Here is a 71,080-nt window from a genome sequence, read left to right as displayed (position 1 = left end):
TACTCAGTCAGCAGTGGTGATCTACCCTAAAAAAATGTGATACAAACACCCTCCTTGACCCAGATTTAGACTCCAAAACAAGACAAAGAAATCTAATTCCTGTGTCTTCCCTTTGCATGACAAACACTAAAAACAGTCTTGAATCTTTGAGTCTTGTCTATAAAAAGACAACAATGCTACTGACAGCATGAGGAAATATACTCCAAATCCCATCCAGCACTCTGCTTATGAACCTTTGGCCGAGCAGTCCCTGCTTTTTTGCTTTGTCTCCCCTTCAAAACATTGTCACGAGGCTCTCCCTCCCTTCCCCTTCTTTCTTCACTTCTTCACTCTTCCTTTCTTCCCTCTCCTTCGTCCTTTCCTTTTAGATCTCCACGTTGCTTTCCTCCTCTCTGGCTGTGAAAACCTGCCGTGGCCAATTATGGAGAGACAAAGGGAAGGGACATGGATGGATTCCCCGGCAGCACGGCCAGCCAACCAGGCAGGCAGCCTCAGTGTTCCTGTGGAAAGCAGCTCTTCATCTCTTCCCTTGCCTTTCTGCTCTGAACACAGACCACAAGATATATAACACAGGAAAACAGTGCAGCTAATGTTAATTCAGATTCAGACTGACGCTCTCTTCTCTTTTCCTGTATTTTCTTCTCACACTCACTCTCCTCCCCTCTCCTTCCCCGTCTCTCTTCTCCACTTCTCGTCTACAGCCCTCAGTTTGTAAACAGATCCATGCTCATGTGATTCGCTGTCTGCATCACAGCTCTGCTTTCACCGCCCCCTCCTTCCTTCTTCCTCCCTCCCTCCCCGCCTCCCAGCCCTCCCTTTACCCCTCGCCCCTCTGGGTTTTTCCCTCCACACACACAAGCCCCCTCCTCTCCCCTCCTTCCTTTGCAGCTGCAAGCTATTATTGAAGTAGCAGCAGAGCAGATGGCAGACGGGCAGATGTGGAAGCAGTCTGTGATATGATAGTTATGATGTAGTTTGATTGATTACATGCTATTTGTAGAACTGATCAGTACTGGTGTTAACTGTCTGTTTACAGACAGACCATAACTTGAACTGATTCAGATGGGGAATATTGATCTATTTCCACTGAGACTGGACTGCCAACTGGGCAAAGCGGACAATGGCACCTGAGTCCCAGACCCTTAGCAGGCCCAAGGCTCCAGGTTCACCATGTGGCAATTAGTTTGTGGTTTTAATTAATCGCAAATGTATTTGTTGATACTGTGTGCACCACTGAAGCACACTATAAACTGAAATGATAGGGACCTTATAGCATCACCACCATTATATCTAATCTTGAGCCCCCATCTTCTAGTTCAGCATGGAGTAAAAATGGAGTTTTAAGAGCTTTATTATTTCAAGTTTTTTTTGTGCTTATGTGGTGCATTTTACTAAATAATGTTGGGTGTAATGCCTACACAATGCACAAAAAGTGAGTGAAACAGGGTGTCACCAGGGGCCCACAGCACATTGTTGCCCCGGGGCCCCATAGTGGGTTAATCCAGCCCTGATTTCCACAATAGTGTACATATTTCAGTATCATCTTGTCTCAGAGGCTTGTTCATGCTGATAAGAATATAGCAAAATGGTGAACAAACTATGACAGCCCGTACCATAGACCTATAGTGTGCTTGAATTTAAGTTTTTTTTTTACATTTTCAATACTTTGTCCTGGTGGAGGGCACTGTCACAACAAAGTAGCATGTTGTTAGCATGCTGATGTGAGCATTTAGCACAAGAGCAGCCTAACAGCTAGCTGCAAGCATGACTGTATACTTGTTTATTGGTACCAATGGTGCAGGATAACTTGGTTACTTGTACTTCACATGAGTATTTCAGTTTTATGCTATACAGTATACTTGAACTCCCCTAGATTTCTAAATGTATTATAATATATATTATTTCTATTAGTAAATATTGTACTTTTACTCCATTACATTTATCTAACAGCTATTTTTACTATTTATGTTACAGTTTCTGATTTGACATACAAAACATATGATCAGTTTATCAAATATTATGCACTGATATATATGAAACTATTCAACATGATAAAAAATTGCTCACAGAACTTCACCTCAACCAGCTACCACATTAAAATACTGCTTACACGTTTTTCACGATTCATCAGTGATTAATGCTGATAATACTTGTTGGTGTACTTTTACTTATTTGTGATTTTGGGCAGAAAAGTGGTCAGATTTAAAGAGAATCAATATACAATACTGCCATCAGGAACCTTACTTGACACTATCTAATACTTCAATCAAAAAATCAACACTAGGCATCAGGAAGCCATATCAGTAAAAACATAACAGATCATATACTGAGATGGGGACCAACATTCTTTCAGTATTACAAAGATAAGAATGCGTAAACCACAGGAAGAAGAGTCAACATAAAGACTGGTATTTTGCACTTGTTTCCTGTAGCTTGCTTCGTACTGTGGTTGTCATTTGTTGCCACTTTGTTTCAAATGCTCTCACCTGACCAAATGAACTGAGCCAAAGCAGTAAACACTCCAGAGTTCAAATAAACCACTCCACACACACACACACACACTTGGTGTGAGCATGCCCTGAGGTTATGGGCCAGAAAAACTGCAGATCTTCAGCTCTGCCAAGTGAGGATTAACTCAAAACGGTGAGTTTATTTCCTCCTCCATAGCTGCTTCAAATGTATTTGTATAACTAAAACTACAACTTTCTGAAAGATTTCCGTTATTAGCCAGTTTAATGTAGGCAGCATACATTTTCTCTAAGGAAAGAGATGTACTGTATTATGTACACAGGATATGTTTGGTATGAAACTTGAATGGAACGTGAATGGAAAAGTGGTAATGGAATGAAAGTGGTAGCTAGAAAGTTTCAATAAATAAGAAGAATAAAGAAAAAAAGTAATATATATTTCTTCAGTATTCTTTACATATAAAGAGTGTTTGAGGGAGGCTGTAGCCAAAAGGCTCAAAGCAAATAATAATAAAGTTTAAAGAGTATAAAAAAGCAGCCAGATGACAAATATGGGCTGGGAGAGTGTTTCTTAGTTTTATTTACTTGAAAACAACACTTTCCATCAATAAACTTTTGACAGAAACTGCAATTTTTCAAGATAAAACCCTAATGATCTGTATGGTAATGAAGCAGTATAACAAAGCGCCACCTGCTGGATGATGTGCAGAAGTTCAGCATGAAGGGAACAGCATTTCTTCAGCAGAAATCTTTCACATTAAACCAGAAAGCAGAAAACTCATTTTCAGTCACACAATAAGCAGTGTGTGTGTTGCAAAAAAGACAACATGGTGCACCATAAGAAAGTCAAGTTTTTAAAGATTTTAAAGGTTTAGAACACATTATACTGCCCACAACATACTACGAAGTACTACTAGCATTTTGGCTTTAAGACATGTTTTAACAGCTGAAGAGGTTCTTCTTGAATGAAAATCTGTAAAAATAATTCATCTAATTTCTTTGCAGTACTAATGATATTTTGTTCTACCTGTCAAATTATTTTGGTTCTATTTTCTTTTAGCATATTTTTGATGTCAGTATATTGTTGAATGTAATTGTGACGTATATTGTTTACTGTATGTAATGCAAACATGGTTGATAATATGTATTTATTTTTAATACAGACCCCAGGAAGAGTAGTTGTTGCCAAGGTAACAATTAATGGGGATCCCAGTAAAACTGTAGGAATAACTCAGTGTACAATACCCACACACACACTTTCTTGTTTAGTTCACAGATGCATGTGTAATAGCTAAGGTGTTAAATTCAAGTCCTTGTTTATAAGATGGTGTTGTGACATTTTGTGAGCATCTTGTATTTCTGTCTTGAATAATATTGAGGCCATTGTTAAAAGTAGGCTACACATTTAAATGTATTTCTGACACTTTATTACCTAAAGGACAGGTTCACAAATTTTCAGGTCTGTCTCAAAACAACAGTCAGGAGCCCAAATGAACATTGAAACAGGTTTTTCTTGCTCTGATCATTCCTCCTGTTCATACTGACACTAGAAGATCATAATGCACTTACAGTGTAAGTTGGGGACAAAATCCACAGTCCTCCTACTGTGCAAAAATATGTAGAAGTTTATCTGAAGTTAATATGAAGCTTCAGATTCCAAATGAGTCAAATCAAGTAGATATCTTTCAACGTTACAGTCTTTTTAGTGCCAAAGTTCCTCTTTTTGCTACTATACTTCCACCACAGCTCAACGGGAAACACAAAGACGGAATTTGATGCTAAAAAGACTTTAAATGTGTCAGATATCCACTTGATATGACTAACTCAGAATGCTGAAGCCTCATATAAGCTTCACATCAACTTTTAAATGTATTTTTGGACAAATTGCAAATTGATTTTGGCCCCCATCAGTTACACTGAAAGCACATTTGAAGGATCTTTTAATAGTCAGTATGAACAGGAGGAATGATTACAGTGAGGAAAACCTCTTTCACTGTTCATATGGACACCTGACTGTTGTTTTAAGACACACTTGAAAAACTGTGAACCTGTCCTTTGAATATTGAAGTCCTGAGTCATAAATACAATGTTATTAATATAATGTATTATTATAAAATGTATATATAAATATCATGACATGTTATTTTTCATGGTACCATGTAATCTGATTGTGTTCCCCAGTTTTGTACTTAAATAAATCTGACATGACATGAATGTGACTATAATAGCATGTGTGTGACATTGGAAATGATGATTACCAAGAACAAATATCTGTATAAAATTTCAGTCCTTTTTGATTGTACTTCTAAATCTATATTTCTTAGTAGGTTGCTCAGTCTAAGGTTTTTCTATTTAGTAAATCTTGCAATAAAATGCCAAACTCGTTTTCTGCAGGGATACAAGTATTTAATTAATTTTACTATATTTCTGTGTGTTTTGAACATATTCTTAACTGGCTGGCTGCTCTGTCTCTATCAGTGTCAGAGATCCTGTAGTACACTGGGGATTTAGAGCAGACCTTGGTGCTTTTTATGGCCTTTTCTGTGTGCTGCCCTTGGCGGAGGCCTTGTCTCACCTCCTGCGTGTGCAAAGGAAACACACAGACGTCTGGAACCTGTATAGAGACCATTTAAGAAATCCATGAGCTGTGAGGCCTTGTGGATGTCAGGAAGCATCACAAGGGCTTTTTTCAACCGCACCTATGGGATCATAATAATGTTAAATTACATGTTGGAATCTGCAGGTACACTCAACATCTCAAACTAATTAACTGATTTGAATTGATGAGTTAGCACCTTCACAAGGGTTGCATATGCAGGGAGGAGGCTGAGCACGTGGTACTTTTCATTCATATGTTTGGGCAAGTTATGAACACGAAGACACACACTCTGACAAACAGAAACCAAAAGATTTACTCAAATTAGCCTAGGCACCTAAAATCAACCACAAAGTAGAAAAAAATGAAGTAAAACAAACACAATTTTGTGCCTCATTACCTGGCTGTGAGCTGGTGGATTCAGTGTGTCCAGCAGACTAGGCAGTGTTGGTGGCGGCATGTCACTGAACTCATCTTGTGGGAGACATTGATGTTCACTTGGACTTTCTGGTCTTTTATTCTCATAGGTCTCTCTGGCTCCCTCCTGGTATAAATACCCCACAAAGAAATCTGGTCTGCCGCATAGCTTCATCATGGCCCCAAAGGCATCATCAGCATTAGAATAGGTCACCACACCATGTGTGAGTCCATTTTTCACTATTTTCTGAGGTATGAGAGGAAAACATCTTGACCACACTACTGAGGACTGTGAAATAAATTCTTAAGCTTCTTAAACTGTCTGTAATAAAGTTACCTGAACTCTAACCACGTATCCAAAAGGTGAGCAGATGTTGAGCAGATCCTCAGCAGTAAATTCGGTGCCCAGGTTTGCATAGATTTTTATACTCTGTCAGCACAAAACAACTGTTCAAAACTGACATCTGACATCTTGAAGTGGTTAAGATTACATTTTCAGAGAGCAGTGGGTTCACTTGTGCATTTTTTAGTCCCTACCTTGAATTCATCCATCTTCGTACAAATCCTCCTCAGGAAGTCCCTCTTCTTAATGCTCAGTGGTGTTGTAGCTGATAAGTTGATAGCTGGTGATTTGAAGTTGATATTGACATTCACTCTCACATGGAGACTATTACTGTTTTAGTCTAGACTTCAGTTTTCAAAGGAAAATAATGTCAAATACCTACAAAACTGAGGTGAAATGTTGTTAAATGTGTGAAATATCATCAAATGAGCAATAATCAGATATAATCAAGAGGATATGCTCATGATAAAATCAAAAACAGGGGGAAAAGTATAGACAGTTTCACATTTCAGTTTCAAAAATAGATATTCTAAACAGGTCCAGTTTGATTCAAACCAAGCTGTTTCCCAGCAACACAGTTCCGGTTACTGCTCTTATCCAGACATCTATCTAGTGCACAGATGATCTGCAGAGTTCAAATTATGTCAAATAAGGAAAAGCAACAGCTGCCAGGTTGAGGTGACATGATTAAAGTCACTTGTGGTAATGAGTGTAAATCACTTTTTCTATCATTCTTCCTTTGGAATTATAAACTTATATAATATCTTAGGAAGCTTAGATCCAGTTTTGGAAAGTGGGGTCTTGGTATAACACATGCAGAGAAGTCTTTAGATTAGGTAATAAAGCCCAGTGCTGGATAACAGATGTGTAAAGTGGGCAACTGACAGACAAAAAAACCTGAAGCCAGGTTGTATTCCATCAAACAAGTGCTGGTTGGTTTCTAGGTCTGTGGTCAGAAAATGAATCAAACTATGTTTAGTGTACTGTGTTGAGTGTGCTTGATGGGAAAACTAAATGATAGCTTCCAGGAGTTGCAGAAGATATTGATCAGACTACTTGGGTTTTTATTTTGAGCTTAACTTGCCTTCAGCTTTAAATTCATTAAGTGGTATTTGATGTCACAGCTTTACTTGACAAATATTCAACAGATTTCAGATTTGTTTTATCGGAAGCCCACACAGTTACTGTTGAAATATTGTACTTTTTACTCCACCACATTTATTTGACAGCTACAATTCAGATTCAAAGCAGTTGGAGGAAAATTGTTGGAGAAAGCTATGCTGCATTCCTCTCCTTGTTTCTGTAAGTAATTCTGTGATATTGTGAAGTTTGAAGATCCACAACTGTTTGCTATAAGATTTAAGAAACTCACATCTACGTTTTTAGAGACACAGGTTGATTACAGATACAATATACTTTAACATTACTATTACTTCATAAAAAAGAACTGTACACGCTGGAAGCAATTCTTGGACAAAGTTCATATTTCTCATTGGTGTCTAGACAGATTGTTTTATCATCAAAGTATAAATAGGTACCAAAAGCACTAACTGTGTATTCTGAACACTGTTTTTGTTGAGTCACAATAACAGAGATAAATCTGGGAAAGTGCTGTGAAACTTACTGTGAAGCTTACCACAGATTTTGACTTCATGACAATTATTGTTACTGTTATACGCATCTTTTTTGTACATTTCAAATGGTTGCTGATTCAAAGTAGCATGGGAACAGGCCAAAGGGCTATAAACTGCCTTGTAACTGTTGCTCCACACCACCTCATGGATTCAATCCAGCGATACTGTAACTGCTGGATAACTTGTATAAAAAATCAAAAGTTATTGTTTTTGCTAAACTAAAGAATCCAAATATAGATGTCATCCAGCATTAAGCTTGCACAACCAACCTAGACACGAACTCTGACCTAACTAGTCAAAAACACTTGAAAGAGGCCTGATCTTAATAGTGAGTGATACACTATTCCATAAACATACACCTGAAAAGACAAGATGCTCCTACTGGAAGCACTGTAATAAGCACACCAGAGAAAACATTGGCTGTAGTGTTATAATTGTACCTTCATCACAGCTTGTCTGCTCAGCTGAGCTGTAGCAGACTCACTCACAACCCTGCATTTTAAGATGAACATGATCTGTTCAGCCAGATGCACGCTGACGGACTGAAAGTCACTCTCCTCTAAATTCTGTAGGATCGATGAAGGGACAGAACAGAACCTATGATGTTGTTTTACATTAAATGCAACCACTTGTTTTGTCTTAAATAACCATTAAAGAGACCACTAAAACAATTCAGTGGTTTGATTAAACTATCTAACAATATATGGAGCAGTTAAAATGACAAATTACAATATTTAGATTGAAATTTATTTTGGTCTGCAATCAATATCAGAAATAATCAGGTCATATGTATAAGTATACAAATTGATATACACACACACATACATAGATATGTAAAAATGAGGCTGATACTCAAATACCTCAGTTGAAAACAACACAATAACTCAACTTCAAATGCTGCTTCCACGGTAATCCACAGTAATGCATTAATAACAGTAATTCAAAAATATAAAACCATACTCTTACAGGAGCCTAATGAGTACTTTAATATTGCGTACATTGAGCCAGTGGTCCATGTGGATTTTCTAGAATGACAGTTTTCTCCCCAAATGGGCCATGGGTAAAAAATCATGAAGTATTTGCTTGTGATTATTACGCATTTTTATTTTTTATGATCTTTTTTTTTAAAAATTGTTTTGCATCATAAAACTGAATGGAACATGGCTCTTGCATGTCTTCTTTTGGTCCTCTACAGTACATAGTCACACCAACGATGCATCCTCCTATACATAATGTCCACTTACAATGTTTGCTCACAACTCATGAGGGGGAGCAGCACATGCATACATGTGGTATACATAGAGTGCATGGCAATTGTAAAGTAAAAAAAATACAAAACAAGATAAAATAATCTTTTTTTTAATTGTGAGAACACAGTTATTGAAGCGGAAAAAGAACATAACAAATATATTAGGAACATATTGACATCAGAGTTAAAAATCTGGCAAGTCATAGACAAAACAAAGAGCCCCTTTGAGCATATAGGCCAATTCACAAGTTCACATGATCAGCAGAAATGACCAGATTAACCATTTAATTTAAGAAGTATAGCAATTATCAATATAAATGGTAAAATCACCAGAAAAATTAAGTTGTCAAAACCTGCAGAAACTATAAAGCTCAGCAAACTTCTCTTGTAAACCCTTTTCACAGAAGTCATTTTGCCATTTTTGCTTGAATATCAAGGTATGATTTAGATGTGTCACCTATCCCATATTGAGTATAAATTTACATCCATCAAATATTTATAATCTTGTTTCAGTGTGGCTTTCAGTAAAAATGGTGTTTCCACTCATACATGGCTGTTTTTTCCCCAGCAGAGGGTGCTCCAGGATTGCATTTCAGATGCAGCAATATTTTAAATACTGGAGTTGCAGAAGATGGCGCTGTTATTTGTTTATATAATGTCCTGACTGAAGCATGGGCTGGAGTAGCAGGCTGATCACAATCACAACTGTGTATTTTAGTCCTAAGTGAACAGATACTATCCACAAGTATAAGCACATGAAATGATTAACATCACTTCAAACAGTCAAGGAAACCTAAAATATGACTATTTGTTATACAATATTAGTATATAGCGTAATTCTTCTGAAACTGTGCACCAATTTTCTACTTTTACTATTATAGGCTTTTATTCCAAAGCTGTCCATTCAGCCATTTGGTTAAAAGCTGTGTGAGCTCGCACAACAAATCACAAGTGTTTTTTTTTTAGCTGATTGCCACATGGAGGTCAGCCCCCTAGTGTGGTGCAATGATAATATATGTAAATGGATGGACTGCCATGCCCCGACCAGACAGAACAAGATTTAACCAGCCTACGCCTGAGTGAGGTTGCTTACCCCCAAACTTCACACGTGTAACAATAAATTCCAGCACTGCACTTGGAGAGAAGCTCAGTTGTGTTGGCAGTGAGGGCCTGCAGGCAGTTGACTTTTCGTGACCAAAATGACACTCTGAATAAGATGACATGGAATTTCATAGTACTACGAGTTACTCGGTGATATCAGAATGATGCAAGCTTTGTGAAGTGTGGCTTACTTTGAGTGAAAGGGGCTGGTGAATGCTCTTTTGAATCACTGCTATGTGTTAACCCACTGTTTCAATCACATTACTTCACTGACAGTAACTATTTGAAACATCAACAAAAGTACATGCACAGATTTGAGGGTCCACACACACCTATTTGTAGATTTATGTTAATTTGCACTATAAGACTAAATAGTTGGGTATTAAGATAATAACAATAATAATAATAAATGTTTATTTATGTAGCACTTATCAAAACCAGAGATAACAAAGTGCTTTAGAAGGACAAAATATAAAACAATTATCGTAGATAGACATAACAGTCTATCCTGCATGCTTATTTGTTTGCAGTCATAGGATAGAGAGGAATATAGACCTACGGTATATCAACATCTCTTATCCCATATACTACGTCTTAAGTTGAACTTCAGGTGAAGGTCTTTCCAAGACTATTGTATTCCTAAAAAGTGGGCTGACCAGTTTGTGGCTAGAAATGTGTGTGTTTTCTCTTTTCTTCGGAGGGCAGAGGATTCTAGGAATGCAACAGCACGGAGGGAAAACCAAATGGCATTTATGAATCAACGCATAAATAATAGCCTTTTAAATCTTGTTTGTTAATAACAAATAACAAATAACAGATATAGGCCAGCTGCCTGGGGTGTGAGGCTGATCCAAGGACAGGGACACATCAGCAGTGCACATATATAACAGGTGAAATAAAAGGTAATTTACATTTGTGATGGAAAATGGTATGTATATTAAACTCTGCTGTCAATTAAATCGTTAAGGTTTGAGGTCACACTTTCCTTGAAGAGTTATGTAAGTCCCTGATAACTTTAGCATACAACTCTGCACCTAAGCATGATTCCTATATTATAATGAGGGATCCACCTGCCATGCAATTCAGTATGACATTGGATTGTGGGCTTGACAGCATTTTCTATGAGCTGAATGATTACAGTGCACTTAATATAATGACCAGTGTGCAACACTAACCAAGGTAATACCAGGGTTTGTTGCAATTACACATTTTCATCAAATAATCCATTTAAAACATGAAAAAAGGACAAAATGACATTTCCTTTCCAGCCCAAATGCTACGTGCACTTTAAAGACAGAAATGACTTTGAACAAACAGCATTTCAGCACCAGACTACTTCAAAGAACACAAATTGACCTGTACATGTTTCTGTGGCTCGCAGAGACATTTAGAAATGAGAGGTAGACATTGTTGCTGGGTAAAGACTCAAACGCCCTTCGAAAAATCCTCCCTGAATGACTTTACTGGGTTGTGTACTGTCTCCACTACACACCAAATCCAGTATTTTTCCATCAAGTAGCGCGCTGGACCACGTGACCACAGAGAGGGGGGGAAAAACGCTGTCATGTTTGCATCCTCAATTGACAGCGGTGCACACTTTTATATGGCTCTGAATTAGCAGAATGTGGACAGTGCTGCTGCATTTCTTGTCTCAGTTGCTGCTTACACTATATATTTATGAAGTCCACCGTGCACTTTGCTAGTGTTACAAATTCTCCTCCAGGTCGTTTTTCTAACCCCGTGCGCTCATGATCATGTAACCACTCCCACTCGTGGCTGGTGGAAAATTACCAGCTTTACAAGCAACAGGCAAATGAATGGTACTTGCAACAGTGTACCTGCATGAGACAGACACAGTACTTTCTGGATATGTTACGTTTAAAAGTGGTATAACTAACAGAGAGAGGGAGTCTAAGTGGATAAAAGCATTAAATAACATTAGTTTTACGTCTCGTGTTAATGCGCGTGTGCAGTCATGTTATCGGGAATTAACATGAATGAAGGTAATACATAGCTTTAACCTGAGGAATATCAATAAAACAGTAAGTTAATCTCTATTCTGATAAGCGGAGTCATGCAGGAGTCCACTCTGCACGGGAGTCTGCCCTCCTTTTTCTCTCCGGGCGGAGTAGTGGCGTGGGTGCCTGAGCGAATTGAAACAAACTGACAGGTCGATCCTCCAATAGGACGCCAGCTTGTAAGTCTCCGCCAAAGCTGTAGCCAATCGCAGAGTGGATGTGGGCGTAACCCCAGTCCAAACTTTACGCGGCGCCATCGGCTGAAAACTAAACCGAGATGGAATCTCCCAGTCTGAACCGGTTTCAACCGGTTGCGAGTCAGTTGCTTGAGAGAGGAGAGGAGGCGCAGACACACAACCTCCATCCCGCCCCGCCGGATATTTATTACAACAACGAATTAATGAGTGAATCAAGGTTTACTTTGTTCCGTAAAATGTACCGGAGGGACATATTCCTGGGTTTGCCGCGGTAGTAGTTTTTTGAATCCACATCAGCGGTTGTTCCCAGCCAGACATCTCTCTCTCTCACTGCTGGAGCTGGAGACACAGTCAACGCTGCTCAAACCTTTTTCTAACCAACAGTGATACTCAACTACTCACTATATCTTGTAGCTTCTTTTCAGTCAGAGCCTCGGACTTTTAGGTAGGTAACCGGCGGTGAAAGTGCAAACCTGCCATGCTGTGATTAACGTGTATTGACTGGCTTTACCTGTGCAGGAAATAAAATGCATTTTTTTTTGCTGTGTGGGGGTAAAAAGTTGTGTTAATATACAGTTTACGTTGCTTGTCACAGTGCTCCTGCTAAATCAGAAACCCAAGTAGCATCATTGGGATAACCAAATAGCATTTAACTACTACTTAATGAGGATTAGCTAGCGTCGGCAGTCCATAGAAAGTGCTGTAACCTGACTAAAAAGCGTAACTAACCGTGTCCTGTAACGTTACGTGCCACGCTGCGGATGAATAAGTAACCAAACAAAGCTGTATGATTTAAATCCGTGCCTCTCCCATCCACAGCAGCATCAGCAGTGTGCGTGATGTGAGCGGATGTCAGGTTGATGTCGCTCGGTGCTTTAGCGACAGCCGGTGTTAACTTTATCCCAACAGACCTGTAAAAGTAATGTAAAGTGTAGCAGCAAATCCCCCAAAGCGTCAACTTCCCCTAAAGTTTCACAGTGAGTAACGTTACCATATCCTCGGTGGGAGTGGTCGCATTGGCGAACCACATGTGTACGACACACGGCTAGAAATATAGCTTAAAGGCTAGCCACTGTTAGCATGCTAGATAATGTCAACACAGCTGTAAATTGCGCTCCTTATTCGCAGTTTTAAACCGCAGGCTGCCTGTTAACTGTGAACTCCGTCACTTTACAGATGTAAACAACGTGACGTCGCCTCGTACATCCGGCACGTGGCTCCGTTAACCTTCTTAATATGGTCTTGTAAAGAAGTGACTGAGTAGTCGAAACGAGTCGGCAGTAGGGACTGATTGTGAAATAACTGCTGATATCAGTCTTTCAGAGATCGGTTTTAACCCAGTGTTTTTGGTAGGATTTTATGGAGGCAGTCTGGTGAAATCCCTCCAATCACCATTAAAATGTAGGTTACCTGAAGTTTTGAGACATTTTTACACTTACAGTCTGGTGTTGCCAGCCACTGGGGTGAGATAATTAACTTAATTTGTCTTTGCTGCAAAAGCCCCCCCCTCCTCCAAAGTCCTGACTCCTGGGGTAGATCAGAACGCTGTGCCCATAATTTGCAACCAAATGCAGCAGTTTTTTAAACTCAGTCCAACAGGACAACTGACAAAGCTTGCCTTTCCTTTGTACACTTTTTTAACAGTGGCAGGCTTGTGCCACCATGAGCCGAACTACTTAGAATGACAGCTCACTGGTGGGTTGAGGGGATGTTTGTTACGTGGTCAGCTGTTTGGAATTGTTTCAAAACACACAGTTCACATGACTTTGCCTGTTGAATGTGTTCGGTGCTCTCATGACCCCCCTCTCCTCCCCCTGCTGTCCTTGTTGCAGAGCTCTATGCCAGCAATTATGACAATGTTAGCAGACCATGCAGCACAGCAGCTGCTGGACTTCAACCAGAAACTGGATATCAACCTGCTGGATAATGTGGTGAACTGTCTATATCATGGGGTGGGACCACAGGTAAGATGTGAAGCAGATGAAATGTTTTATAAGCCATGGAACATAAATGTTTGTACCCAAAAGAAAAGGAAAATGTTTCATTTGGGCTAAGATTTTCATTTTTAACCCACACCTGATCTAAAGTGCATTGTTTGTAAATTCATACTCTCCTGCTCAACCCGTTAAAACACATCTATCAATAACTATTTCATGTAATGTTTATCTGTTTACTTTGGCATCAATAGTGCAACACAATCAAGTCTAGAAATGACTTTCCTCCACCTTTTTTACAACAAGGATTTACAAGTCTCTTCCTGGCACCTGAATGTTAAATCTAAAGTGTCATCCATATCTCTCATACAGCAAAGGATGGCGCAAGAAGTGTTGACACACTTAAAAGAGCACCCAGATGCCTGGACAAGAGTGGATACCATCCTTGAGTTCTCCCAGAACATGAACACAAAGGTAAGTAAGCTTCATCCCATAAAACATTGGTGGGAAAAAAAAAAAAACTTTCTTGTGCTTTGAGGAAGAAGTGCATGCAAAGGCATTTGTGAAGAGGAAACAAAAAAAACATTACACTAAATCACAGTGGTTTGCAGATAATGTACTCAAAGCAGCTTTATGTACCGTGAGCATGTATTGTGGGTGCACATGGACCCAGCAGAAGTTGAATACGTAGTCCTGGTGGCATTCGCGCCATGCCCTAACTCTTGAGCTATGTGGGACCTCTGTCCTTCAGATAAAATGAATTCTGCTGGATCTGAACCTACCAGACGAACAATGGACTTTGCCTGTCACCTCCTGTTGGTAATACAATACAATACCAAATATGCCTTTTAAAGTCCTGACCTGACAGGAATGTGCTCCTATTAGTCCATTGATCTTTCTTAATCACAGCAATCTGATGTGTCAGTATAGTTTACTCCTTTCTCTAGATATTTAAAGTTGATGCTTTTTTCCTTTTAAATTGTCGGCCATGTTCATGATTTAAATATTTAACCTGTGCACAATCTAGTAAATTCGGTAGTTGAATCATAATGAACACAAGTAGAGTACCAGTCAAAAGTTTGGAAACACCTTCCCATTCCCCTTGATTGAGAAACTGTGCCCAAACTTTGGACTAGTACTGTATATTTATTGAGTCATAAATTAGATAAAATAAAATATACAGTTGTTCAAAATTACTGCTCCTGAATTGCTTTCTATTCTTCAACAAATGGCAATGCAAAATTCAAAAGTTTCAACATAATTCTGTGCAGCTTTTATGCTTTTCTTGACATCAATTAAGATATGAATAAAAAGCAGAGCTGCAAGTCCAACCCTTTCTGTACTGTATCAATAGAAAGGGCTATAGCTTACAAATGCCAACGTCAAGTAGAAGAATTAAATGACCTGCCCCATTCTCTTTGCTAGTGTTTATTCAAATATTTGGGCATATGTGTGTGTGGTTACTGGAACTCCTTGATAATTAAAAAAAAAATCATCAATGCATCAGTTTTGCAAAGGAAAATGGGCAAAGGTAGAAAAACAGGCAGTCACAGGGAAATGTTTAGATAAAGAGCTGCAGGAAATAAGCTTTTACTTTAGTTTGAGTGAAATCACCATCTCCAACATGTATACCATCAAGGACAGCAACACCTTTACCCTCCAGTTTCCTGTTATATAAAAAATGTCGGCATTATACCCGCAGCATGACCTGTGATCATGGTTATCACAGATGTACCAGCATTTTGGCACATGTTCAACTGCCGGAAACACCAGATTCACAAACACTGCTTGAGCATTGTCAATAAGTATATTCTTGATTGATCAGTTTCATAACAGTAATTAATTAATTACTAATTAATCATCAACATCCTTAGTGTTTGAGGTTCTCAGATAGTCTTGTCTCTTACAGTGTGTCTACTGATAAGTGTGCTGATACATCTGATAAAGCTAACTGCCTGTGACTAGTGAACCCAGTGATTCAGTCTTCAGACACATTCAGAGAATTGTACTAAGAAAACAGAATTGGCCATTATATTTATAATGATGAAGTGTAATTACATATTCTAATAATGAAGCATAATGGAAAGCAAATGTTCAATATGAAGTTAAGTGCAATGCATCCACAACTTCCTCAAAGCAATTGGTGACATTTGCCTTTTTCTTTTTTGCTTGCCTGTAAGATTGCTTTTAACACTGACATTCATTACTAATGTCTGAGTTGATGTATCAACAGTACTTTTTATAGCTCCAAATTTGTAATTTGCCAAAAAAATAGGGACATTAGAGGAAAAGAGGAAACAAAAGGTAAACACCTCTTGAATTCTGCATTTGTCTTGTTTGAATTGTTTAAAAGTGCATACTTTCAAAGCACTTTGAACATTTGGCTTCTTATTCATAATTACAGTAATCATATTTGAAGAAATGTAATGAATTCAAGCTGTGACTATTTGATATTAATCACAATGTTCCATTATGTTTATGGCTTGTAATAGGAAGAAAAGGGGTGTGTCATCCTGTGCATCATGACACAGCTAGGCTTTGACGGCAGGCCTCCACAAGGTCTACCCTTTTTAAATTCCCTTTGACTGAATTCTGTTCATCCGTTTCTATTGCATCTGTTTTATTGGACAGAGGGAGGGTGCAGGCTGCAGTCAGTAGGATCCATAGTAGAGAGACAATCTGTTGAAGACTTGATTTCACCTGTAGGGATCATGGCTCTGTTCCCGCCCTACCTTTCTCTCCTTTTCAGTGCATCCTCTTCCTCCTCCTCCTCCCTCTGTCCCCCTCAGTTCTTCAGCCAAGACCCTTTAATGATGTGCTTTTGCCAGCAAAAAAAGTTGCAAAACATTTGTCAGATTTCCTGCTGGTAATTTCTCTCTTTCAACCTCTTGTGGTGGTTTGTGCAAAGTGTGGCAGTTAAAGGTGAAACAAAACAAGTCAGAAATGTGACACCTGTCAGCGTGCCAAAGATTTCACCTTTAATCTTCCCAGCATCCATTGTCTGTAGCGCATTGTTAATCCGGCTTTAATAACATCCTATACTACATGCCATTCATTATTTTTTGGAATCATTGTACCCTTGTATTGATGATCCCTACAGTTGAAATAGACACTTGAAGTAACACTAGATCAATAACTAACTTTGAAATAAAAGGTTTTTGGTTTTGTCTTCATGCTTCACTATAGAGCACCCAGAATTGAATACAGGGCGTAACCTGTGGTTGGTCTTGCTGTTCCTTATGACACACCAGTGATACCCTGTTATTTTGATTAAACCATATTCTGTGTTTTAGTTTTAGGATAATTGAGTCACATGGTTCAGGGTTGGGTATCGATGAGATTTTATTGGTTTGAATTTTGCTTAATGATTCTGGTTCTTATTAAGTTGATTATGCTCATTCAGATTCTTGGCGTGCTTTTTCAGTAATAAAAGAAACCAAATTATGAAGGCAAAAACCAACTTTATTTTCAGCAGATTTTAGGCTGCCATAAACCGCCATTTGTCATAAATCCTATGGTGTTTTGTGATTGTGTTTATAGTGAGAAAAATCAAGATAAAGATTAATCTAATAATATTTAAGCTTGATGTTATTTTACTGGGACATGATAGCATTAGATGATTCTAATGGGGACTGGGGATATTGAAAATGATGCATTGTTAGTGGGCATTCAGACCAAAACCAGCCCATGAACAAAAAAAAAATTCAAGATGCCACTTTCCTTCAGGTACCACTGATACCGTAAGACACAATCCAAGAGGTCCATTTTAACTAGTATATCCATGTGTTTGAAGGATTATCAGAAAATAATCACTGCACCGCTGTTTACTTCCTTGGAATATTGTCATAGTGACAATGACTTCATATTTAGTTGTGATGTAGAGTAGAGTAGAGTAAAGTTGATTGTCCCTGAGGGGAAGTTTGTCTTGGGCACAGTGCTATGGTCTGTTGCTTCACATTAAAAAACATCACAAAAACATGAGAAGCGTTTGACACGATGCATGACAGTTACTTCACATAAAAACATCTTAAAAACATAAGGGACATTTGACTATACATCTGGCATTGACAACACGATGGCTTAAAAAGAAACTAAGAATTAAATCGCTAAAGTGCTAATGTGCTTGTGTATTCATTGCACATTGCTCTATTTGCACTAAGATTTAGCCTTAGAGTTCAGCAGCTTGATGAAGGCTGGAACAAACGATAGCTTCAAGCGGTTTGATTTGCACTTTGGCACTGAGAGTTTTCTTCATACTCAGAGAAGAAGGGATGTTGACAGTCCGCAATGATTTTTGTTGCTTTTTTCAAGACTGCCTGCTCATACAGGCTCTGTATGGGATCATATTCTTTCTTCACTTTTACCTTCATAGGCATTTTGTGCATGCTGGCAGGCTTTTCAGTTGCACTGTTAGGTTGCCAAACCATACTGTAATTCCATATCTAATGATGCTCTCTAGGATTGCCCGCTAGAACATCAGCCTGATCTGGCTGCTCACTCCACAAAGCCTCTATCGCCTTAGAGAGCAAATAGTATATAGAAAGTAAATCTTATATGGCGTTCATTAATTTACCAGGAATGTGAGCAAGCATGTATTTGATTGGCCAGTGCAACTCCTTGCAGAATTGCGTCACATTGCGGTCCGGCAAAAGTTGAGCCAGATAAACTTTTCGCCAGGAGACTCTGTGAGGTTTGCTGGAGCTCTCTGCATTGGCAACCCCGCTGTATCGAAACCAAAGTTAGTGTGAACGCTGTCTTGTACCCTTGCTTAAGTTAATGCTTCATCATGATACACTGAAGTTTTTATTGCATGCAATTATTTTAGTACTGTGATCATATTTCACTGTATCACTACTGTCTTTTTAAAAACTTATCTACAACAAGCTCCAGTTTGCCACTATAGCACTAAAAGCACTATACTTGTGCTTTGACAACCAGAGACGCATAGTAGGATCGAGCTTTGCTTTCAAGAGTCGATAAGCAAGATCAGAAAGTATGTTTCTTCACAAAATTATTATATACTGGAACCAGTTCCAATCCAGTCAAAATCCGTTCTCGATGCCCAACCCTACATGGTTTCTGTAGCTTTGGTAAAGAAACATTTACCATGGACCTTGTTATTTCTTCTAGTCCATTAGACTCACTCTTGGAGCAATCAGAGCCAAAGCTGGTTAATGGATTGTTTTATTTTTCTGCTGTCTTGTCTGGTGTGATGCTGGGAGAAACAGCAGGACTTCTGCAGTGTTCCAGCTTAATGCTTCTAGAGATTTAAAAAAAAAAAAAAACACTTAAAAGTCAATGTTCTGCATACTACAAAATCTGCATGAAATATGTGGTTCAGTCCGATTTTAATTTAGAAATACAAGCTATTACAGGCTGGTCCACCTCATACTGTTTTTGGTTCGTATTAAAATTACACAGTGCTTGTTGTTCAGTGTGTTCATAAGGGCTTTATCCTAATGCTTCTCCTTCCTTGCATATTACAGTACTATGCTCTTCAGATTCTGGAAACGGTTATCAAAACAAGATGGAAGATTCTTCCCAGGAATCAGTGTGAAGGTAAATTATTACCGTGTGGCATATCTGTGTTTGATACCTTTCACAAATACTTGAATTCTGTCCCTGTTAGTGCCTTTTTTTTAAATGTGACGTGCGGTTGCCAAGTTGAGGAGTACTCCGCCACTAAGTGTGCTGATTTGTTTTCTGCTCGACTGGCTTGCATTGGCTGCTGCAAAATGGTTTGGTTCTGGACTGAAGCAGTTGTTTTAGAGAGGAAACAATAAAAAACACCCCAGCACTGATTTAAAAGCTTTGTGAAGGGGAGCTTTGAAGCAGTAGAAGAACTTAAGTTAGTTATTTCTTGTCTTGCTTACATTGCTTTAACATGTATGTGTCTAATTTTTATGTGATTTTAGTACCTTTTGAAATTATTATGATGGCATGAGTTTTTGTTTGTAGAAAAAGGAGATGGTCCCAATGATAATCGATGTAGTCAGCCCATTTATATTAGTGCACCTAGATTGAATCTGTGGGGCAAAGCTGGAGGGGGAACTGGCATGCATTGATGTCTGCCACACTGTCTTTTTTTATGCTACCACTAGGTGCCGCCAAGCTGAGAAATTTTCAAATTTTACTCATAGGTGCTTTAATGACATTTTCTGGGAAAATTTACAGGTGGTAATTTTATAATTATTCAACTTTCTTTCTTTAAGACAAGATCATGGGTAGAAGTGTTGAGGAAGTATCAGTTCAGTAATGTTATATGGATGTAACAAAAATGTGATGTTTTAAATCCTCCGTAATTCTTGCTTAGTTGCTAATTCGATTTTATCTCCACTATCCCTTGTTTTGTTTTTTTTGTTGTTTTTTTTAAAACTATATTTAATGTCCTTTGTTACCAACTATAAATAAACACATTTTTTGGATTTTTTTAAAAGAATCTCAAAACAGCATGGGATTGAAATCTAAAAGATTGTGGTTTGAGCAAAGAAACAATAATTATGAAAAAAAAAAGATCAATCATGTGCAAATCAATTGATACTGCTCCCTTCATTCTTATATTCTTTGCTCAAAATTCATTTTTTCATTGACCTAAGACTTCCCTACTTCTGACCGTAGATGCCTGAATTTTGTTCAAGTGGCAAACCCAGTGCAGGGCGACCGGCAAGTATGTCTTTTCCCCCCTTGTGTCAGAGTATTGCCTTGTTTTCGGCTCCGCTCACTACACCCCACCACATTAGTTTCAGAATTCAGTACAACTACAGCCTCAAAACAAATGCGAGGGAGCTGAAAACACAGTTTTTTAACATGCTCTGCTCACATTGAGAATGTTGACTGTCTGTGAAAACATCCGGGGAAATGTAACTCCCACTGAACTGACCACAGTTTTTGCCCCATACAAGTTCAGTGGTAGTTGCAGCCCACATCCATATGTTGACCAACTGGCTTGGCAGGAGCATGTAAATGGAGGACCACACCTTTTTTTTATAAAGCAGGGGTATACGGGGATAAGATTGGCAGATTCAGCTAGTTATGAGCCAGCAAACTGTGTAGGATTACAGAGTATCGTGCCCCAGGCAACTCGTCATGTCAGGATATGTTGAGGTTTACACATTTTATTGTTGCATGCTAACAGTGTTCTTCTTCTTCTGATATCTTTGTATATTTGCCAGGTATAAAAAAGTATGTTGTTGGTCTGATTATCAAGACTTCATCAGATGCTTCAAATGTGGAGGTGAGTAACACGTTGAATTTAAATCAAAAGTCAATAAAATAACTGGGGTAGTTGTCATACATGTATAAAATAATGCAGCACACATTAGTTATGATGAAATATCCACTTAACATTAAGACTTTATCCCAAAGTTGGATCAACGTAAAAATACCAAAAATGTAGGTTAGAACAAATGATCATTTTTTCTATAATTAGTCTTGATTAAATTGAAATGGACAAATATTTCCGTGTGAAGGTTACACTCATTGATATGGACTGTAGGTGTACTGACCACAAACATATTTGTGAGTCAACTGTCATTGCTCGTAGCCAGTCTCAGTATAGCCATGAGTAATGCTGGTGTAACCATAGCGTTGTGTACTACACACCAAATATGGTGACCTCAGTTGGTTTTCAGCCAGCTTAACCACTCAAACAACCAGAAGTTTACGTTACGATTGTGTTTTACAACACCGACAGCAACTTTTTAGGCCTTTCATCCAGAGAATGCAGCATTCGGCGAGTCAACAAGTGAAATCAACTCCAGTGAATTTTTATTGTTTACTGATGTATGAACAGTCCACCTGCAAACATGCATCTCCTGCATAAAAGAGGCAACAAGTGTACAAACATCAGTTGTCATCAGTGTGGTTCTGATGTAAAATGAAATAAATAGGAATTCAAATTCATTATTGATTACAGAAATGTTCAGAAAGTCACTTCTTGTTATGTGCAGTATGTTTGCCACTGTTGTTGCCACATGTATGACTCAAATGTCTGAACACAACATGGCAGGAACCCATGTTGACTGTGTGTATGTAGTTTCCCTGCCTAATTGAAGTTAGAAGTTATAACTGAAGCTCCCTTTATTATTTAATATTAATGTGTTATTACTGTTCATGAAAACATGCTCAATGACTAAACAAAACTAAAATTAATTTCCAAAAATTAAAAACCGAAATGTACCCTGAAAACTAAACTGGAATTGAAATCAGAGATGATGATGATTTTGATGATGTTGAAGTAATTTTTGTTCATTTACATTTCAACATGATTTTCAATGTTCTAAATGAAATGTCAAAGGATGGGACATGCTGCCACCTTGCTATCTTTTAGAGTCTTTACTATTTACATTATTTGGTGTTTTAAAGGCTTCAGCTCTGTGGTTCAAATGTGTAAGTTTTGAATAATGCAATCATTGTCATGTAATTTGATGTTATGAAATGACAAAGTCTGGACAAGTGTTATGAAACTGAGATGATGCAATCAGAGTTAATTTTTTTTCTTGTTTATTTTTTAGAAAGAAAAGGTGTACATTGGGAAGCTGAACATGATCCTTGTTCAGGTAAGCCTTCGAAATCTCCAAACTGTGACTGTTAGAGCATCTATCAGCTGTTTGTAAACCTCTCACCGTCTGTTGCTGCTGAGCTTTTAGACTACAGAGTGGTGAAGACATTGATTGCACTGTTAAAGCCCATTTACTACATCACACAGTGCATCAGCCTGCTTCAATCTTTTTGTAACTGACATCTGAGGCTTGAGAATTGTTTGTAAAATAACAGACTTTTTAATAGAAAACATGCTGAAATTGACATTATTGATGTGGGTGGAAAGCATTTGATCATTGCTTGTGTGCTTTTATATATTGTGAAGTTTAAATGTTGTTTTGTGGTGGGGATGCCTCAAGCCAGTCTGCAAGTGTTTTTTGATTTGTATTGTTTATATGAAGCTTTACCATTATTGTAACCCATCACAGTCTGGGTACACCAGCGGTCAGAAACAGCTCATTGTGCTCTGTTACAATGCTGGAATGTTTTCCCAACCCCACAGCGTTGCATGTGAGTGAATTGTGCAGCGGCACAAAGAAATGGCAGCAAACAGTTTCAATGAAGATATCCACACTGACAGCAAGAGAGCACACCGGAGCAACAGGCTCAGATCTAGCCAGCTGCTTATGTCTTACTCACTGAAAGCCACTAATACTGCAAGAGTATAAATAATACACACTATACAAGAAGATAATATACCAAATTATCTTTGTTTATATTACGAAGTATATTAAGCGAAATACAAAATGATGACTCAGTGGTTCCTACTGGCTCTCACAGGTTAAACTACCAGCATTGACCTTTATCATTGCCTGGTGTGGATTATGGATTAGTGCAGATAAACTATATTAGTCATATCACTCTCTCTTCCTGTGAATGTTTGACAGTTTAGCCCATGTGACACACAGTACCACACAGTGCATATAAACAGAAACTGATGCGTCAACAGACTCTATTATACTGAAAGAGCACAGAAACAATGTGGGTTTTTTGCATCTTCCTCCTCAACAATTCCTCAACTTTTGTAGTGATGCTTTTTAACCTGAAGATGTCACTCTCAATTAGACTCTGAACCCGGTGTCAGTCAGGTCCTAACTTCTTTATTAAATATTAAATGACATTAATATTAATTCTACTTGAACGTCTCAGCCGAGGTAGCTGATGGTCGTTAAGTGTTACTGTGGCCTCATGACTGGAAGGAGGATCATCTTGAAGAGTGAAAAACAATTTGACACCACCTCTTTGCGCGCATGTGTTTGATGTATATTCGCAGGAGGGACAGAGAAATTGGCTCACTGGCTACATGAGTGACTTTGCATTAATGCCAGTGAGAATGAGTCACTGCTTACGTCAGCTGAGCTAACATTGTTTTGGCCTTCAGGGACTGTGGAGCTCCAGATTCCACACTCATCCTCAGGAGGCTGCGCTTTAAATGTGTGTTCATGTATGTTGCAGTTGTACTTGTGTAGGGTTTGCTTGTATCATGTCACGTCAGAAACACACTTCAGTTTCACATCATAAACACATTTTTACAGTCTTTACTGCTTTACTACTCTGTGATTTTATTTTAAGTCCTCCTACGAAGTAGAAACAGGGGCATATGCTTGACTTGAGATTTAAATGAGGGGTTGTTATTTTTAGCAAGAGTCACAGATTCATCCCCTCAATTCTTCATTTTCAGATCACATGTCCTTCTCAGTGGAAAATGTCACTTTTGAATCATCTAACACCAATGTATGTGTGTCCCTGTGTCTGTAGATCTTGAAGCAGGAGTGGCCCAAACACTGGCCCACCTTCATCAGTGACATTGTAGGAGCAAGTCGAACCAGCGAGAGCCTTTGTCAGAACAACATGATCATTCTTAAGCTGCTCAGCGAGGAGGTCTTTGACTTCTCCAGTGGCCAGATGACCCAGGTCAAGGCCAAGCACCTAAAAGACAGGTCAGCATCTTATTAACCTCCCCTGGAAGCAGCATGTTAACTGTAGTTAATGTCAAAGAATCGGTTTTGCTGGAAAAACCTACTGTGGCTTCTATGTGTCAAAAGCTACAAAGTTTTGTGTGGAATATGACTTTAAAGTCAAGCTTTCTAAACAAACAGCTTAATTACAGTATTTATCCAGCATCTGTCTGTCATCAATTCTACAAAGTTTTGTTGTTTTTTTTTGTTTTTTTTTTTCAAATTTACGAGTCCATGTTATTCCAGCACTTTCAGAGCATTACAAAATATGTCATTGTGTTGGCATTTGAAAATATTGCAGCAGGCAATTAACTCAGTGATGTAATGCTGTGATCTGTATCTAACAGAGTTGAAGACAAACTGCCTTCGCAGTGCTCTGGACGTTTGCCTGTAGCTGTTTACACGTTTCCACAAAGCTGCATTTGACAAGTCTATCAGCATTGACACAAGTATTATGCAATAACATTCTCAATGTTGTCTTAATTATGGGCAGTTTATGGACTTGTGTTTGCAGCCTGTAAATATACAGTGTGTATATACAGTATATAAGCATTTCAGCTGCTCTGTGTGGAGACTTTGATCTTAACAGTTTGAAGCAGGGAGTCAAAGATGAATAAACGTAATTTCCCTCATATCAAAGGACACTTGTCACCTAGCAAGGACTGCTGACTGTTGTTAATGTTTTGTTACATTATCTCACTGTCCAGGTTTTGATTATTTTGCCCTTCATCTCTTCAGACGTTCTCAGAGATTTTTAAAGCCTCAAGTCTTTTGACTGAGGGGAAAGCTGTACAAGTGTGCATTTTGTGCGTGTGCTGTCCTGAACTTGACATAAATCTGGCAGAGCTTTGATACATGTTTGAGAATATTTTCCAGCTGAAAAAAAGAATCCCTCTCCTTATAGTTTTAAGCTATACACAGTGTCAAACCCCTGCAGAGTGTAGTAGAATTTCTCTTTGGTCTGTGTGCGGTTGATCCTGCTCAAGTCACCAACTCTCCTCCCAGCTGCATCCTTTCAACCACTACATTTGACTAAAGGTTTTTCACAATGTTGCGTTAGCCTTTTGTGTGTCACATAAGCTTTATAGTTGCAACTTTAAGATTTTATAAATTGATTCATTTGAGAAGAAGTTTTAGGATTTTAGTGTTTTATAGAAGAGGTCGGCTTGTTTGAAATAAAGATTGGCTCCACTGACATCAGACAGTACTGACTACACTTTAAAGTACCATACCTTCAGGAAAAGAGCCTTTTCATACAGAAAATGCCATATAATTACAGAATGAGGTGACTCATTACACTCAGCTCAGAAGATGACAGTGATTAATCAGTCACACTGTTGCTGGATATGTGTTTTACATCAAGCATAGAAACCTTTTACATTTTAATTTCAAGAGAGATTGTCTCGCTCAAATGCAGCTTGATCTATGTCAGGGTCCAACTGTATTAGATGCACATGTTCCATAATATGCTCCTTTGTTTCTTCCAGCATGTGTAATGAATTCTCCCAGATATTCCAGCTTTGCCAGTTTGTTATGGTAAGCAAATCTTCATCTCTTACTTTTGAGTGTTATCATACCTTGTATTGTGCTTGCCCTTCAGCTGTTTGTCGTCTTATTGGTTGCACCGTAGGAAAATTCCCAGAATGCCCCCTTGGTCCACGCCACTCTGGAGACCCTCTTGCGTTTTCTCAACTGGATTCCTTTGGGCTACATCTTTGAAACCAAACTGATCAGCACATTGGTGTATAAGGTGAGTACAAACAAACACACACAATGTCATGTAGCAAGTTTATGTAAAAAAAAATAAAAAAAAAAAGATCTTAAACTAAATCTGTTTCATTGTTTTCAGTTCTTGAACGTGCCCATGTTCCGCAATGTGACACTGAAGTGCCTGACAGAGATTGCTGGCGTAAGCGTCAGCCAGTATGAGGAGCAGTTTGTCACCCTCTTCACACTGACCATGTGTCAGCTCAAACAGGTGAGCTAATTAATGGACTCAGATAAGACAACAATGACCTTTCCCTCTGTCTCAGATACAAATAATTTCCTCTTGATCCATATCCGTTTAGATGCTGCCTCTGAACACCAACATTCGGCTGGCCTACGCCAACGGGAAGGACGACGAGCAGAACTTCATCCAAAACCTCAGTCTGTTCCTCTGCACTTTCCTGAAAGAGCACGGGCAGCTCATTGAGAAGCGGCTCAACCTCAGAGAAACATTAATGGAGGTAAGTTGCAGGAAGACAGTATTATCTCAGTGGTAAGACAGCTCGTCTGCACACAGAACAAACAAATAAGTCCACGGTCTTATCGTTTCCTCTGTCCTCCTTCAGGCCCTCCACTACATGTTGCTGGTGTCAGAGGTGGAAGAGACTGAGATCTTTAAAATCTGTCTTGAGTATTGGAACCATTTGGCTGCTGAGCTCTACAGAGAGAGTCCCTTCTCTACGTCCACTTCCCCTCTGCTCTCTGGCAACCAGCACTTTGACGTGCCACCACGCAGACAACTCTATCTGCCTGTACTCTCCAAGGTACCACAGAGAGCCAATACTATTTTTAATTCAAGAGTTTACACACATGTATATTCCGAGAGACAACCACTGCCTTGATTGACATGCTTCCTTTTTGTCACTTGATGACATGTGCTCACAAATTGATGTAATATGACAAAATAATACATTGTTTTGATGTCAACAACATGGCAATCAGCTGACTAACTCACAAATATTTAGAATTTGCTCCGTAGTTGAATTGAATGCCAATAAGTAAACTATTTCTTAGAAGGCAGAGATGGCACAGCAGATGAAGAAGAGTTTCAGTTGAAGTATTAGCTTGCAGACATACTAGAACCAGTTGGCACCAGTCAAGCAACAGGTGGCTGTCAGACTGCTGCCAAAAAAGTCGCTAGTTACAACGATAATCAGCAGCCAGCAAAATAAAATAACTTCTCTTTGGTAATAACATGTAACATTTCATAACTTAGTGTGTGGAAATAGCCTTGAGACAAGCACCTCGTAGTATAATCATCTTTTTACATTTATGCCCACAGAGGCTACACCATGATATGAGTGAGTGTCTGTGTACAAGTGTGAGAGCAATGAGTTTATTCTTCGATGTGTGCAAGTGCTGACGGGTGTTTATCCCTCGTGACAGGTGCGCCTGCTGATGGTAAGTCGGATGGCCAAGCCGGAGGAGGTACTGGTGGTGGAGAATGACCAGGGAGAGGTGGTCAGAGAGTTCATGAAGGACACAGACTCCATCAACCTCTACAAGAACATGAGGGAAACACTTGGTATGACTCAGTAATCAATCTACTTTTTTTAAAAATAAAATTTTTAAAAAAAAAAGCTGTTTAGTTGATCAAAACCATAAAGAGTGCTCTTTTTTGCTATTTCTTTTGTATATTTTCTAGTTTATGCATCCATCCAGTAACTTTTTAATGGATTAATGCAGCTTCCTGCACACTCAGATAAGATTAGGTTCATTTTACTATTTAAGTATTGTAGGATAATCTGGTGGCTCAGTGGTTAGTACCGCCTGCTGGCTGGGGCTGCTCTATGTGGAGTTTGCATGTTCTTCCAGTGTCTGTCCAGGTTTCCTCAGGGGGCCAAAGAGAGCAGGTTAAAGGAGTTGGAACTGGGTTGAATAACGACCTGTCCAGAAAAAGGCTGCAGCAGTCTATGGCCCTCCATAGGATAAGCTGTTCACAAAATGGATGGATGCAGCTTTGATATTTATAGTCTTTACTATTGGTCACTTGTAACATTGGCTGAAATGTAGCGATCATGATCGCTCTACACATAATAACGATTGCAGACTCGTAAAACAGTAGCTGTTAGGCACCAACTGCTGGTGAAATAGTTTTTTGATGGATATATTGATCAGTGTCACACACTGCTTTTGTTCCATTGTTTCACTTGTTTCATGTTTGGTCCTGTTCACAGCTGTACAGAGAAGTGCTTTGGCTCTAAGTTTTTGTTTTCCACCAATTGCACACTGACTGATACTCTGCCATCCTGCAGTGTACCTGACTCACCTGGACTACGCCGACACGGAACGCATAATGACAGAGAAGCTTCACAACCAGGTGAACGGTACCGAGTGGTCCTGGAAGAACCTCAACACATTGTGCTGGGCCATCGGATCCATCAGCGGGGCCATGCACGAAGAGGACGAGAAGAGGTTCCTGGTCACTGTCATCAAGGTATTAAAAAAAAAGCACAAAAGCGTCAACAAAAAAGTAAAATTGCTTAGATAATATGTATCACACTGTAAGTAAACATTTAAAGCCTTCACTGGTCAGGTCATTTGCTATTTTTCAACTCATTGTATCGAACAATTAACACTGAATCTTGTGTTTGTCTCAGGATCTGCTGGGTCTGTGTGAGCAGAAGAGGGGAAAGGACAACAAGGCCATCATAGCCTCCAACATCATGTACATCGTTGGCCAGTATCCACGCTTTCTCAGAGCGCACTGGAAGTTCCTCAAAACCGTGGTCAACAAGCTCTTCGAGTTCATGCACGGTGAGAGATGAAGGTTTAATTTTTTAAACTTGAATGCAATGTTGGAAATTCAAATACATTGGTTTGAAAATGTTAAATGTATGAATAGAATGCTCTTGAATGATGTGTATTCTGTCCCCTCTTCATCAGAGACCCATGACGGAGTTCAGGACATGGCGTGCGACACATTCATCAAGATCGCCCAGAAGTGCCGGCGCCACTTCATCCAGGTGCAGGTGGGAGAGGTGATGCCTTTCATCGACGAGATCCTGAACAACATCAACACCATCATCTGTGACCTTCAACCACAGCAGGTCAGCACATTGACGCTCATGGGCTTTTTAAAAATGATCTCTAGAGATTTGTCAGACTTTACAGCTGCAGATACAGAGAGAGACACAGCTGTTGCCAGAATTTCTCTCATTTGCTGTTGCTCAATCAAGTTTACTCGCTGACAAGCTCTTTTGTTTGTGTCAGGTGCACACGTTCTACGAGGCAGTAGGTTATATGATCGGCGCTCAGACAGACCAGGCTGTTCAGGAGCACCTGATAGAGAAATACATGCTGCTGCCCAATCAAGTGTGGGACAGCATCATCCAGCAGGCCACCAAGGTAAGAGACAAATATACCACCACATATTGTTTTTTAATTATGATTTTAATTAATTTAATTATGTATTTAATTATAATTATGATAGTTACCCAGTATATCAGTCTTCATCCGAAGTGCAGCCAGGATTCAAAGGCCATTAAACACTGAACAAAACACTATCAACAAATTAGCAATGTTTGTTAATTAACTTGTTATATTTTGAACTTGTTTAGCTGTTTTAAATATTATGTTTATTCACAAAAGATACAACTGGTCTTTGGAGTGAAGTTGTTAAATTTCACTGATGATTCAAACTCCTGCATCACCAAACTACCTTCAAAAATCTGGCTGTTTAATTGAGCCTTCCTAGAGGAAACATATTTTGTGAAATGCAGTCTATAATTATAATTGTAAGTGTCCTCTCTTCAGTACTAAATGGTTGACTTATTATATTTCTAGTGAAATGAAGCCAGCAACTGTTGAATGTCAGATCACTACACAGTAGGAAATGACAGACAAACAAGAACAATGTGTTAATCTCTCCACCTGCAGAATGTGGACATTTTGAAGGACCCGGAGACTGTGAAACAGCTGGGCAGCATCCTGAAAACAAACGTCAGAGCCTGTAAGGCTGTGGGACACCCCTTTGTTATCCAGCTGGGACGAATTTACCTTGACATGCTCAACGTCTACAAGTGCCTCAGCGAGAATATCTCTGCTGCCATTCAGACAAATGGTAAGGGACGTGTGTGTGTGTGTGTGTGTGTACAGATTCATCTCATCGCTGTTCACACTCTGATGTCACATGAGAGTCATCAGAGACATATGGCCTCTTAACATCTACAAACCATCTAGTGTCTCTCTCTCTAGGATATAAACATATAATATATATATATAAACGTATCCTTAACACTGCTGAGTCTTAACTGTTCCTTGTTTTGGTTGTTAAATCTATGTACAGATCCGTACGCTGCGTAGACCGTTGCTCCATTGTTGTTTAGGCATGCTGTCCTCTGTGTGAACAAGGCATCGTCTGTGTTCTTGTTTAAAACAAATACCCAAAAGGTTTAATATCACATCTCTGAAGATCAGTTTGTACTTGTTTTCTTGGCTCTATAGATGTAATAGATTTCTTCTTTATTACAGCACAGCGATGTATGTATTGGGTTGAAGTATTTGTTTGTTTTTTCATTTTTTTTGTCATACAGTAATGGCATTTTGTTGGTAGACCAGCATGACTGTGTTTTTCTTCTTGCTTGCGTCTGTTTTGGTGACTCATCTCTGAGCCGCTCTCTGTCTAATTGAGAGGAGCGATGCCGTATGAGGTGTGTCAGTAATGATCATGTATCAGGGACTTTTGCCACTGATTCAGAGGAGGGCAGAAAGGCTCTGCACAAAGTACACACCAGTTACTATATGTGCTATGGTCATGACAATCTGTGTAGGAGGAACTAATTGTGGCCCTGTTTTCACCTGGTATTAACATGCGTTTCCACATGCGTCCTGAGTGACCACTTGTGTCACTTCCCCGCTCTATATGCAAATAAACACGGACATCATTTCCATTTTCAAAGACCAAATTAGTTTGTTATTAACTGGCGGAAGGACCGGACCAGGGGTCTGCTCTGTCCAAAGCTGTGTTCAACTTATCTGATAACAGGATAAACAAATATACAATGCATTGTGTCCCCTCATGAATATCAAACAACCGTCCTATTGATTCACTCTAGTGCCGTGTAGGAATATATAGAGTCATATGCAGTGATCTCCCCACAGCTGCGCCTCCATTCAGAGACACTGTGTGCATTTACGCATGAGACACAGCAGCATAACTTCATTGATTATTTAAATCTCTGACACGCACACAGGATCGGTCAGGATCTAATGTTAATTAATTTTCCATGTTCTTCTACACATCCAATAGGTCAGCTGTTACACACACAGTCCAGGTTCATACTGTTTGGAGTAAAGCAGTCGTCCTCCTGATAAATCCTGAGCTCATTATATCGAGCAGCGCAGCAAAACTAAAAACTGTAGTTATCAACTTGACAGGACAGAGGAAACTATCCAGCTACGTTTAGCTTCTGTATATATATATATATATGTGTGTGTGTGTGTGTGTGTGTGTGTGTGTGTGTGTGTGTGTATGTATATATATATATATATATATATATATATATATATATATACATACATATATACAAAATCCTAAAAATTTGAGATTTTTAAAAAAAAAAAAATTTGGCTAATGTAATGAATTACTTAGCCAACAAATCAAGGTAGAAAAGGTTTAGTATAGTGCTTGACAAACCTGTCATCTCACAGCAGAAATTCTTCATATCACCCAATCCTACTTGAACGTCTGTGTGTGCACCGACTGTAATGTATAGCAGATGAGAGGAAATCCTGATTCGCAAACACGCTCCTGCAGATCTATCTATGCTCAACAGTGGCATTCAGTTGAGTTTTTAGAGGTTATTTACATCTTCACAAAACTCTTTCGCTATACCGGTATAGCGACTGAGTTTTGTGAAGATGCACATGAAAATCGAGCTGAATGTAATTCACTGTATATTGTTAGACAAAAGTCTGGGGACATTTTCTTCATATATGTTTAACATGTGTTTCCTCTTTGCGTTGCAGGTGAGATGGTGACAAAACAGCCTTTGATCCGGAGCATGAGGACAGTGAAACGAGAAACTCTGAAACTGATCTCGGGCTGGGTCAGCCGATCAAATGATCCACAGATGGTGAGAAATTGTACTGAAATCATAAAAGATGTAGAAGTGTAATTGCTACATCAGCATTATCAACAGTAGACCTGAGTGTGAAAGTTCATTGTTGACCTTTTGAGATTGACGTTTGAAGCTTTCAATGTCATCTTGCAGTCACACCATCTGTTAAAGACTGTTAAATGTTGTTGAAAGCTCCGAAGATGAAGCTTTTAAATGGACCTTGACTTACTTTTTTAATCTGTTTTGAGTGTTTTGACGAACATTTCATTCTAAATTCACTCGAAGAAAAGGAATCATACTTTAGCAATCAATGAAACAGTTGACAGTAGAAAAGAAGTACAACTAATCCAGTTGGTATTTTTAGATCAAACACAAAGATTTCATTTCCTTGTGGCCATTTCTGCCCTTAGCTGTATTTTTATCAGCATAACAATTAATATTCATAGCTTTTCTGTTGAGTCGAGTTATAAGACATATACAACAATTTAGCTGCACTTTTGTAATGTACCTGTCAAAACTAAACCTTTGAGAATCCTCTCTTGAATCTTTTTCCAGCTCCTGTTTTTAAATGTGTGGATGTTCACGTTCTCCTTCCCTCCCTGCTCATCTCTCCCATTCTTTTCCAGGTTGGGGAGAACTTTGTTCCACCGCTGCTGGACGCCGTCCTCATTGATTACCAGCGCAATGTCCCTGCCGCCCGTGAGCCTGAGGTCCTCAGCACCATGGCAACCATCGTCAACAAACTGGGCGGACACATCACCAGTGAGATACCCCAGATCTTTGACGCCGTCTTTGAGTGCACCCTGAATATGATCAACAAGGTAACTGCTCGTATTCTGACAGCTAAGATTCTTAATGGTGATTCGCTGATCATCGTTTCAATCATCCAATCAAAAAACAGTTTAGTTTACTGTGTGATTTGTGGATATTAGAATTTTACAATTTTTCTAAATATGTGACACAAGCAGAAAGCCTTTTATTTCTGCATCTGTGTATAGTGTTTGATGATGATTAGCACTAGTTAAATACTGTACATTGATCTTATACTGTCTCAGTGTGGTAGGGGAGTGAGCACCTCAGTCATCAAAATCATAAAACATTTGAATTAGCAGCTTTCATTTTCTCACATATCAGCAGTCTGTCATGTGGCTTTCACAGCAAACGGTATTAGACTTATAATGCTTGTGCACTTTCACGTGACTGGTCCTTGTTAGTAGAAAACCAAGATACAATTTAAGATGTCAATCAGCTGACTGCTGTCTAAAGTAACAGAAAGCCTGATCTGACGATTATGATTGTATGTAAAGCTGAAACGATGAGTCAGATACTGTAATAGTACAGAAAATTGATCTGCAGCTATTTTTTTTTAGTCATATTTAGATCAAAATGCCAAACATTTGCTGGTTTCAGCTTTGTAAATGTGAGGACTTGCTGCTTTTCTTTGTTGCAGATGATAGTAAACTGAATATCTTTGGGTTTAGGACCGCTGATGTGATGAAACAAGTGATTTCCATTTGTCATTTTTAGCTCTGTGAGGTGCATTTTTCATGTAACCTATACTGTGAGAACTACTAATGAAAAACTGCTGCGGGAGTTGAGTTTCTCAACTGTTTGTTGGCGATCATCTCTGATACCATGAGGCAAACTAGTCACAGCCTGCGCAGAGCTGTTACATAAAGACGTTTCCATGCTCTGTTTGTCATGTTTGAAGAAAAAAAAAAACCCTCAAACATTTAAAATGTGTCAATCACATGTCCTATGGTATAAAATATTTTGAGTTATGCTTTGTCTTGTCAGACTGGTGATGTAATTTTCTTTTAAAAATAAGTCTTGTATTTTTCTACTAGAACTTTGAGGAGTATCCCGAGCACAGGACCCACTTCTTCTACTTACTCCAAGCTGTAAACTCCCACTGCTTCCCTGCATTCCTCGCCATCCCCCCGGCCCAGTTCAAACTGGTGCTGGACTCTATCATCTGGGCCTTCAAACACACCATGAGGAACGTGGCTGACACCGGTAAGACTGCTGGGAGACTCACACCCATTTTACTACTTTTATTAATGTTCTTATTGAGCAAGAACACCTAGAGCATGAATACTAAATGATGTAAAACAAAACTAAGGTGCTGTGTTTCATCATGTTTTATACCAGGGTCTAGTGGGGACTGGTGTCACAGGCGGGGACATAAAAGATAATATATGCTGTGTTGTGTTTTTGCTCATCCAGGTCTGCAGATTCTCTACACGTTGCTACAGAACGTGGCTCAGGAGGAGGCAGCTGCTCAAAGTTTCTATCAGACATATTTCTGTGATATCCTGCAACACATCTTCTCTGTGGTCACCGACACATCTCACACTGCTGGTGAGTTTACACAGATGACCACAGAGGGCACTTTAACTTCACAAAAACTGAATTCACTAAACGCAGATATTATACACAATACAATGTCAGAGGTGAGAATTCTGTGTGAATGATAGTTTCTGTAGTAAATGTATGTGTCCTGCAGGCCTGACGATGCATGCATCCATCCTGGCCTACATGTTCAACTTGGTTGAGGAGGGGAAGATCACCACGGCACTGAACCCCGCCACCCCTGCTAACAACCAGGTGTTCATCCAGGAGTACGTAGCAAACCTGCTCAAGACTGCCTTCCCTCACCTACAAGAGTGAGTAAAATACACATGAACACACAATCTGTACTGCAGTAAAAACCTGTTTGTCATTACTGTGGAGTTGTTCTAAGTGTTTGTGTTTCTCTGTTTGTTTTAGTGCTCAGGTGAAGGTGTTTGTGACCGGGCTGTTCAGCTTAAACCAGGACATTCCTGCCTTCAAGGAGCACCTTAGGGATTTCCTTGTACAGATAAAGGTGAGTTTGTCAGTGTACAAGTGGCCTACAAAGCTCTATTACACTCATTGAACAAACAATTGACCGCTGTGAAAGGGCAGCTGACAACCAGGGAAAGACCTAGTGATGGTCTGGATAGACTGCTGACTGGAGGGAACAGACCCCAGCAGGGCTGGCATGAGCTAGCTATTCATGCCAGCAGGATCCATCGCTAGTAAGCGTGTTGGATCCACCCATCTATTGGTACAAAAACTTCAAGACGAAGAATACCCCCTGAGTCCATGAGAGCAGGGGCACAAGGTGACTCAGTGATAGACCACACGGTAACAGACCCAGGAATGGAAATGACAGTGAATCAGATGACAAGCATGGCAATTGACAGAGCAGCAGCGCTGGCAGGACAAAGATACAAAGCTGCATCTGTGGCTGGACAAAGATAACATCAGAGAAAGGGCTCAAGATATGCATGAGGGAGCTCGGCAAAGGGCCTTGCATATGCAAGCTCAACCAAGTACAGACCCACCAACAGACATGAGTCCAGAGCCCAACCAGCCTCGGCCAGAATTAAAGAGGAAGTTGAAAGGACGGAAGCCTCAAATCTTGTGGCCTAAGTCCTGACAGAAGAAAGAGTGTGAGACCATCAACGTAGACCGTGTCCATCTTCTAGACAGACTGAAGGGATGCTTAGAAAGAAAACTGGAGAAAATGGGAGACACCATATTAAGCTATGGGGTGGACAGGACACAGAAGGAACCATCAGTCCAGCCCAATTCCAGGAGACAGCAGGAAATTGAAAGACTTGTAAAGGAAATGGCAATGCTGCAAAGAGCAGAATGCCTGAGACCCCTTTTATAGAGACCCTTCGAAGTTTGTCAAAAGCCTCTTTGTCAAGGAGAAGAGTGGGATCCTTCGAGTACCTGTAAAGGAACTGAAGGAGCACCCAAGGAAGACCTACTCTGACAACCAGAGGCATGAGCCAGTAACCATTCCAGATGACATGCCACCAATTCACCCACCTGAGCATCAGATGGACACAAGGCCCCCCTATATGGAACAGGGTGGAGAACACAGTAAAATGGGCAAGAACAGCATCAGCCCCAGGGCCCAATGGTGTTCCTTACAGGCTCTATTAGAACACTCCCGGTGTTCCTCTATACCTCTGGAAGCTAATGAAAGTGGCATGGGGGAAAGGAATCATACCTAAGGCATGGCAAAGGGCAGGAGGGATCCTAATTTTCAAAGAAAAGAACTCCTCAACCATCAGCCAGTTCCACCAGATCAGTCTTCTGAATGTTGAAAGAAAGATTTTCTTAGATGTGGTGGCCCAAAGACTCAGCATTTTTGCAGAGCGACAACTTCGTTGACACATCAGTGCAGGAGGCTGGGATATGTGGTTTCTCAGGATGTCAGGAACATGCAAATGTCATCTGGCACCAGATACAAACTGCCAAGAAGGAAAAGAGCCCTGCATGTGGTTTTCCTCGATTTTACCAATGCCTCTGCGTCGGTGCCTCACAAGACTCTGGACAGCTTTCAACTTCGTCCCAGAGGGCATCAGAAAGCTGGTCAAAGCTTACTTTCAGGATCTCCAGTTCTACATCACAACACAGGACAACACCACTGCCTAGCAGCACCTTGAAATAGGCATAATGGCGGACTGTACCATTTCTCCCCTGGCATTCACCATGGCAATGGAGTTCATCATTCAAGCATTACGATGGGTGGTCAGAGGGGAACGCTTGAAGAATGGGCTGTGTTTTCCTCCAATCGGGGCGTACATTGATGATATGACCACAACAACACCAACAAAAGTATGTCACCAACTGCCTGCTGGATAAACTTCAAGGAAACATCAAATGGGCATGAATCAAACACAGCAGATCCTGCAGTATTTTCAGTGTCAAAGGCCGGCTCACAGACAAAAGATTCCGCATCAATGATGAGCCAATACCAACTGTCCTGGAGAAGCCCATCAAAAGCCTCAGACAATGGTACAACGTAGACCTCAAAGGGCAATGAACAGGTGGAAAAACTCAGGCAGGATACAATCAGCTACCTCAAGCAAATCAACAGCACTGCTCTACACTGTTCCCACAGCTACCATCCTTCATCTGTGAAGGAGAGAAATGGGGGGCTAACCCCTCACCTCCCAACTTATGCCCACTTAACACAGCCAAGGGACTGGGAAATGTGTGTTGAAGTAGGCCAGAGACTCGTCTTCCCATCCAAAATTGCAACAACCAAACTGTGACCGGATCTGGACCTCCGGTCCAACTCCTGCTGACGTGTCTTCATCATTGAGCTGACGGTCCCCTGGGAGGATGCTGTGGATGAGGCATACGAATGAAAAAGGCTGTGATCCGCCAACTTTGCAGCTGAAGCAGAGAAGCGGGGCTGAAATGTAAAAGTGTGTCAAATTGAGGTGGGTTGCAGGGGCTTTGTAGCCAATTCCATTGCAAGGCTCCTGAGGGAAGTAGGAGTCAGAGGCCCATAGGAAGGCAATGAAAGTGCTTGCCAATGCCACTGAAAGGAGCAGTCTGGCTGTGGCTGAAAAGAAGAGATACTATCTTGGCTGCCAAGTGACCATCTAGAGATTAACCATGAGACACACCCAGTTCTGATCAGCCTGCCTCAGCTGAGGGTGTCTTGTGATAAATAATAATGGTAGTAACATCATCTAGTGGTCATCTCCAAGAACAACCCCAGTCAAGTCAATTGTAATGCAGAAACTTCAGGGATTGTAACACCCAGTCCTACATATGAACTAATCAAGTCACTTTGGATATGATTTTCCCCATTCAAGTCAATGGAGCTTTTCTTTTCAACTCCCCTTGAACCTTTTCATACTCATTCTTACTTTCACCTAGAAATTTAATTTAAACTTAAAACCTTTTAACTTTATCACATTAGTCGAGCTTTTTCCTACGCTCTGTGATCATAGTTAAAGTCTTTTGGTCTTTTCAGGCCTTCTCAGATGTTAACATTGTTGTGTGTTGCACGAAATGTCTAAACCTAGAGTGGATGACATCACATATTCATTATAGACACCGTAGTTGCACCAGCTGTTTTAAATCCATCACCAGGTTTGTGTGTAAAGTCTTGTGACATTTAATTAGTTTCAAACTAGTGATTTACTAAATCAGGTTACACAAACTTAGTTTTCTAGTAAAAACTTTAGGAATGTGTAAAGTTGCAGTTGCAAGGAAACATCTATTGCATCATCCAATAAGCAACCAACTATAAAAACAGGAAGTCACTGTAGCATCACGAGCTTTAATGTAACTTCCAAAAATAACCGTTGTAGGAGCCAAAAGTTTCAGCTCTTATATTTAGTCTGAATAGGTCAGATATTAGCAAGCTAACCTTAGTTTTGTCAGTTGGTTCATTTAGCTACAGTTCCACACAGCAGTTAGTAGGTGTAAATATTCACCAGGTTAAATTTTGTGAATGTGTAAATCTCCACTTAGTTACCTTCTAACCAGACTAAGTTAGAACTGAAGAACAGCTGGTGCAACCAGCTCCAGCCTCCTAGGAAATTCAGCTCTCAACTAAATAAAATGACAAGTGCTTTCCTCACTCACACTTCCTCTGACACTTCAACTGCTTTCAGCTGTTATTGATACTTGAACTGAATTTAACTACTTCCAACACTTACAAGTCAACTGACCTTTCATCTGCGTTCCTCTCTTATTCTTTAAACCACAATTCAACTGCTGTGACTTCATTCAGTTTTTACACTCAAACTGAAACTTCTTCCAGAACTTCCATCATAACTGCTATTTCAGCTTCTTTCAATGTTTGTATTTACACTTCAAATCCAACATTTTGTGTTTCAGCTCTTTCATATGTTTCAACAGCAACATTTCAGCAGTGAGCAACTAGTCTTTTCTAGTTTAATGTAATATATCTGAATAGTCTGATCTAGAAGCAGTATTGGTAAGACTTCCTGGTTTTTACTTTATTTCTCTGATCATGTATAGTATATTTGTTTGCAGATAAGCTGAGCTTAATTGAACAAAGACCTGCATAGCTCTGGCTTTGCCATTTGTTGTCTGTGCTGCGCAGGCTTTGTCTGTTCTCACAGAGGTTATCAGTGACTGCATAGCTAGCTGCTTAGCTGTTGTTTCCATAAATAACATTTTCCTACATGGCCAGGCTGTCCTTCTAAGTATATGGAAGGTTTGTGGCTGCTGTGCTAGAGTTCAGTGAACTTGTGCCCAATATTTTGGCTGCACAATACTTCCTGTAGTTCACTGACTGGTCCAGTTCTCAGCTGTCAGGTGCAATTGATTCACTGGTTATTTTCCCAGCAAAAATGTGGACGTTGTGAGGTTAAAATTAAGCTTTGGAGATGTAGTGAGAGTCACGGATGGATGAAGATGTAATCTGTTTCCTTGTCATCTTCTGCTGTTCCAGGAGTTTGCAGGCGAGGATACCACAGACCTGTTCTTGGAAGAGAGGGAGGCATCGCTTCGTCAGGCCCAGGAGGAGAAACACAAGATCCAGATGTCGGTCCCTGGTATCCTCAACCCCCACGAGATCCCTGAGGAGATGTGTGACTGAGCACCAGCTCATCCAAACTGTACAGTACTCCAAACAACAAGCAAACAAATAAACCCTAACCACAGCAAACACAACAGAACCCAAGAGAGGCACTTGAGTGTGGTGGGAGACCCCTCACCCTCTGCAGAGCGGGTCGTCCCATTGGATGTTTGTTGACCAAAACAATGCCAATAATATGTAAATGATTACCGCGTCACCCTGTGGCCCTTTTTACATAATATGCGTTTTCTATGGAGACTTTTTGTGTAATATCTTTCCAGAACTGTTAATCTAAGCTTACGTTTTGTTGGTCTCTGGCCCACCCAAGACCTGCATGATGAGGTTGTAACAATTAGGACAAGTTAACCATCTTTGTTTTTGTTCTGTTCCCCCCACCTCCCATGTTCTTTTCCCCAGTTCTTCCCTTTTTCCCCATATATTTGTTTATATATAAATATATTATATATAGTCTGAGCAGGGTTTTTGTGAAAAACGGCATATGTGTCAAGTCTGCATAGAGGCTTCTAGACCTGTATGTGACACAGGAAGTGGTGAGGTCTTTTAGAGGCGCACGCACCGCTTGTTTGGTGCCCCACGGCATTGTGGGAGAATGTGAATCTAACAGATAATGAATGAAGGCTTGAGAGATGCTGCTTCATGGATCAGCATCTCTTGCTCACGAGTTAAGCTTAACCTAAAGAAGTGTTTGGCTGCTGCCGCGCAGGAGGGTTTTTTTAGGGAAAGCAAAACCGAATATGTGCATATCATCCCAATTGTATAGCATCTTTAATACCATGGGAACATTTTTTTCCTTTTATTCTATTGTTTCTTTTTGTTGTGGGTGTGTGCGCGTGTGTGCTGTCGCCTAGTCGACATCAGCGTTTTGTTTTCCTCTAAGAGGATTGTTGCTCATTTGTGAGCCTTCATTAATGGGATGTTTTAAGGAAGTGGCGGAGGTATTTATGGGTTCTTGGTTGGTTGCATCTTTATAACAACTCCTGTTTAACTCAGATGGCTTTTAAGATTTTGAATTGTACTAATTTAGATTGTTTACCATGCAGTAGTGCTTCAAGACACTACCTTTAGAGCAAAATGAAAATAAAACTGGGTTTACATTTAATTTTGTATTTTTGCATTTTTCATTTGTACCTGTTTAAGTTCTGTCCAAATAAACAAAAGGCTTTTTGTCCACAGAGCAAATGAATTGCCAACGAGTTTAATTAGGAAAAGAATGTATAAATCCAAATAAGTACCCAATCTCTAATGGCAAATTTCCCTTCTCAAGGTGTTACATTTGTTGTGAACTTTTTGAATTGATTAAAGTTGAGAATTTTATAACCCTGCCTTTGCTCAGATTTCTTCATTGCACAACAGAGACTCCTTTTTATAACAATACATTTCATCTTTTACAGTATATAACTCAAACATGCTTCTACAGAGGTGAAGACAAATACGTAAACAATCATGAATATTTCAATCAAGACAACAGAAGTGCAACATTATTGACTTTCCTGTAAAATGAAACTTTGGACCACATGAACTGATAACAGTTTGTCAGTGGGCCTGAAAATGTAGCATTTTTATCCTGAGATATGGACAAATAACGGTTTATATTTAAGGCTTCTATCCATCTTGACTAAGAGTGGAGAAGAAAAATGTTATGGTTGAACTCTTGTTTGGGTGCAGCTTCTGACAGACATCAGTAAAATTACAAAGTACACTTAAGATACTAAACATGTTAAATACATGGAAGATTAGTTCTTAACCATAATGGCATTAAAAATCATAACAGTCAATCTGTTTTACTGCATAAAAAAACTTCCAAATCACATAAACCAGTCATTGTCACTTCCTCAGATGTTAAGATATTGACTGAGAAGTATTTCTTGTTACGACAGCATGCCAACTTATGGTATGACTTATGAGAACCTTTTTTTAATGAGACAGGTTGGAGCATGTCTTACAATGACATGTAAGAGTGTTTTGGGATATAACAAGATAAACTAATATTTTGTTACGAGAAGAATAGGTAAAATATCTTCCTATGATGTAAAAAAGGTAGTAGAAAATATCTTGTGCAAACAAGACATTAGATCCATCTTGTTTGCACAAGTTAATATCTTGTGTTCCCAATATAGTATCTTGTGCATACAATATTATCTTTCGGGAAATTAGGGGCTGTAGTATGTCGTAAAAAAAAATTGTTGTCAAGATGGCAGCAATATGCCATACCCATCAAATATTCAACCTTTTTACACACCTGGTTTAAGTTTGGTTCTTGTCTAAATCAAAGCTGAGTGAAATATATCACAGGATTTTAGATAATGGCTTTGATTTACCTAAAGAACTATATAAACCTGTATACTGACACCTGGACTGGCCTCTTCTGATCTGACCCAGCTGTCTGCAGGTGGATGATGATGGATGTCATCTGCCACACACAGTACTCCTGTGGCATGCGGCCATTTCCGCTCAGACATCTTTGGCCAGGGCTGGTGCTGGTGTAAGCTGACGCTGCCACTAATCCCTGTTAACATACTGGTATTACATTAAAGGTTATGATGACGATGTGCTACTGAAAGCTGAAACACTCATCTGAAGCAAAACCTGTTAGCTCCGATGCAACCACAGAGGAAGCTGTCCAAACTTTGAATGGCTGCAGACCCTCGTTTTTAATGACCACAAACCCCTTTAAAGTCAGGGTCTTGCTGTTATTAATGACACAATTGTATTTTTTTGTCTTGCGGGCTTCAGTGTAGTCAGCATGTCTATCTTCTGGGGTATTACTAGTTAATAATTCTGCTTTGATGCTTTTATAACTGATCTCTCTCTGGGACCATAATTCAGTCCGGCTGTAACTGGACCCCCCTCCCTCTCTTCCTGACCCAGATCCAGAGATCCTCAGCCATTCTCGGCATCCGCTGTCGAGGAGAAGGGGGAACAGCTGGGGTAGACCCCCCTCTACTGCCCGCTCTATGCACTATGCCCCCTTATGCCCTGCTCTCTAACTACGCTGTGGGTAAGCAGGGTTATTAATACCGCTGTGAGTGAGTTATACAGGAAGAGCCAGGTTAGTTCACCCGCACCAGTCAGTGCCTCTCAAACAGAGAAGGTGGTTGACCCTCTCTCCACCCGGTGGCACATACCAGCCCTCTATCTAGGACTCATTCTACAAAACACACACACTTCTTTTGGTTTTTCAGAGCTTTCATTTCAATTTCGTTTTACCTTCATTCAATTCTGTGACATCACCTGGCTGACATTTGAAGCACAAGTGACAGGTTGTGGTTGAACTGGGGCAAAGTTGACCATTGAGAACCCACTACCTGCTTTAAGGTGATATACTGCCACCCAGTGGACAAAAAAAACAGTTGTCAAATAGAGTAGAGCTCTGGCTGAAGTTCATTCATGTTTATTGGTCCCAGTATTGAACAGTACAGTCACAGATAGGAATGACTTTAACTATATCTCTACCAGAACTGTAGGGGGCGACATGTGTAAATTATTTTAACATCTGTTTCAATTTTAGCGTCCGTCTGGCAGCAGGCAGAGAGAGTTAATACAAGTCAATTTCATGTAGTGATGGACTGTGATCAGCAGCTTACCTGACACAAGCTGAACTGTGTTGATGCAGTAAACATTTCTTTACCTACTATGAAACACTTAAGCTTCTCCTTCTACTCGGAAACTAGCATTTCAGTCCCAGAAGTGCGAGGTTTACTGGATCCAAACAAGTCAGGTTGTCAGGTAAATTGTCAGTTAACTAAACAAGCATTTCTTGTGTTGTCCACTTGTCTGAACTCCAAAAATAAATCCTAGAGAAACACTCAAGAGGTCGATCAGTCAAAGTGCATTTCCTAAGAGCTGATCTGGATCCAGAGTGCTGCTTGTTTTTCATGGACTGAGCACAGCTGCACAAATAAACCCTAGCTGAGTGACACGGGATGCAATGGATGGTGATCCGTACATAGTCACCTGAGTTAAGCACAGAGGGAAAGGAGCAGGACTGACAAGGGCTGAGGGGGAGGAGAGAGTCCGTGCTGGGTGGGCTGATGAGGGTTGAAGCACAGCTGGGGTATGAGCGGCGGCCGTGCTAGAGGCACTGCCAGTAGGACGATATGTTAGGAAACCTAGCCCTCACAGAAAACATCTTGCCTCTTCATCTGTTTTCCTGCTCATCTTTTAAACAGTTCAGCTGCTTTTTCTTCATCGAATCTTCTAGGTTGTCCGGATCTGAGCGTAGCGTATTTTAGTTCTGTGGGGCCAAAGAAGAAAAGGGTACATTATTGAATGGGAGATGAGGAGGTAGGTATGTGTGTGTGTGTGTGTGTGTGTGTGTGTGTGTGTACAATACTATAAAGAGCACCTGGGTGTCTTCTCTGAACTCTGTCTTGATTGAGAGGTACTTTTGAACTGCGCTTCCAGTCTGCAGTAGATTCCCCCTGCCGGCTGCAACAGCATCCACACACACACACACACACACACACACACACACACACACACACACACACACACACACACACACACACACACACACACGGTAAAAAAGCTGCAAAAACTAGGAAAGCTCAGCACCAATCATGACAACATGATGTGTATTTAGGTCACAAATCCTGCTACAACTTATATTTATCAGTTCCTACCTACAGGAACAGATCATACCACAAACCTCCATCTCCTCCGGGCCCACAGTACTAAGCTCTGCACCATGGGGGGATGGAGCCTTCTGCTCTGCTGCACCACGCTTTTGGAACAGCCCTCTAACCATCTGAGGCCATCACAGACCCCAAGACTCTTTTAGAAAAAGCCTACAAATCTTTCTATTGAGGAAGGCTTTTTCATCTTAACTCTTCTTACTATTTTCTTTGTGTTGTGTGTTCTATGTTATTAATACTGTCCCATATTGGCCTCAATATAATAATATATAATATTATATATAAGATACTTCATTCTGAAAATTACGTTTGAAAAAGTGGGGGTCGTCTTATATTCGAGGACGAAACAATTATATGTTCATAACATCAGATACAGAGTGTTGCATCATGGGTTGAATGTCTTTAAGTCAGTTTAGAGTATTTTTTTAAGTCAGTAAGTAAGCAAGTCAGCCCAAAAGTAATTGGGCTCAGTTTAATCTGTAGGAGTATCTGAAGGCTCATGTCATGTGTTTTTGGGAAGAAATTAAATCCTGACGAGCGAAGAAGTCACCAGTGTCTTCCAATGTCTTTACTGCAGAGACTGAAACATCTGTCAAGCAGTAAAGAATTACTGCTGTCACAGATGATAAGGAGCTCAAACACTAACTGCCGTAGAAAATAATTCTGACTGCTTCAAAGAGTGCGACTGATAGACAAGCTATACAAATGTGTGATTTAGGTTCTGCTTTAAAGGCTTTAAAGAAGAGGACTCTATTCTCCTTGGATTAATAGTAACTCAGGAAAACTTTCCCTAAAGGATGAGTGTGAAAACATGTTGTCAAAGACTGTTAAGTCTTTTTCCACAAACAGCTGTTAGAAAAGGTGGGGTTGTCTTATACTGGAGTTGATACAGTATATGAGCAGACACACACCTCTTTAGTATCCTTGGATTTGCTCTGCTCCTGATCGCCAAACCTCATCTTGGTCAAGTAGCCGATGATCTCCACCATGCGACGCTGGTCTGTTACAGATAGAAATTATTGTTAAAAAAAGATAAAGATACAAATATATTTGTGTCAATTTATGCCAAGAGCACTTCAGGTATTAATGTTCAGTAGAGTCCTCCTTCACCTTCTTCTCTCTGAGCGTCCTGGTTGTACCGCATGGAGCGAGAACTGTCCCACTTACTTTTCTGAACACTCACCCTGCAGAACACACAGGTCAAACAGATAAAGATTTAAATTCAAGATATTCAAGTGACATCAGACTGAGCATGAACACACTATTTACAGATGAACTCACGTGAAAGGTGTGTTGTCTCTGGACTGTGACTGTGGAGATAAAGTCAGATTTAGAAAACATAACAACACAGCACCACTTCTGCAGTATTATACTGTCTCTCCTCAGAATATGAAGCAAATGTTAATGAAATCACTGACTCACTTTCTCTGGTTTGTCTCTGCGTTGGAAGTTTGGAGAGGACACTTGTTTTTTCAGAGGTCTGTGGGCCTTCTTGGCCTTTTTAGCAGCTGCAAACAGAGAAAAACAGCAACATGATGAATACACGGACGGCATCTGACGCCATCTGCTGGCCAAATAGAGCAACTATTTTATTTCCTGTCCTACAATGCGAGGGCTGGAAGTCACAAAAATAGAAATGATGAAAATACAGAGTGTAATAGTGTAGTCAGTGCTGGTGATGTGCTATAAATAGAAGCAGGTTTCATCATCTTTCCTCACTTCATTTGTATCATTCAAACTTCAGCAGTGACTGTGTGTTGACAGTTGGCGGCTCCCAGCATGAACAGGGTCAAATGAACTTAAATTCACTGAAACATTTACTGCAAATAAACATGACATTTACTGTGATGTCAGAGGTGATTAGTCACCCCAAATGATGAAACCTGAAGGTTTCACGTGTTAAATGATACACAGCCAACTGAATGATGCGAAATGTCTATTTTTATCATCTAACTTCTCACTCTAATAAGGAATAAAAGTGTCATGAATGTGTGATTGTGACATTCATATGTTACAATTATGACACTTAGAAAGTGAACAGAAATCCTTTTTATATATATATTTCTTATGATTATCCTGTTACCTATGTTCTCAGCATCAGTGCATTATTAAACCTTTCAATCGCTGCCCAAAATACCAAACATTTGGGGGTTACAGCTATAAAAATTCTAATATTAGCTTGCTTTTCTGTAATTCATCTACTATGACATTCAATTTTTAAGGGTTATGCTGATCAAATGAATGAGAGATTTTAAAGGATAAGGCTGGTGATTCTCTATATTTTTCTTATTGTCAACAAATCTCATGTGCAGAGCAAAACCAACCAGGAAGTCATCCTACTGAGTATTGTGCAATTTCTTCTACATTCTACTGTAACTTTGTCACGAAACTTCAGTTCAAAGTCCAGAACTTGTGATATGTAGCACAACAAACTAGTGAAGCTCTGTAAAGTGAACCATGTTCCTGTGCATGCTCAGTGGCGTCTGCCTTACACAGAACTACTCTCTGTTAGTAGTCTTTGGAGCCGTTTCTACACAAACTATGAGATTTGTTGACAATAATAGAAATATAGAAAATTGCCAGCCTCATCCTTTAAAGGAATGGTTCAACATTTTTGGGAAATAAACTAACAGAAGATCAATATTCATTAATTTACTGTTACTGTACTGTACTGCCTGGCTCTGTCCACAGTGAAACATACAAAAATAGCTGTAACACTCACTGATTAACATGTTGCATCACATCTGTTTTTACAGAAATGTAAAAAAAGATAATTGGTGGTTTAACAGGCAGTCACATGGTATAACTACTTCTTGGCTAACAACAGCCGTCACAGTGAGCGTGTGAAGCTTCCAAGATTCTTCCTGGTGTTGTCATGGTAAGGTTGCCAGGTTTGGTACCATTGTGCCTGATCAGAGACCAAAACCTGCATTCACTGTATCTGACAACTTGTGACATACGCGGAGACAAAGCTCAGAAGTGCTGAACAGATGGAAAAACTGTTGTTTGTCTAGAAAATAGTCCCACCATGTCACTCCCGCTAAAATTTCTCTGAAACTGATATGAATCTACTCATCTCACTCTTTTTGAACTGAACTGTTGCTTTAAAAAAACTGGAACAGGAAACTTGTTAATTAGTTATGTCATAATTTGCCATAATTAATGAAAACATTACTGGCAGACTAGTCCCTGATGAAAGTCAATGAGTCACTGCCCTGATAGTGCAGGTCAAATCAAAGTTCACACACTCCGTCACTCATTGACTGTCTGCTATAACCATGATCCCACCCTGTTCTGTCACATGAAGCTACTTCACCTTGTTTCTTGGACAGCTCCTCTTCGTCCCCCACTTCATCTTCAGTGACCTCTGACCCCGTGGTGTACTCCTCATCCTCTGACAGCAGAGACTGCTGCCTCTGGAAGGGCAAAGCTCACAGGTTTATCACTCTGTAAACATTGTGCTGCTAATACTCAGTCATTACATCTGATCTCAGTAAAAGCATCATTTACAGTTTCTCTGCACACACCTGGATGCTGACACAATGATCCATAACAGAATATAAGCAGATATAATGAAGCAAATGAGAGGGAAGTCCTACCAGTTGCAGACTCCAGTTTTTCAAAAGGGAAAACTGGTTGAAAAGAGAAAGTAGCAGAAGTCAAAACTAGAAAAAGACGCATTGAGAGACTCACAGGTAAAAGAAAATGATCAGACAGAGAGAAACACACTGAGAAAGAGAGAGAGAGAGACTTACAGTGGTGCCATCTCCCCTCAGATGTCTGAGGAGTGTTGGCTCCAGGAGAACGTCACAGTCCTGAACCTTTTCTGCACCGGTCGGACAATCATCAGCACTGACGCGCACAAAAAATGTATTTCATCAGAAGGTTTAGTAACAAGTGGTTGTGTAAAACTCTGACATACACACACACACACACTGATGCTCACCTCTCTGCAGGCGGCGTGTTGGACAAACACACTGCGTCTCTGTGCAGCAGCAGGTCATTCAGGACTCTGGTCTCAGCCAAGGTCGCCTCGTCACAGCTCTCCTCATCCGGCATGTTCACTATGTGGTCTCGCATCTTACAGCCCTGAACACACACAAAACACAACTTTATACTAAGCAGGATTTCACCTCGGCAGGCACCTTTTTTTAAAAATTGTTTCGTGGTTCTGTTTCACTCTATTGTTGCAAAATATGGTATTATCACAAAATATGGATAAAGTGTGTGTGTGTGTGTGTGTGTGTGTGTCCATACCTTGGGCATACCAGTGGGGTCAAAGCGGAGAACCCTCTGGTTGCAGCAGGGGTAGATTCCTGCACCATGCCAGCCTTTCTCTGTACCCATGCCAGGGTACAGCACACTGTCTGGATGGTACTTACAATGGGTCAGCTCTGCACACACAAACTCCTACACACAAACACACACACACACACACACACACACACACACACACACACACACACACACAAACTCTTTAAGTAAGGACTAACATACAGTACTTAATAATATGTCAAATTTACAGAGTCAACTTGTTTTCTCCATCTCTACTCACATAGCACTTGATGAAATGTTTTTTTTCTTACTGTATGTAAGATTCCCACTTTTTCTTATTTTCTTAGTTATGTAAGCCACAAACAAACACAGATACACAAACAAACACAGACACACACATATACTTTCTGACCTGTTGGCATCGGGAGCAGGTGAGGTAGTTGACGGTACCCCAGATTCTCCAGTAGACCAGGACCCAGGACTTGAGCTCCTCATACAGACTAGTGATGTATTCATGCACATCCCAGTTCTTCTGCCTGCAAATACACACACACACACACACACAGTGATAAGAAACTCAAAATGAGCAGGAAATGAAGGGAATGTTACTACAGCTTTAAAAGGTGACTGAAATGTTTCTGTTCTCTACTGTATTACTGCTGACAGCCAAACAAACACAGGAAATCTGACTACATGAATCTGGTCTATGGGCAGCACACTGCTGTCAAGTGGAGTCATGTCAAGCAGCTGCTATAATACCTCGGGTGTGTATAGATGATCTCTCCTCGAGCGTCAATGTTGATTTTCCCTGCAACACAAGAGATCTTGTTCTCTGTGTCTTTGGTCAGCATCTTAAGGCACAGACCACACCTGGGATGGAACACAAGGAATATGTCAATAATAAGACTATCAACAAGAGGAACAACACAAATCCAGGAAACACTGAAACTGAAACTCTACAAAAAAAGGATTAAAAAGTCTCCTGCGTGCACGATCACATTTTTAATTTATGGGTATATAACATCTTCCACATGTTAAAACTAACTTTACTGCCTACAGCAGGCAAGATAAACATATGTAGGACTTTTGTTAATAAAATGTAAGGCTTTTCAAGACCTGCATACAGCCTGTAAGCAGCTCACTGCTTCTACTCACCGATAGAGAGTGGAGGCGTTTCTCGGTGAATCTCTGCTCTGGTAGTTTGGGTCAAAGAGACGCTCAATTTTCTTTTGAAACAATTTGCTTTGAAAGCAGAATAGAAAAATAGATTTCATGTGTAAGGATGACTCATCATCACAGGCCTCTCTCTCTCTCCTCATAGCACTGTTACATCAGCTACCTGCTGCAGCACAGATGTTCAGACAAATAGCTGGTAACGAAACATTCAACGGACTACGTTCTCTCTACACCGTTTCCCTCCACCGTTTGCACGTCCCTCTTCTTACCTCTTGAACTTGTCTTTTTTGTCTCTGATGTCGTCTGCCTCGTTGTGGTTGAAGAGCTCGGCGATGCGTGTTGCCAGGTTGCTGTTGATGCAGTTCATGTTGCAGGGCGTGGCCACGATGGCGCTCATGTGTTTGTGACAGTACTGGATGCACTCCTCCACCTGAACGCGTACAAACACAAACAGCTCTCAAAAGATCTTTCACTTTAATTTCATTGAAATAATCCAAACTACACAACCACTGATCAAACACCACTGCTACAATGTTACTAATAAGTACAGCTGCAGTAAGAGTAGTTACTGCTAACTGTCTAAATAACTCTTAACATCCATGCAACAAAGCTTTATCTATGGGCCTCTTGTTTTCCCTGGATTGTGAGAAATTATTGGTTTCAAAACAGAAATTAAGTGTATTATAAATGTGAATGTAAGAATTGCATTACAAGTTCTCCTCGTTACGTCGGAAAAACGAGGGGCCCGAACAACATCACCACACCAACAACCCAGCGTCGCACCACTCACAACACTTACTAACGTATCCATCTTCAAGAACTCGGAGGAGATCAGGATTGAGATCACATTGCTGGGCTCTGTAACCGATAAACACCACATGACCAACCGAGCAAACCCCACAACCAACAAACAACACAGAACACGCAGCCAGTGACCCACCAAACACACACAACATCTGGTGAGCGATAAATCAAGCACCACACACAAACATTACATGTGTGACAGCTCAGGCATTCCCATGTGTAATAATGTCATGTCTATTGTTTTTGTACAGTTCTCTTCCTGGATTTTACCGAGCCGGGGTTTGTCCTTGTTTCCCTCTCCGGCTGAGTTCCTCCTGACGTAGTTCATGAGCCAGTCGAAGATCTGAACGTCGCAGTGAACGGAGATGTCCACCTCCTCCCACCTCTGGGCGTCCACAGACAAATACTCGGCAAAGTAGCGCATCTCTTTCACCAGGAGATCTCTGGGACATGTGAAGTCCTGTTTCAGGTTTTTGGTCTCGTCGCACACATGGATGACCATGTTGGGACTGTGTGGGAACATTTTGGATGATTGTTTTTAGAAGGAGTGTCACTTTAAGACAGAGGAGAAGTGTGTGTGAGGAGTAGACGTGTGTTTTTGTTTGCTAGCTTCACTGCTGTGAGAAACAGCACTTCATTAAACTTACTCTCTGGGCTTCTGAGGTTTGTCATCTTCCTCTACTGAGGCTCGTTTCTCCCTCTTCTCCACAGCACCAGTCCTTCCTGAGGGTGTCGATTTGGAGCCTGTTGAGACAGAAAAAAATTAAATATACTGTAACTCCAGGTATCAAAAAACAATAAATATCAATATCATAGCTAGAGATATTTTTTGCCACTGACACATGTAATGTCATGTTCCAAAATGTTAGATTGTTGTGTTTAGAGCTGCAATGATTAGTCACAGAGAGGTGGAGCCATTCCTAGATCACTACCAATTTGCTTACATAAGAAATCGCAGCACAAATGATGCCATTTCTACAATAATGCATCTTGGTTTGAAGAATGCTTCCTGTTGCATAAGCCAGATTGCTTTTTATTGATTTTTTAGTTCTGTTTTTAACACTATTCATCCACACATCTTGCTTAAAAAATGAGTTCAGTTGAAGGTGAATCCCTTTCTAATTAAGTGGTATTATTCTTTTTTTATCAAACACAACAACTGAAAATTAATTCAAGATATATTTGAGCAGTCGACTGCGCAAACGAGACGACTTTGACCTTGACTGATTAACTGATTAGTTGTCAACTATTAAATTAATCGCCAAGTATTTTGATAATTGATTAATCATTTGGAGTCATTTTTTTTTAATGTCCAGATTATCTGATTACAGTTTCTCAAATGTGAACATTTTCTTGTTTCTTTAGTTTTCTCTGACAGTAAAGTGAATATCTTTAGGTTGTGGACTGTTGGTCGGGACAAAAGAAAGCATTTTAGGACGTCATCATGGGCTCTGGGAAACAATGATCGACATGCTTCACCATTTTCTGACATTTTATAAACCAAACAACTAAACGATTAATTGAGATTAAATAATAATGAAAATAATCATTAGTGTTGTTTTCTACTAGCTTAAGGACTGTTTCTGTTGAGAAAGTGAGTTTTTATTTTATTTACTATATTTCCTTTGAAACAAGCTTTTATTGAATGACGCATTGAAGCATTTTACTGAAATTATTCCTGTGGTGAATCTAAGCTGTCACGTCAGCAAATAAGACAATTTCAATAAACAACTACAGTGTAATTAATAAGCATGTTCTAGAGGTTGACACAAATGTGTAAGTCAATAACAAACAGAAAATTTTAATATCAAGCTCTAGTTGGTTCATCTGACTGAATGAAACTTTTTATCTGTATTATTTAAGGTGGCATTAACTGACCTGTAACTTTGCTGGCGCTCTGGCTGCTTCCTGTCTCCACCACCTCCCCGGTGTGCAGCAGCGTGGACAGGCCATCTGGAGGCGAGGTGTTTCCCTCTGTCAGGTCATTACACTGGTTGTCAACGTGAGGAAAACCCCCGGTGCTTTTCAGCTCCTCAAAGCGACGGGAACACTGCAACATCACATCAGCGTAACAGTATTATTTCTTATTGACGAGTCAGGCCTCATGCTGCTAAACCACCTAATGATGGATGGATGGGATGGGATGGGATAAACGGAGGAGTGGATGGATGGAAGCACTCATAGTTACCCAGCATTCCAGTTACCTCCTTGGGAGTGAATCCTGGAACCAGCTTGGCTACATTGTCCCAGTTTATGGGCTGCGGCACTCCCCACAGAGAGCCCAGCACCATGTCCAACACCAGGACGTTGTTGTCGTAAGGAAAGTTGTTGTTGTCCGAGCAGAAGCGGCTCATCTCTACAGAGACAGACGACAACAGACAAGAGGCAGTGAGTCAACAATGAATGCCAAACTGGAGCTGAAACAATAAGTCAATTCATTGAGTGACAGAAAACTGATCTTCAACTGTTTTAATAAATGTTTAAGTCATTTTCAAGCTGGAATACAAAACATTCTTTGGTTCCATCTTCCCAATTGTGAGGATTTGCTTCTTTCCTGATGTATTTTCTGATGTAGTTTTATTATTCAGCTGTGGTCACAACTGAGGATGTAGCTAGTGGAGGGGAATCACTCAGTTTAGCCAATTTCCATAAAGTTTAGCTCACACTGTCATACTAACATAATCTTTAAGAGGTAAATTCACAGACTACATCACAATAAGTGACCTAGCTCAAATGAATCTAGAGATTTTGTTAGTTGATTAGTGGTTGTGATGTATGATGCTATCACTCACTGGAGGTCAAAGTTACCACCATCCTTTTCTACCACTAAATACATCACAGCAGGTCATATAACATGCTGAAAGCTCTGCAGGGACTGAATGAGATAATGTTAGTATGAGAGATGAGAGGATGAGAATGATTTGTACACACATTTTCTGATATAGAGTAATGTTATATCATGTGAATTCTACACAGTAAGTCAGTAATATCAGAGTAGTGATGCTAGCACAGGCCGAGTCGCTCTGTCCTCCTCCCGGCCGCACCAGCATCCGACGCTTTTAGGTCAAATTAAACGGTTAATTAAAGGCTCTCTACGACACATGTTCAAGCTAAAAGAAGGATAAGGTACTGTTAACATACTTATCTGGTGTCGGAGATATTCTTCCCCGTCGTCTCGTACATAAAAATAAACTGATGCGTGTTTTATGTCATTGTGTTTGGGTGATGCTGCGGTCTCCTACCGGCTAACTGCATCTACAGCTACAGGATATGCTGCCTTCAGGTACTCCTCCTAACAGTCGCGTATAGCTACACCCCTATTAAAAACTTTGCTCACTTCTGTCCAAGTGTAATGCACGAGTTTGTTGAGTCAAGTATGGTGTCAATTAGGAAAATTGGAATAAAACTGAAATTAGTAAGCAGACCTTGAGCTGAGAGTGTTTGTCATTACTATTTCCATGGTCAAGAATGAACGTTCACTCCAAGTATCTTCCATAATACAAACATTTCCGATAGTACTGGAAGGCAGCATTAGCTTTAATCAGCTAGTCAGTAGCTACATATATAAGTACATATACATATATATATATATATTCTGTAACCCAGTAGGACTAAGGTAAGGTTATCCACAGGCTACTCTGTCAAAACCAAAGTAAGCTGTTAGATTCAAACATAATTTTGACTAAAAGTCGCGTTTTGTTTGGTTCCGTCGATATAACGATGACTCGTTGTGTTGTCGCAGACTGCAGCAGGTAGCTAACAGCTAGGCGTCCCGTTGCTTAGAGACAGCAGCCGTAAATCTAATGTTTCTATCATAAATCATCCTCGGACGGTCTAAAACTAGATACAACTGCAAGAGAGATACTAAAAAATAGACATTCTTTTGACTGAATGATGCGCTAATATTTGTTTTTGCACTTCTTATGTTGGGCTCAATTCATGTTGGACTGATGGACGTTTTTATTACTGACATGCCTTTTAATTCTTGGCACTTTATTCTTTTATGTTGGGAAACTTATTTGTAAACTAAGTATTTTTTATGAGAAAATGCTTGAATAAAAGGTTGAAAGATTTATGGTATAAGTTATGGTTATTATTTATTGGTAACTTAACCAATGTATTAATTGACTAATCAGAAAATAATTGATAGAATAATCGAAAAAATAATTGAAAAACAAAACAGTAGTTGCAGCCTAAAATTAAATTAAATTAAATTAAATTAAATCAGTGCTCTTGGGTTTAAGTTTACTGTTATTGAACTTATTAGATGTTAATGATATGAAAACCTTACTGTAACTAAATACTTACTAATACGTATAAGATTTTACTGAATTAAACTTTCAACTCCTTTTTATTTGCTTGATGGAGATATCACCCAATGGACAAAGACAGATTTTTGAAAATATTTATTTTCAAAATAATTATATTAAATATTTACAAAATTACTGTGTACTTCTGTAACTAATGAACTGTTGAAAATGTGCAAAATCAGCCCCCTCTCATTCTGAATGAATCATTCTCATTTTCTCTACTAAGAACACAATACAGAGGACAAAGCAGCTTACAAATGAGGGCCAAGACCAAATGCAAGGTTACATAATTACATTATGAAACTAAATACCTCTGCTTCGTTCTTGTTAGTGTACAGATGACATCGGCACGATTCATTCACTTTAACATGAACTAATTCTTGTTGTTGAGCAATCTGTAGACATTACATCTCGCATCAGACATGATTTTAAGAACAGCATTGCACCATACTGAGAGCATGCACAAAGCTTTCTTTCTTACACAAGCTCTGACTAAAGAAATGTAAAGACAACCTCATAATTTGAAACACGCTGCTTCTAAACAGAACAGTACAACTACAGGGAACCTGTGTGTTTGACCAATAACCAAAATCAAAATTGTGTTTGAAGACTGAATCATAATTTTTATGAACATGGGACCTTGATCAATTCTTGCTGAGGTCCACAGTGTTCCCCTAAATATCTACAGTCAGCTGTTTATTAGTCAAGCTTTTAAACATCGAAAACAAAAACTGACTGAGCCGACCGATGTTATGAACACACACAGACTTTCATACAGAGATATGCACACACGCACAAACATCACAGGTCAGTCTTGTCTGGGATGTTTAGCACTGTGCTGGAGGGCAAACTGAGGCTGGAGTTGGATGTTCCCAGACTGACGGAAGCTGGTGTTTCTCTGAACACCGACTCTAGCAGCTCCTCTGAGGAAGCTGAGGTGGAGGCTGAACCGAGGCCTGGAGTAAAGCCTTGGGTAGGATTGGGCTGTGGGTGTGCAGCCGAGGCTGTGTAGGAGGCCTGCGAGTTCTCTTGCTGGACCTGAGCAAGCCTCTCCATCTCTGCATGTTTACGACCTCTCCTCTTGCCAAGGACCTTCACATAGTTGGCGGGGACAAGCCCTGTGGTCTGACCATCCACGCTGGCCAGCAGCCAGCCACGTACCCTGGGCTGTTGCTCTAAACACAGGCGAGAATAAAAAGGACAGTCTTAGCTCATCAAGGTGGAACAACTTTGTGGCACTACAAGTTAATCAAAGAAACTGTCACAAACAAGTTCACAACTCTTTACAAAAAGTAACAGTTTACGGTTACAAAGCATGTTCTCTTTCTCCATTACTGACTAGCTGTTTCATGATGAAAGCTTCATTATGACAACTAAACAATTAATCAGTTAATCAAGGAAATAACTGGCAGATGAATCAATCATGAAAATAATCGTTAGTTGCAGCCCCGCATCTTTGCAATACACACTTTTCAATTATGATACCACATGGGCACAAAAACAAGAGCTGTAATAAAGTTTCTTTGTATCTCTGTTAGTTGTTACCTTGGTTACAACTACACTTCCCAGGGTCCATATTACATACAGTAAACAACAAATGTTTGCACTTAAACTACATACAGTACATTGTACAGTGAAGGAAATAATCTTCATCTAGTAAGACAATATCACTATCACATCAAACACAAAAACATGATATAAATAAACACGTTTCTCGATTAGCGTACTTCAACAAGAGATGTTGATACTAAAGAGTTCTCACCTTTAGGGGCGAGGTTGAGCATGTCTCCAGCCCGCAGAGAAATCTCCTCCTCAGATGAAGCTGAAAAGTCGTACTCTGCTCTTGCCACAACATGGTCATCCTCCCCGCTGGCCCAGTTAGTAGCTAAACAAAGAAACACAAAATATCTTTATTACCACTGACATTCAACTCTTCAACACTGTCATATTTGCATTTTTTAGATTGTTTTTATGTGTCAGATAAAGTATTTTGAATTGAATTGAATACACAGACCAATGCTTAGAAGTTGGTATATGTGTGCGGCATATAGAATATCTTTTGATCAGTCATTGGTGGAACTTTTTCATTAAATCTTAAGCAAAAACAAAAACAAATCCACCAGTACTTGTTGACATACTGATATCAGTCTCTTATATTTTCTGACACCATTTACAGCAGTACTTCTCATCTGTTGCCACTGAGCCACAAGACAGTGCAGGTTTTTATTCCAAGTAATTGCTAAAGTGTGCAGTCAGTGTGTTTGGCTGGAAAGACCTCAGCACGGTCTTGTGGAAGTTTACCACCTCATCTTCAAGTACCAAATCTTAAATGTAACCAAATCTCACCGCTTTCCTCAGAGCCAGGGCTGGAGCTCAGCAGTTTCCAGATGAGATAGGGTCCACCCAGGACTACAGCGAAAAACAGAATGATTGGCCAGGACTTAACTTGACTCAAATCCTCCACCCCTGCTCCATGCCCTCTGGATGCACCTGTAGCCAGGGCGTCACTCGCACTATCTGCCCACAAGTCATCAACCTCAGAGTCTGACCTCCTCCCCAGCAGCCTCTGTAACCGTCGGTAGAGGTATCGCAAGGTGCGCACCAATGCAAATGCTGACAAAACCCTGGTGAGGTGCGCACGCAGCCGTGTCAGGTGATTGGCCACGTCCAGCACGGCACGAAAACTGTTATACACGGCTGAAAAGGTGGCGTCCAGCATCATACTAACTGAGGCAAAGGCCTGGACGATGCTCTCGATGGACTGGAAGGCACCGCGGCTACTCTCCTCTGCCTGCTGCACAAACCTACTGGGGGCAATGTCTTCTGTGTGGGGTAAGCGGCTGTACCCTCCGAGGCCGTAGCCACCGCCATAGCCACCACCATAGCTGTAGGGGCTGTAACCCCCATAGATGGAGCTCCCATAGGGACTGTAAGAGGAGGTGAAAGAGGTGTAGGACGGACGGTAGGACTGCTGGACGGGACGAGGAGGAATTGGGGGGGCCATCCTAGTCAGGACAGGAGGGCCGGCAGATACAGAGGGGCCAGCAGTGGGTCCAAAGTCTGTAGACCTGTTGGGTGAAAAGGTCAAGACGAGACATAAGTTACAAAACATCTTCAGTGATTTTTTATGTAATTTTATTATACAGAGAAGCATCAGTGGGATTTCAATGAAATATTAACTAAAACTACAGCAGGCATTTGGTTTTAGTAAACCTCTGGCACTTTTAGGCCATTTGACTCTTGGATGGTAAAACTTTGGCAATTAAAGATACATTTGTTTTCAGTTCATGGTTGTCTGTATAACAGCTAATGGTCTTTTCGTCATATGTGGGATTGTTTTACATAAGTTTATGGTTTTATTATTAGCACGTTGTGCTAAATGTCTTGTTGCACTATGAGCTCACAAAGGCACAGTTTGTTGTAATGGACATAATGTCAACTCAACGTCATTATTGTGAGTCAACAATATTCAAAAACAACCCTTGCTGGAACATTGAAAATGAGTTTCTTCAAACATAGTCATCACATTATATCAGTGGTTCTAAAAGTGGGGTCCGGGGACCCCCAGAGGTTCCAGGGGGTCCCAAGCAAAAAGGGGAATCATTTATTTCACTATATTTCCATCCATAAGTAACACATTGACAGAATGACTAGATTGATCAAGGGTCTCATACATTTTCTGTAATAAAACATCTAAAAGCAAAAATTTTGTCAGATGGGGGTCCACGGTCCAATTAGTGTCATTTTCAGGGTCCTTGACATGAACACGTTTGAGAACCGCTGGATTATTGACATGAAGCTGCTCACAATCACAACAGTAACGTAACATCAATTATCTGGTAACTCAAACAGTAAAGACCAAAGGTTACACAGATTAAAAGACACTTATGTCGGTTTCATTTTGACTACAGTGACAGTTTTTTAAATGGAAAATGACAATTAATAAGCTTTAAAATGATGAAACTATTCATTATCAAGTTAACAAAACGTGTGAAATTATAGGTGGAGTTTGGCTAGAAAAGAACACATGAGGAGGCCTCGTTGGGCCCAGCACAGCTAGCAAGTTGTACAACCGTTTCTTTTCTGGACAAACTTCTTTTAGGTGGCTAGAAATTACATGACAAATGGACAAACGATTGGTAAATTGTCGATAATTCCTGCCAGCATGTCGCTGACTTCACTTTTTGGATGTCATCTCATGCTAAGACTTTAGCAGCAGCAGCAGCAGCAGCAGCAGCAGCTAGCAGCTGTGGCGAGTAAACACAGACAGCTAAAGCTGTTTGTTGTTTTTTGTAGCTAAAGCTGTTTACCTGTAGTTTACAGGTGCACTTATTGATCCTGGAATCCGCCTTTCCCATGGCTTTGGAGGAGGCTGTGAATCCATCGCAAATGTTTGTCTACAAAGTAAGAAAAATAATGCGGAACCTGTCCTGTACTGGTCCTGAACCTCGTCCGCTCTTCCTGCTGCCTTCATGCACTGCTCGTAATTTACGACACTGAAGTCAGCTTCTGATTCGGGGTTAAGGGGAAATAATAAAAAACATAAATAATCATATTTAGCCGCGGATTCTCTGTTTTTTCACCATTCAAACTTGTGGAAAAATGTTAGACATTATAGCAAAATCCTTAACGCTGTCTAAACCTACTCTCAGATCTGTGAAAAATTTATTTTGCTTATGAAAACAAAAAAGGGCAATTTCACTGATATTTTTCCTTCCAGACCACATTAGACCAGGTTCAGATAAACAACAACAACAACAACAACAACAAAACACTATACTTGGACTCGTCAAATCTGGACTAGACTACCAAGGAGACTCCAGAGTCTCATTAAAACACATTTCAGATTTGTGAAACCTTTATTCTATTTGTGAAAACTGAAAAAATCTGGTCTAATGTCTGGTCTAATAAAGAGGCCATTAGACAGGCTGAGTCTGGTGATGCTTTTAAGATGCACCTTAACACCCACTTTTATTCTCTTGTTTAATTTGTTTTTATTTCTATCTGGTTTCTTGGGTTTTAAATTGTCTTTAAACAATTGTCTTTGTAAAGCACTTTGGTGCAAAACCTGTTTGCTTTTTCAAATGCTGTATAAATAAAATTAACTTGAAACTTGTCACTTAATGTGGTCTGGATGGAGAAATTTCAGTGAAATCGCCCTTTTTTCTGTTTCAGAAGCAAAATAAAGGTTTCACACATCTGAAAGTGGGTTTAAACAGCATTAAGGCTTTTGCTGCAATGTCTAACACTTTTTCATAAGAGTAAGTGGTGTAAAAACGGAGAATCGGCCGCTAAATATTATTGACCCTGAATTGGTAGCTGACTTCAGTATAATTTCTTACTTCTGATGTCTTAACCTCAAGGGGATGTGGGTGATTTCAATAGGTCTAAAGGGACTAATGTTAAATAGTATTATATATTAAATTGTTTGGTACATATCACTTTGTTTGTTAGAGGTTAGGATGGCTTCCGCGACATTAATCTCTAAACAGGCATAATGAAATTTCCAATGTTTCCAGGAGCTACAATAAGTGAAATATCCATGGATGTATTATAAGAGCTCTTATTATACATCCATGGAAATATCCCGCCAGCTCCTAAAGGCACCATCTCTTAGGCCAGAGTAATCGATAGAAGATATATTTTGTTCACGCGACTCTCGTTCAAAAACCTTGAGTATTTTAGCAGTAACTATAATCAATTTCTTCATTGCCATATTTTTCTATTTTTTGTCATCGATAAAATTACTTTTCAAATTCATTTACAACCTTGTATGTTTTTTCCACACATGATTAGTACGACCTGGACCCTAAAATAATAGAATGCATTTGTCACTTCTGTCCAGCAGAGGCTGCTGTGACTTATCAGAAAACAAGACCTGATAAACGTGTACAGCCTACAATATTACAATAAAAGGGAATTTCCCCCTTCTGAAACACACTGTGATAAACAAAGAAGCCACATTGTTAGTTAGTATCTTACAAACTAATATCCAGTCACTTTAACTCCACTATTTTTATATTCCCAGTGATTTGGCTGAAGAAAAACATTAACAGTGTCCTGAAGTTTGGACGTCGATTTGCACAACATGTATTAGGTGAAATGTGAAATGTGAGCTGAATGAAAAGACCTCTGTCATCAAATTAACATGATGCAAAAGAGTCTGCCATCCACAGACTAATGCCCCGTAATGGTTCCTCAATTAATACCTGACTATAAGCTTTTATCTGCAACAGCTGCTTTTTATTTGATGAAAATCCATTCTAAGAAAGACATAACATGTAATCAGTCTTAAATAGTTCAATCATTTCATCACAGACCACTAACGATAGATGGAGACTTTACTTGCGAAGCAGAATGTCCATAAATCTAAAAAATATATAGTGACATTAGTTTATGACACTGAGTATTATCACTGTTTTCTATGTCGGTTTCATTTCATTGCTGACATAGCAGCCGACTTATAATGACGTGTGAATTGGATTTGATGATGGAGTCCCCTTTGTGTTTTCACCAGCTCTCAAAATCAAGTAAAGTTTTGTTCGGTTAACCCTCTAGTGAGGTGTGTGAGGGGGCGACTCGTGATTACGCTGCTCTGAGCATGAGGAGAGCTCCCCTGAGCGCAAGCACATTGCAGAGGTGCACAGTGTGGTTTTAGAAGGGAGTCCTGTGATGTCAAGTGTTGTGTGGGGGGAGTGTGTACACAGCAGTCACATCAGATTCTCAGGGGGTAGGATTGCACTATGTGCCTATGTGCTGCCACAATCTAGGTGTGTAGGAGTAAGGCTGCCGTTTGTGACATGACGGTGTGAGGATCCCAGGCCAAAGGTGGGAATCCAAAGTGTGGCCTGTGATGTCGTTGTGTGTGGGAAGACCTTTATGCTGATGTTGGTCCTGGTATTTGGGGTTCGTACTGAGCACCAGTGACCTTTTGCACTGTGATGATATATGGAGGTCAAAGACAGTAAAGGATCATTACATTTAAGCAAATATATAAAGGTCAACTTTCGTGGTCAAACGTATGACGATGCCTAACCCTTTGGAGATTGTTGAACACGCCATCTGCTGTGAACGTGACTGCAGAGATTTGCTCCAGTTCAGCCACAAGAGCGTTAATGAGGTCAGCCACTGACGTTGGTTAAAAGGTCTAGTTCATAGTCCGCATTCCAGTTCATCCTATAGGTGTTGGATGGGGTTGAGGTCAGACCTCTGCAGGCCAGTCAAGTTATTCCACATCAAACTGATAACACCATTTCTTTATGGATTTCACTTCACTTCACTTGGGAGTCCTGAAGGTGTAACACACTGAATCTGAGGGGTTAAAAATGATTGACAAGATAGAGCAGCAAAATTTTTTCTGACTTTTCTTAAATGTTTTTGCTTTTTGACCTCTCCATGTCTGTACAAACTTTTAAAATGTAATTTGAGAAGAGAACATCACTGGTTATCACTATGAAGAGGGGTCACAAGTAGGTATGACTTAACTATGAAGAGCCTCAAGCTAATAAAGTTGGGAACCATCAGTCTAAAATGCCATTGCATGCTGGTAGTGTTAACATTTCCCTTAAAGGAGGAGTTCAACATTTTATTTGAATTCTTGCTTAAAGTTAGATGAGAAGATTGATAATGGTATCGATCTTCTCATTTGAGCAAGATAGCAAAAAAAGCAAGAAAGTGTATTTCCAAAAATGTCAAACTTTTCCTTTAATTGAAACTGTAGGCCTAAATCAAATGATGAAAAACAGCACCAGACCAAAAGTACGCAAATTCATGTGGATATACTTTTGGTCATATTGTGTATGATACTGATTTCGGATATGATTAGCTTTGTTGATCCCACACAGGACAATTGAAGAATTTAGCCATATAAACTAAAATAAATAAAATGTTTCAAAACCTAGAATTCCTGAGAGAAACAGTCTGATTTCCTCCTTCACCAATACAAATGTGAACCAAAAGAAACACATCAGTGTCCCTGCAGTGTGTTGCACAAGTATTCTCTCGAAGAGCTGTCAGATATTTTTGGCATCAAGTGTTGCCTATAATTGTCAGATAATCTTAATGAAATAAATAGAACAATTGCTGGGGCTGCCACAAACTTACCCTGTATATTCCTGTGTTTAGAAAACTACAATTGGTAGTAATCATAAGACTGTTTAAACACCAAAAAATTGTTCAAAGAATCCCTAATCTTTTACTGATAACTTATATCTGTCAAATCCCTTTCTGTTTCTGAGCAGATATAGTTTGCTGGTCCGACCAGAGCTATGACTTCACTGTAACACAGCGTTTCTCCACTTGCTCTGAAATTCCAGTCTTCCTAGCTGGTTATATGCTGTATTTTTTCTGGGCAGCACGCTGGATTGGCCAGAAAGTGAGGTGGTTACTTTAAACACTGGTTCCTCCTTGCTCTGTGTATGTGTGTGTGCGTGTGTGTGTATGTGTATGTTCTCTTTGTGCTGTGTATGTGAGCATTGCATAAATTGTACATGACGGAGGGGAAGCTCAAGACTTGTACAAAAGTGGAACTATCAAGAGAAAATATTGGTGGAACCTACAGCACTCAGTTGAAGTTCATGTGTATTTAACACCTTTGTGTGTTTACATGTTTGTGTGGCTGCTTGTCAAAAAAAAGGAAATACAGTAACTGACTGCGACATTAGTTGCTTGACAACAACTATAATAGCCACTGTGATGGACATATAGGAAATATTATCAAGTTCCTTCATCTGGGTGTCAACGTATGAATCACTGTATGTATATAATATGTGTACTGATATGTAACAATGAAGTTGAGAAGAAAGGGTTTGAAGTTTGAAGGCTAATTAGCCAAAGTGTGTAACTTTGTCATATATTACTATCAGATACTGAACTCTATGCTTTGGCAATTTAAAGGGCATCTAGGCTAGTTAGCTTTTAGCAGGACTAGTTTATGCGGGGTTACATTTTCTCCATTTTGATAATATTTAGCTACTGCCTTATTTATGTGGTATAACTAACTCAATTACTGAGAAGTGGGATTTGGCTTTTTCAATCAGATGAAGCAGGTTGGAAAAATGTCAGTATCTAGTAACTAGTCACTCCGCTAGCTAGTTAAGGCTTGTCACTGCAGTTTGGTTTTTACCTTTGTTTTGTAGTTCTTGTCAGAAACTTTTTTTTTCACATTTCTATGTACGATATTTTTATATTATAAAACAGATGTCAAAATCCTGTCTCAATGCAACAAGTACATATGTAATTGTTGTGTTTTGGCTTTGTATGGCAGTGTATATCACTGCTGAACAAGTGGTTATGCCACTTATTCCTATCCACTTACAACATTAGTGAACACAAACAGGGAGTAGTCACTCACCTATAGAATAAGAGCTCTAAAAACAATGCTGTAACACACAGGTTTATACTGCTCTGGTCAAACATTCACAGTATGAGCTTGGTGGGATTTTCCCTGCTCTGAAACATGAGTTAGGTCTTGCATGAGGAGCCTTTCTAGCTACACGTAAGGTACAGTACCTATAATTAAAATGTGCTGCAGGAAGTTTGCAAATTGTAGGATCAGGGAAATTGCTCTCAGAGAATGGAAGTAATAACTGTTCTCCGTATTTCATGGAAAGGTGTTAGCTCAGTGATCTTATAGGTGGAAAAGATGACTATATGAGGTTATGACACTGTTTGGGAATCATCCCATGAGTTGATCCAGAAGTAAACAGATGTTTTTTTTGCCTGTTTACTAAATGAATGGGCCTTTTTGATCCTGTTTTATTCCTGAAAAAGGTGAATTACTGTATGCAGACCTGATGTGATAAAGAAGAAAGAAGAAAAAAAAATATTTACTATAATCCACTGGGTATGTTATCCTCAGTCTGGTGTATGTTATATCAAAATCACTGCAAACATTAGAGGTCAAATTTCTTATTTGAGCAAGAAAGTTGGACACAATAAGACAAAAAAAAAATTGTCTCCACATTTATGATTATTAGTAGTAATATAAAACCCCAGATAGCCAGATTTGTTTTCACTTGTTAAAATGCGAATACATACATAAAATGGACATCACACTTAAAATACAGCACCAGTCAAAAGTTTGAACACATCTTCCTATTCGCTTGAATGAGAAAGTGTGTCCAAACTTTTGACTGATACTGTATATGTATGTGATAACATCAGATAAATCACAATAATGATGAATAAAGCTGATAAATACCATTAAAATCTAATTTGCTATTGTCAGTGCACTGTTGTTTGATTACATCAATGACAAGCCTGCCCTGTAGTAATCCTAGCCTAATTTGGTGAGATAATGCTGTGTTCATTCAGGTGCAGTGTGACCGGATGCCGGTGTTGTCAGCAACCACTTGCAGCGAAAGAGGGTTTCAGAGCTACAAAGGCAGGGGAGAGAAGGGGAAGGAGGGGAGGTGGAGCGAAGGGGCGGAGACAGAGCAGCAGAGGTGGGGATTACTGGAAATAGGTGGCTAAACAGGTCTAGCTTGCCTTTTCCAGGACATGGTTAGGAAATATTGCAAGATACGCATTGCATCAAGCGCTGAGGACAAACTTTCACTACGTATGCACAGAAGCACAAACATGGCCGAGCATACAAACACAACATACTGAACATGCATGTGCATCCACACACTCATGCAGTTCATTAGAACTTTCTGTTTAATCCTACATTAATGCAGTGCAACTCCTTGCAGAAGTGAAATGTCCTGACTGTGGAGGAATTACTTCATTGTCAATGTGAGGACATGTGGTCCTCTTAAATGTACCAATACACTAGATTTGATGTTGTAACACCTTATTTCATCACACAGATCAGTGCCATCTTAACCTCTTTTCACACATGGATTTATTAACTGTGGACCAGTAAGCACTGGGTTAGGGATTCACTCCTAAACATCGCAGCCCAGGGTTAAAATTTTCACAATGCTGTTTTAGAAATAAACCTGAAAATAAGCACTCTGGGAGAGGGATTAGTTAGCCTGAGGATAAACGTCAGGCATGCCAAATTTCATGTTGCAAGTCTGAAAAGGAAATGAAAGTCCTTGACCAAAAAGTGTTGCCCAAAAGGGTCTATAAAACCAAGTGGCTGCCAGGCCATGAGCTGCCAGTGTGTAAATACCATAAAAATAAAATTTCAGAATCTATTCATGAGCAGGGTCCTCATGGTCCTTATTGCCCCCTAATGTGATAGACTTAAAATGTCACATTTAATTGCCCTCCCTCGCCCCTAAACATGTCGGGGCATCTTCATTGTTAAGCTTGATGTTGTAATTATTGGTCATTCAAGTGTGTGAAGTGGAACATGCTGAACTGTCACATAATGAAGATGTAGTAATCACACAGGTCTATATCTTGTGCTTGAACCTTTGAACTGGTGCTCTCTCTGAACTGAACTCCGGTCAAGAAAAATATTACGCCAGTGACGTTCAGATGTCAAAACACTGATGTTCTGTCAGAGGGTCAATGGAGTAACCCATGTAAACAAACACATTGTGTGCATTGCCATCATTTTATCTACAGATTAAAGGCTAAAAAAGAGCAGCATTTTATTGACCTCTATGATCACTGGTATTTTCTGGTGGTGTTTTCAATGTTTTATGAGCCAGTTACAGTAGATAACTTTAACAAAACTAGCAAAAATATGTTTCCTTCCATCAATCTCTTTATGTCTGAGAAGACAGCTACACTAATCAATATTTTTATATGAACAATATGTCAAATGGATTTGTGTTATGTGAAAGGTCTCTCATAGTAAACCAACAGAATTATCACCCATTTCTGCAGTACCCCTCAGCTCTGCAGAGTATTTTAACTTTTTTCAGCTCATTGTTTTGGTTTTACTTCACTGTTTTGGTTCATTCTCGAGTCACCACTCTCATCAATCTCATTTCCAGCTGTAGCAAAAAAGCTCATAAACCCACTGTATGTTACCTGTCCAGCTTAAAACATAAGACAAAGTTAGCAACTAGCTGGTGAACAAAGTGGAGCATTTAGCAGCTGAAGAGCAAGATACATCCTTCCGAGATGGTGGAGACCCAACTCGAGCTAAAAGGAGAGTGAATAGGATTTATGTTAGTCAGGTGGCCAAAAACACAACTTCAAATCAATGCTAATGTTGCTTCATGTCTCCTGGGTGTGGCAATAGTTTGCTAACACATTAGCCATTTTAACAAAACGATATGTCAAAAGTGTGATTTTTAGCTTTTTGTGTTGCTCTGACCAAAAGTGGCCTTAAACTTGTCTAAGCTATACTGTATTAATATTACTACTGACATTAGAGATTTTAACTGATAGTTGAGGTCATTAAGTTTCAGTTAAGCAAAGTCAAATATATTGAATTGAAGCTTCAATAACAAATAGTGTCTGCAAATAAGTTGGGACCGGTGAACTGTGGTGGCCACACTACATGTGAGCAAGTATTAGTAGTTTTCTTTTTTAACACTTGTTTTCATACAGCACACACTTTATTATTGACAGTTTGTTTGCTAATTTGAGTGCACGCATTTTGGTTAACATTCTGTCTTTGATATTTCTTATGTTAAATCCTGATTTACCGTTGTCTTTTGTTTCATGGATCCGGCGAGTCCTACCTCTGGCCAAAAGAGGCAGCACTGGTAAAGATGGCCTCTTATACTGTGGCTGGCAGGAAGTGGAAGAGGCCAACCGGGCATGTCAGAGGGGAGTCTGCCTTTCGGGATCCAGTTAACTTCAGTTACTTTAGGACTTTAGATTTATTTTTCTTGCTTTTGATGTTGGTTGGGTTGTAAATAGTTTCTTGATTTAAATCTTTGTTGAGATTAGGGTTAATTTGTGTTATAGAGTTAATTGTTTATTCCTGCCCCCCTTGTGTGTCTGTGTAGGCTAGCCGGTGTGTATACAAACCCCCCTTTTTTTTGTGTCATTTGTCAGGTCTGTTATGTTGAGTTCACTTTAGGTTGCTGTTTGTTTAGTTGACCTCAATTTGAGTTAAAGGGCCCTAGTTTTTGAAATTACTTTCCTCTAGTTTTTTCTATTTTTGTATATTGAAAAAAAATAATTTGTCAAGTTGAAATTAAGTTGTAAATAAATTACTAATTTTTGCTTTATACACCTTGTATTCTTGAGTTTTACTGCTTGGTCCCTGACATGAACCAAAACCAAAAGCCCGTGAGCAGATTGTTGACAGTATCCTGTGCACTGAGGCTAAATCAGGGTTCAATGTGGTTCCTTTCAACGAGACAGGAAGGAAGCTACAGCATTTCACCTCAGTCTCCCAATACAAGAGAAAACAAACATCTCCAATGTAGCACATCCTGAGTTCCTTGGTAATGACGCTTTAGGACACACTGTTTGTAAAGTACCTTGGCAATACAGAATGCAGAATTTTTCAAGAAATGAGATTAGGATCAAAATGTTGCTTTGTCACCCAATCAACATTTATTGCCTAATTGTGATGTAAATGTGAACAACACTGATGTGAATATGAAACTGTACAAGAAATTCACAGCGTCATCATGACCGTCATTAAAAAATGTTTACACCAGTGCAAGAAACATTTTTTGCATTTGCGAGAAGACATTTTCACCTTGTCAGACATTAAAACTCATGATATAATAGAAAGCCATAACATGATGACTTTTAACTTTGATGTGTATTTAATCACACTCTTCACATCTACAGTAGTCAAAGCTAAAAAAAAACCCTTCACATTTGTTTTCTAATCTTTTGACTGCCATGGGGTGCAAAAGGTATAAATACTGCAACCTAAATTAAGATTTCTGAGTTTTTTAAATTTAATGTACGAATAATAGCTTCACACTTTTGTGTATCATAGAAATGTGTCATGCTGGTCATCTAAAAATCTCTTACCAGAGGTACTTAAAGCAAATAAAACCCCTAAATCCCAGCATGCTCCAGCAGCACACTCTGAGATTTCAGGTAGATATTTAAAAGGTAATTCTTAATTCTTGACACCAGATTGTTGAAACTTTGAGGTAACGATCAGTTTCACATGTGTCAGAATTGCACGTCATTTCATGTAAAATTACGTGTAAAGCATCTAGTTCAGTTTGAAGCCCAGTGTTGAACAGGAGATGACATAACAACTGTCTTTCCTAGATTTGATCAGTTATTCATATAAGTCATAACAAAGGCATGATATAGATTATCATCTGTTTTTGGTTGCCAACATCTCATGCAAATAAAAAATCTGAGCTGATAAATTTCAAGTAAGTTGCATTATGATGCTATAGAGTAATTGATTTATATATTTATTTTAAGAGGAACTAAAAGGAACATTTCTAGAGAGCTGTTAGGTGTGTCTGCACAATACCATACTCGTCTTCGAAACCACATGAGTAATACAACTAGAGATTAAGAGAAGCAACCCTTTGTTTAGTAGTAAACACACAACTGTTACTTAAAGCCAAAGCGCCAGCATTTACTAAACTCTAACATTAACCTCAACTAGAATATACATTTAAGATTAAAGATAAAAAATGAAATCAAGTATTTTAACATGTAAGTTGGTATATGCCACAAAATTTGTTTAATATATAATGGTTTTTTGATCTTAGAAGTAGAAAATAAAAGTTGTTAAGAGACAGGCTTGTTAATAACAATGTAGAAGTTTAAAAAGTGTTTGGGCCAAACACTGTATCCACTTACGTAGCCAGCATTGCTCAGTGGTAATAACTATAATTGTCACCACATTTCCTTTATTGGGTAATTGGTGACTTCTAGTTTCACCCTTATTCTACACAGAAACCTGATAATTCAGAGCCTGAAATAAAAGCGAAATCACAATTTTTTCACAAAATGGACGTCTCTGACATAATAGCAGACACACAATATTATCCGATAGTATCCATTATTCAAACTTTCACAAGATTTCCCTGTGACTGCCTAAACTAGTCCCGCACACTCAGGGGGTAGTTAATAAGGGTTTAGGATTTACTGAATATATTTGATTATGCTTAAGTAGTTTAGTAAGTTATTTTGTAGTCTTGATATCAGGACTAATATTATTTTACTGGTGCTTAAGCTGTTGGCTTTCTTCTTCTGCTTTCTCCTTTTGGCAGATTTCTTGTCAAACCTGACATAGCACAAAACATAAAACACAATCTTGAAGGCAGCAGTTTCTTAAAAATGTAAAAGACTCAAAAGTAATGTAATCATTTATACATTTATAGTGTTGAAAGCACCAATCACTTCTTACATTTGTGTATGGACATGAAAACAAAAGGTTTCACGGGTGTACCACAACAACAGGCCGCAAAAACCAGGTTTCAGTCTGGCTTACTTTGGATTTTTCATGTTGTTTTGTCTGATTGAGAAGAAAGGGAAGAAAATGTTTCAACCATGACCAAGATCATGCTGGAAAGTCATCTGAGGGCAGACCTGGTGCAGCTTAAACTGAAAGTGCAAAGTCATGTGGCTCAATCTACTCATCACTTTGTTGAGACTTGCTTGAGTCAGAGTCATGAAGACATGCTTCACTGTCAGGCTATCAACACCTTATTATCTCCAACAGAAAAACAAAAAATCACACCTGACAGCCAGAACTGTCTTAAACAGTACATTTTACACACTACAACAAACATAAACTCTTATCTGTAATGTGGTAGTATTGTTAACAATGTGGAAATTTAGCTTCAACCTTGTACATGGTGATATCTCTCATCTTCCCATCCCACAAATGGTGTTGTTTTTAGTATTTAAGATCAAAATGACATTAGTCAAGGCCTAATTAAAGTTCAGTGATGATGTTCGATGGCTTCTTGTAAAGGAAATTGTGTTCTATTAATTGATGATGTCATATAGGTCACTTAAACAGACAAAAGTCACAGGTGCCTATCAAAAATATTATAATTCCACCTATCAGAATTATTGTAGCATTATTTCAATGTTGATGTGTTATGAAAAGTAATTTAAAACAAAATCCTATAATTTTCCAAAAGTAAAGGTTCTCAAGTATTTTAGATGTAATGGATTTGACATTTTTTAATTATTATGCATTTAGACATGAAGAATGTGAGCCACCATATCTTGATATGATAACTTAGCGCAATATTATCATGTATTCTAATTGAATATATGAACAGATCATTCATGAAAAAAATACTTTGTTCAGTGGCATTGTATATGTATGATAATGCTCTCTGAGGTGTCCCAATATAGAGAATAGAGCACTGAACCATTTTTGATCTT

The 71,080-nt window shown here is 39.5% G+C and overlaps 5 protein-coding genes across 14 annotated transcripts in view; 1 reads left to right on the top strand and 4 right to left on the bottom strand.

The window, feature by feature from the left end:
* The window catches only part of LOC121912269 (RING finger protein 122-like), a 13,462-nt gene extending 12,725 nt beyond the window's left edge, over positions 1–737 (bottom strand). Inside the window, exon 1 of the mRNA XM_042434451.1 lies at positions 1–737. This exon is cut by the window's left edge and continues 312 nt beyond it. The gene's annotated coding sequence lies outside the window, so the exon portion shown is untranslated.
* A 4,121-nt stretch (positions 738–4,858) lies between these two features.
* LOC121912012 lies at positions 4,859–6,364 on the bottom strand. 5 transcript variants are annotated; one of them, XM_042434028.1, is made up of 6 exons: positions 6,207–6,364; positions 6,019–6,104; positions 5,819–5,911; positions 5,465–5,608; positions 5,264–5,356; positions 4,859–5,082 (listed from the first exon to the last, which is right to left on the bottom strand). In XM_042434028.1, the coding sequence occupies exons 1-6, from the start codon at positions 6,244–6,246 to the stop codon at positions 4,888–4,890; spliced, it is 651 nt and encodes a 216-aa protein (XP_042289962.1). In that variant the 5' UTR covers positions 6,247–6,364; the 3' UTR covers positions 4,859–4,887. The 5 variants fall into 5 exon arrangements, with proteins under 5 accessions (XP_042289962.1, XP_042289959.1, XP_042289958.1 ...); XM_042434025.1 differs by having other exon boundaries at positions 4,859–5,167; positions 5,465–5,728; positions 6,207–6,360; XM_042434024.1 differs by having other exon boundaries at positions 5,465–5,728; positions 6,207–6,360.
* Positions 6,365–12,094: 5,730 nt separating this feature from the next.
* xpo1b (exportin 1 (CRM1 homolog, yeast) b) lies at positions 12,095–41,010 on the top strand. Of its 5 annotated transcripts, none has more exons than XM_042432898.1 (25): positions 12,095–12,468; positions 13,856–13,987; positions 14,330–14,431; positions 19,444–19,516; positions 21,130–21,191; positions 22,471–22,515; positions 24,257–24,438; positions 25,944–25,992; positions 26,087–26,206; positions 26,306–26,434; positions 26,526–26,684; positions 26,790–26,987; positions 27,610–27,748; positions 28,479–28,660; positions 28,824–28,980; positions 29,110–29,273; positions 29,437–29,571; positions 30,103–30,286; positions 32,194–32,300; positions 32,912–33,106; positions 34,133–34,301; positions 34,512–34,646; positions 34,792–34,951; positions 35,055–35,151; positions 39,547–41,010. In XM_042432898.1, exons 2-25 carry the CDS (start codon positions 13,862–13,864, stop codon positions 39,691–39,693), a joined length of 3,216 nt encoding a protein of 1,071 aa, XP_042288832.1. In that variant the 5' UTR covers positions 12,095–12,468; positions 13,856–13,861; the 3' UTR covers positions 39,694–41,010. The 5 variants fall into 5 exon arrangements, with proteins under 5 accessions (XP_042288832.1, XP_042288833.1, XP_042288834.1 ...); XM_042432899.1 differs by lacking the exon at positions 12,095–12,468 and adding an exon at positions 12,815–13,000; XM_042432900.1 differs by lacking the exon at positions 12,095–12,468 and adding an exon at positions 13,255–13,424.
* Positions 41,011–43,068: 2,058 nt separating this feature from the next.
* On the bottom strand, positions 43,069–54,579 carry sanbr (SANT and BTB domain regulator of CSR). 2 transcript variants are annotated; one of them, XM_042434410.1, is made up of 21 exons: positions 53,724–54,579; positions 52,787–52,938; positions 52,461–52,632; positions 51,230–51,326; positions 50,853–51,091; positions 50,578–50,636; positions 50,048–50,208; positions 49,758–49,844; positions 49,362–49,472; positions 49,015–49,138; positions 48,585–48,737; positions 48,274–48,416; positions 48,083–48,179; positions 47,855–47,959; positions 47,644–47,743; positions 45,750–45,835; positions 45,609–45,637; positions 45,438–45,511; positions 45,239–45,327; positions 44,039–44,121; positions 43,069–43,927 (listed from the first exon to the last, which is right to left on the bottom strand). In XM_042434410.1, the coding sequence occupies exons 2-21, from the start codon at positions 52,934–52,936 to the stop codon at positions 43,891–43,893; spliced, it is 2,196 nt and encodes a 731-aa protein (XP_042290344.1). In that variant the 5' UTR covers positions 52,937–52,938; positions 53,724–54,579; the 3' UTR covers positions 43,069–43,890. The 2 variants fall into 2 exon arrangements, with proteins under 2 accessions (XP_042290344.1, XP_042290345.1); XM_042434411.1 differs by having other exon boundaries at positions 47,927–47,959; positions 53,724–54,574.
* Positions 54,580–54,973: 394 nt separating this feature from the next.
* On the bottom strand, positions 54,974–59,374 carry pex13 (peroxisomal biogenesis factor 13). Its single transcript, XM_042433494.1, has 4 exons — positions 59,203–59,374; positions 57,239–57,960; positions 56,655–56,777; positions 54,974–56,067 (listed from the first exon to the last, which is right to left on the bottom strand). Exons 1-4 carry the CDS (start codon positions 59,364–59,366, stop codon positions 55,694–55,696), a joined length of 1,383 nt encoding a protein of 460 aa, XP_042289428.1. The 5' UTR covers positions 59,367–59,374; the 3' UTR covers positions 54,974–55,693.
* Between the last annotated feature and the right edge of the window lie 11,706 nt (positions 59,375–71,080).

The sequence above is a fragment of the Thunnus maccoyii genome, chromosome 14, assembly GCF_910596095.1.
Source record: "Thunnus maccoyii chromosome 14, fThuMac1.1, whole genome shotgun sequence".
Lineage (NCBI taxonomy): Eukaryota > Metazoa > Chordata > Actinopteri > Scombriformes > Scombridae > Thunnus > Thunnus maccoyii.
This window is presented reverse-complemented; position numbering and strand designations above follow the sequence as displayed.

Bases quoted from the DNA above. Each gene is read 5' to 3' on its own strand.
- LOC121912012 (XM_042434024.1), bottom strand. From the start codon at position 6,246: ATGATATTTCACACATTTAACAACATTTCACCTCAGTTTT. The intron at 6,105-6,206 runs GTAGGTATTTGA...TCAAATCACCAG, and splicing joins CAACATTTCACCTCAGTTTT to CTATCAACTTATCAGCTACA. The intron at 5,357-5,464 runs GTAATGAGGCAC...TCTGTTTGTCAG, and splicing joins ATCCACCAGCTCACAGCCAG to AGTGTGTGTCTTCGTGTTCA.
- pex13 (XM_042433494.1), bottom strand. From the start codon at position 59,366: ATGAAGGCAGCAGGAAGAGCGGACGAGGTTCAGGACCAGTACAGGACA. The intron at 56,778-57,238 runs GTGAGATTTGGT...TTCTTTGTTTAG, and splicing joins CCCTGGCTCTGAGGAAAGCG to CTACTAACTGGGCCAGCGGG. The intron at 56,068-56,654 runs GTGAGAACTCTT...GCCTGTGTTTAG, and splicing joins GCTCAACCTCGCCCCTAAAG to AGCAACAGCCCAGGGTACGT.
- xpo1b (XM_042432898.1), top strand. From the start codon at position 13,862: ATGCCAGCAATTATGACAATGTTAGCAGACCATGCAGCACAGCAGCTG. The intron at 26,207-26,305 runs GTGAGTACAAAC...CATTGTTTTCAG, and splicing joins TCAGCACATTGGTGTATAAG to TTCTTGAACGTGCCCATGTT. The intron at 34,647-34,791 runs GTGAGTTTACAC...TGTGTCCTGCAG, and splicing joins CGACACATCTCACACTGCTG to GCCTGACGATGCATGCATCC.
- sanbr (XM_042434410.1), bottom strand. From the start codon at position 52,936: ATGAGCCGCTTCTGCTCGGACAACAACAACTTTCCTTACGACAACAAC. The intron at 51,092-51,229 runs GTAAGTTTAATG...GTTCCCACACAG, and splicing joins AAACCTCAGAAGCCCAGAGA to TCCCAACATGGTCATCCATG. The intron at 49,473-49,757 runs GTGAGTAGAAGC...GTTCCATCCCAG, and splicing joins AACGCCTCCACTCTCTATCG to GTGTGGTCTGTGCCTTAAGA.